At 36.7% G+C, this 69513-nt stretch overlaps 9 protein-coding genes and 1 pseudogene across 19 annotated transcripts; 7 read left to right on the top strand and 3 right to left on the bottom strand.

Annotated features, from left to right (window-relative positions):
• The first annotated feature begins 13851 nt into the window (after window positions 1–13851).
• LOC122013820 (meiotic recombination protein DMC1 homolog) lies at window positions 13852–14634 on the top strand. The gene has a single exon (XM_042570045.1). It carries the CDS (start codon window positions 13852–13854, stop codon window positions 14632–14634), a length of 783 nt encoding a protein of 260 aa, XP_042425979.1.
• Window positions 14635–18200: 3566 nt separating this feature from the next.
• On the top strand, window positions 18201–21178 carry LOC122015988 (pentatricopeptide repeat-containing protein At1g60770-like). 2 transcript variants are annotated; one of them, XM_042573110.1, is made up of 3 exons: window positions 18355–18492; window positions 19566–19660; window positions 19761–21178. In XM_042573110.1, exon 3 carries the CDS (start codon window positions 19773–19775, stop codon window positions 21003–21005), a length of 1233 nt encoding a protein of 410 aa, XP_042429044.1. In that variant the 5' UTR covers window positions 18355–18492; window positions 19566–19660; window positions 19761–19772; the 3' UTR covers window positions 21006–21178. The 2 variants fall into 2 exon arrangements, with proteins under 2 accessions (XP_042429043.1, XP_042429044.1); XM_042573109.1 differs by lacking the exon at window positions 19566–19660 and having other exon boundaries at window positions 18201–18492.
• Window positions 21179–23896: 2718 nt separating this feature from the next.
• Window positions 23897–33423, top strand: LOC122015088 (SPX domain-containing membrane protein OsI_21475-like). Of its 3 annotated transcripts, XM_042571767.1 has the most exons (11): window positions 23897–24030; window positions 25062–25129; window positions 26401–26521; window positions 28069–28380; window positions 28496–28600; window positions 28762–29204; window positions 30388–30686; window positions 30813–30994; window positions 31515–31705; window positions 32115–32248; window positions 32842–33423. In XM_042571767.1, exons 2-11 carry the CDS (start codon window positions 25077–25079, stop codon window positions 33078–33080), a joined length of 2079 nt encoding a protein of 692 aa, XP_042427701.1. In that variant the 5' UTR covers window positions 23897–24030; window positions 25062–25076; the 3' UTR covers window positions 33081–33423. The 3 variants fall into 3 exon arrangements, with proteins under 3 accessions (XP_042427701.1, XP_042427703.1, XP_042427702.1); XM_042571769.1 differs by lacking the exons at window positions 23897–24030; window positions 25062–25129 and having other exon boundaries at window positions 26401–26537; XM_042571768.1 differs by lacking the exons at window positions 23897–24030; window positions 25062–25129; window positions 26401–26521 and adding an exon at window positions 26557–27193.
• A 1510-nt stretch (window positions 33424–34933) lies between these two features.
• LOC122017922 (peptidyl-prolyl cis-trans isomerase CYP18-1) lies at window positions 34934–38088 on the top strand. The gene is made up of 5 exons (XM_042575643.1): window positions 34934–35039; window positions 35129–35203; window positions 37317–37478; window positions 37633–37791; window positions 37863–38088. Exons 1-5 carry the CDS (start codon window positions 35037–35039, stop codon window positions 37944–37946), a joined length of 483 nt encoding a protein of 160 aa, XP_042431577.1. The 5' UTR covers window positions 34934–35036; the 3' UTR covers window positions 37947–38088.
• A 1313-nt stretch (window positions 38089–39401) lies between these two features.
• LOC122016818 (ycf49-like protein) lies at window positions 39402–42837 on the top strand. 8 transcript variants are annotated; one of them, XR_006121196.1, is made up of 6 exons: window positions 39402–39744; window positions 39818–39896; window positions 40178–40246; window positions 40605–40736; window positions 40968–41012; window positions 41545–42837. XR_006121196.1 is itself a non-coding variant. In XM_042574228.1 (5 exons), the coding sequence occupies exons 1-4, from the start codon at window positions 39443–39445 to the stop codon at window positions 40710–40712; spliced, it is 558 nt and encodes a 185-aa protein (XP_042430162.1). In that variant the 5' UTR covers window positions 39402–39442; the 3' UTR covers window positions 40713–40736; window positions 41545–42837. The 8 variants fall into 8 exon arrangements, 3 of the variants coding, with proteins under 3 accessions (XP_042430162.1, XP_042430163.1, XP_042430161.1); XR_006121195.1 differs by having other exon boundaries at window positions 40849–41012; XR_006121194.1 differs by having other exon boundaries at window positions 40845–41012.
• On the bottom strand, window positions 41621–42065 carry LOC122013819 (bZIP transcription factor 29-like). Its single transcript, XM_042570044.1, has 2 exons — window positions 41827–42065; window positions 41621–41759 (listed from the first exon to the last, which is right to left on the bottom strand). Exons 1-2 carry the CDS (start codon window positions 42063–42065, stop codon window positions 41621–41623), a joined length of 378 nt encoding a protein of 125 aa, XP_042425978.1.
• Window positions 42838–50987: 8150 nt separating the features above from the next.
• On the top strand, window positions 50988–55173 carry LOC122015039 (pentatricopeptide repeat-containing protein At1g60770-like). Its single transcript, XM_042571678.1, has 2 exons — window positions 50988–51330; window positions 53426–55173. Exons 1-2 carry the CDS (start codon window positions 51112–51114, stop codon window positions 54668–54670), a joined length of 1464 nt encoding a protein of 487 aa, XP_042427612.1. The 5' UTR covers window positions 50988–51111; the 3' UTR covers window positions 54671–55173.
• Window positions 55174–55431: 258 nt separating this feature from the next.
• LOC122015040 lies at window positions 55432–57005 on the bottom strand (annotated as a pseudogene).
• Window positions 57006–58158: 1153 nt separating this feature from the next.
• LOC122017208 (protein IQ-DOMAIN 18-like) lies at window positions 58159–60249 on the bottom strand. The gene is made up of 5 exons (XM_042574763.1): window positions 60113–60249; window positions 59782–60036; window positions 59413–59688; window positions 59203–59340; window positions 58159–59129 (listed from the first exon to the last, which is right to left on the bottom strand). The coding sequence occupies exons 1-5, from the start codon at window positions 60236–60238 to the stop codon at window positions 58344–58346; spliced, it is 1581 nt and encodes a 526-aa protein (XP_042430697.1). The 5' UTR covers window positions 60239–60249; the 3' UTR covers window positions 58159–58343.
• Window positions 60250–62171: 1922 nt separating this feature from the next.
• Window positions 62172–62841, top strand: LOC122016497. The gene has a single exon (XM_042573817.1). It carries the CDS (start codon window positions 62316–62318, stop codon window positions 62652–62654), a length of 339 nt encoding a protein of 112 aa, XP_042429751.1. The 5' UTR covers window positions 62172–62315; the 3' UTR covers window positions 62655–62841.
• Window positions 62842–69513: the final 6672 nt, after the last annotated feature.

Genomic DNA, 69513 nt, shown 5'->3' with positions numbered 1-69513 from the left:
CGGGTGGGCGGGTGCTGACCGGAATAGCCTCAATGGGGGCTTCCGGCTCGTCCCATTCAGAAGGAGTCCGGTTGGACGAAATGGCTTCGACCACTGGCGCCTTGCCTCGAGCGGCGGCGGTTGCTCGCTCGGACGGTTGGACCGTTGATGTGGCCGAGCATAGAGTAGTCTCCACTCGGCGCCTCTTTTGTAGAGGTTGCTCCTCCTCCCGAGCGGAACCTTCCTCGGGTGCAGTTCATTCTTGGGGAGGGGTGGCTCTGCTGGCCACATTTTGTTGAGAGGCCTGAGCGGCCGACTCAGCCTGAGTCTCGCTCTCCCCTTTGTGGGATCCGACCGGATGGATACCCAAAGCTTCCATTTCTCTGGCCGCCGCGGCTTCCAGAGCGGCCGCCTTTCTCTTCAAAACGTCGGCCATCACTGAATCCATGACGATGTCCGCTGCAAAAGAAAGAAAGGAAATCAGTTAGCGATCAAAGCAAATGTCCAAGTAAAGTTCTTACCGAAGCTGGCCGGAAGAGGAGTCCGTATAGGACTCAGACCGAAGATATACATCACTCCTTCATGAAGGAGCTTATTGATGTCGAGTCGCAGACCGGCTAGTATGTTTGCAGCGTGGAGGTAGTCCGGTCGGGTCTTGAACTTCTTCAGCTCGGGAGTAGGGGGCAAGCTGACTTGCCACCTTGTCGGGAAGGTGGCCTGATCGGGCATACGGATGTAGAAAAAATAATCCTTCCAATGCTTATTGGAAGAAGGGAGTTTGTTGAAAAAGACCAAGCCGGGTCGAGCTTGGAACATGAAGGTGCCCGACTCGGCTTGCTTAGGGTAATAGAAATAAAAGAAGACCTCCGGTCGAAGGGAGATGTTGTGAATCTTAAACAAAACGACAACACCGCAAAGGAGACGGAAGGTATTGGGTACTAGACTGCCGAGCGGCACACCGAAAAAATTGCAGACATCTATGATGAAAGGATGTACAGGGAAGCGAAGACCGGCAGTAAACTGGTCTCGGAAGACACAGAAAGCTCCGCGCGGCGGCCTATGAGGCCGAGCGGAAGGACCGGCTAAACGAATTTCGAAATCCTCTGGGATTTCGAAATTGTCTGTCAAAATATCAAAGTCCCGCTGTTCGAAGCGGGACTGCATGGTGGTGTACCATGGGCCAAGCGACTGGTCTTCGGGATTTGAAGAGCTAGCCATGGGCCGATCGGAAGGAATCAAAAGGCAAAAAGGCAGGAGAAAAACGACAGCAAACGAAAGGAGGTTTCAAGGATCGAAACTGAGGAAAAAATACGGAGGAAACACCAGAAAGGAGGAAGGAAAGATATAAAATCTTACTGCGAGGAAAGGGATCGCGAAAAAGGCACCGGAGAGCGTCGGAGAGCAGAAACAGGATCGTCGGAGCTCCAAAGCACTAGAGGCAGTGGTCGAGATCGCGGAAGCAAATGAGGGAGAGAAGGAAACGAAGGCTTTATAGGGCGGAGGTCGGCCGGCCTCCACCGTTGGATCCAGGTCACGGGAATCAAAGCGTGCATCTTGCCGTCCATTTCGAATCGCTTCGATCGCATCAAAACACCATGCCGCCGCAGCCGTAGGCTGATGGCATTGCGCCACGTGGCATTCTACCATTCGGAGCATTTAATGAAAGCATGCTCAACCTTAATGTCGAAGATTGGCGCAAAACCCGAGGAGATCCGGTGAATGCCATTGTTGATTTGTTCAAGGCCATCTCTGCGGTAGGCCGATCGAAGGATACTAGCACGGAAGAGCTGCCCGGCTAGATTCGCAGTCCAGTCAGTCGGATAATTCGCCTCCTTCGACTAGACTTGAAGGGGAGGCAAGTGATCCGGTGGTAAGAACAGGGGACCCCGTTCGGTGAGGTCAACCCCACGTGGGAGTCAAAGTGGAAGGATGCCCGTCCGGAGATGGGAGGTCCGAACGGCCGACCGGCCGTTCGGTGGAGTCAACGTCCGTAGAGGGCTGGGTCCGACCGGACGGCCGTCCGACCGGTGTCGGGCTGATGGTTAAAGGCGCCCTGTAGGAAGTCAGGGTTCTGGCGCTCAGGGGGAAAGATCGCAGGGACGAGCGGACTGCACGCTCGGCCAAGGCCATAAGGTAACATACTGCTAATGGTCTCCACAAAGCACGTGATGGAGAATCTCCCCAAGTAAATCACCGCATACGTCCGGCCGGATGTTGAAGGAGCTGGCCGACCGGACGACAGATCTGGAGCAAAGGGGAAAAGGTCAAGGGACGTCTTTTTCTGACAGCAGGTATGTTTCACGCGCAAGTCATGCTCTAGATCTTATGACAGGAGATTTCGCTGTCCCATCGAGGACATGCTTGGACTGTAGCAGTATGGGTCAGGGAAGCTCACTGACAAGCCCTTACGGGGGTATGGGCCATGGACACGTGTACACCTCGGTAGGTGTACACCCACTTCATCGCTGCATTATATAAAGGCCCTCTTACTTCGCCGGAGGTACGCACGCTACTAGTTTAGGAGCCCCTTTCTCTCTATTGAGCTTCGCCTGACTTGAGCGTCGGAGGGTCGCCGCCGGGAACCCCTTCCCGGCCCGACTTCTGTGCAGGTTCGCCGGAGCTTTGGAGGCCTATGTCATCGACTAGGAGAGCGACACGTGCCCAGCGTCCTTTGGTTCGGCGATTCGGATAGGATCAACATCCAAACCTCTAGCAGAGATCCGACCATACCACTGCCTGATGCTTTATGGTTTGCGTCGGCGTCTCGATTTTGATATCATATCGAGCATCTATTCTTCGATCATCTCATATACTCAGCCTAGCAGCTCCACTGTTTAAATGCCTTATGGGCATATAATTACAGATTGGCTCGAGACCCTTCAGATTGATGTCTCTAAGGGTAGGATAGTGAAGATGGTCAAACAGGATTGCAGACTTGGGAAATGGGCATTTTCCAAGTCCGGTATCTTGGGACAGAATGGGACTGTTTGATGGAAGGATGAGAGAGGTCTGGGAGAGTTACCACGGGCACTTCCTCGACAGGTTGCTGCTCCTCCTCTTGCTGCTGATGAGGTCGATCCTGATCTGCGCTGGCAGATCGCTGAGCTAGAGAGCCGCATCGATCAGCACGATGAGCTGCTGTCTGCTGAGCTCCATGGACTGCGTGTTCGGATCGACCAGCGATACGATGACTTACGCAGTCAGCAGTTGGTGACGCAGCAGCTGCTTCTGGGCTGGATGGCCAACTACCCACCTCCGCAGCATTTCTCGGGTCATCCACCTTCGAGCTCCAGCATGCCGCCTCAGGATTACGTGCCTCCCGCAGATGATGATGATGTTCATCGTGTTGAGGACGTTGATTGATACATTCTGTTTGTCACTTTGACTGTCTGTGTTTTGGATGCTATTTTGTTGGATATTTTTGTATGACCTGGATATTTGCTTATTTCATCTATTTATGCTGCTCATTTTTCTGTTTTTCTTTATGTGTCATTTCCTATTGGCTATTGATATGCTGTTCATATGCTTTGTCTTGACTGCCTCTTATTTTTTTATTACTGTCTCATAATACACTTAGAGGGAATTCTAGGTGCATTAAGAAAAAGACAGTATGGGTTAAGGGGGAGTCTTTTGAGTCTTATCACCCCATTCGCACCTTTTCGGTGTTTGACAAAGAGGGAGAGGATATCTAAGTTTAGAGATGTATGAAGGTTTGATTTTAGGGGAGAAGATAACGGGGAGGATCTTATTGACTTCCTTACATCATGGTGTATTCATCTTAGGGGGAGGATCTTGATTCCCCTAAAATTATGAAAATAAGAACATTTCTGATCTAAACTTAAATCGTGTTGTTAAACAACAAAAAGGGGAAGATTGTTGATACAGTCTGACCTGGCTGTTGTTTTGATGTTGACACGGATTTAAGTTTGTATCAGATGTTAATTAAACTCGGTTTGATTAATGATCAAGGTTGATCAAGTGGAAGGGAAAAGTCCAAGTTGGAAACTTGGCACGCGAAGTCGGAGAGGGCTCGGTAGCTCGTTCTCCAGACTAGGTCGGAGAGGGCTCGGTAGCTCGTTCTCTGGACCGGACGAAGTCGGAGAGGGCTCGGTAGCTCGTTCTCCGGACTAGGTCAGAGAGGGCTCGGTAGCTCGTTCTCTGGACCTGACGAAGTCGGAGAGGGCTCGGTAGCTGCCTCCCGACTAGGCCGAGAGGGCCTGAGCTCGCTCTCCGACCGCACGAAGCCGGAGAGGGCTCGGCAGCTCCCTCCGGACTAGGCCGAGAGGGCTCGGAGCTCGCTCTAGACCGGATTAGGTCGAGAGGGCTCAGCTCGTTTCTGACCAATCCTAGTATCACATAGGCGCTGGATCGGTCAACGCACCAACCAAAGGATACTGATGACCGATCGGTCCCGCACCGATCTAGTGAGACGAATTTACCGATCGGTCCGGTGACCGATCGGGCGTGCTGAATTTGCTGAATCTCGACCGTGGTCAGAAACACCAGCACACCGAGGGTTAACTGATCGGTCTGTAGACCGATCAGGAGAAAATGTCGCAGAAGAAAAAGGGTGTTGGATCGGTCTATGGACCGATCCACATCCAATCTGATCGGTCGCCACGACCGATCAGACCAGCCTCAGACCGATCAGGCTGTTGTCTGATCGGTCCAAGGGTCTATGATCGGTCTGTTGACCGATCCACAGTTAAGCTCATTGTGCATGCGCTTTCTCTGATATTTTCTGATTCGCACTTCTTTTTGCCCATTTCTGTTTAACCTTCTGCTATGAGTCTTTTGGAGATACAGGTTGCAGGTACCATACCAGTGCTTAATTTCAAATTAAGCATCATCAAAGGAATGAGACAAAGGATCTTTCCACTGCTTTCTCTGCGTCAAATGCATTTGAAGCAGCAACGGCTACAGGTTGCAATTGGTTGTGTTTCTGGTAGTGATCAGGCGGCGATTGGCTTAACTCCTGGTGATTGGGTCGAGCTCAGAGGCACCAGTGAAGACCGTGGTTCTATTGGTGTGAGCTCAGAGAATCAGAAGAGGAAGAGAAGCGATTGGCGACGCCGTAGCTTGCAGCAGGGATTCGGTGCAGGTTGGCAGCGATCCGGTGCAGGCTGATCGAATGCAGAGACATAAGAAGCAGTGTATGCTGGAAAGAAGCAAAGAACAAAAAGCAAGTAAAAAGCTGTGTGTTTCGGTTGAGAGCTTACTGTGTTCTTGGACTCTGTCTTCATCATCTTCATGGCTGTGAGCTTACTTCGATTTTCTTTGAGCCACTGTGATCTGTAAGTCTTGTGTGCTTCATTCTAAATCTGTTCGAAGACTTTGTGGAGAGGTTTCTCCACCGAGAAGGAGAGCTTCATTAGCCGGAGTCATCCGGGGTGTGATCTATCGAAGATCAAGGGCTCGTCCACCTTACGGACACACCGAGGAGTAGGGGCAAGTTATCCCCGAACCTCGTATATCTTGTGTTAGTGGTGCTTGGTTCTTTTCTCGTATAATTTCTTTTTGTTTGCTTATTTTCCGCTGCGCTAACAAACTCGCTTAGAATTTTTGTGAAAAGATTAAGATTTTGGTGGAGGCTATTCACTCCCCCCTCTCTAGCCATCCAAAGGATCCTAACAGTGCTGATGTGGCAATCGATTGGGGATGGATTGGATCGATTGGGAGCACTATTTAAAGCCTTGGGGGGGTGTTTTCTCCCAAGAACTTTGCGTTCTTCTTCCTGCGATTCACAGCGAGCTTCTCCGATCTTCACTGCCAGTTCTTGAAGGCTCTTGGGAGTATTTTCTCAAGGTTCAAGAGACAACAACAAGTAACAAGTAAGCAAGAAGAAATAGTGTTTTCATTTGTATCTTGTACTTTTTCTTGTATTTTTTGTTTGTGTTATTGTGTGAGTTTGTACGAGGCTTCTCCACCTCCAGCTGCGACCGAGAAGGAGTTGTTCATAGTGGAGATAGCGTGTCATGTGTGGATCCTTGGATTAGTCACCTCTTCTTGAGGTGGATACCAAGTAAATCTACTTGTTAGCGTTGTGTGAGTCTTGTACTTTATTTCCGCTACACATCATCAAAGACGCAACCATCAAGACGAAGCAAACGACGCAAGTGTGCGACGAGCCGCTATTCACCCCCCCCTCTAGCGGACACATCGGTCCCAACAGATTAGTCAATCGATTCAGCCCTCCAATCGATTGGGGAGTTGTTTTTGTCGCGAGGAGTTTAATCGATTAAGAAGAATTTGCGAGCAAATAGTGTGCTTCGTAATCGATCGGGTGATCGATTGAAGCCAGTTAATCAATTAGGTAATTGATTGGGAGAAGCAGAAAATAGTTGTTGCAAGGTTTGAATAGTTGGATTTGCTTGAATCTGACATGATAATCGATTAGGAAACCTAATCCAGGGGGTATAAGGGCGTTCGAAGATTCAAATCTTTGACCTTCTTCTCCACGCTTCACCACTGGTTCTGGGAAGACTTTGAGAGAAGTATTGTTGCATTTTCAAGTCTACAAGAGGCATTCAAGTAACAAGAGATCAAGAAAGCAAGATTTTCATTTGCATTGTATATTTACATCTTGTTATTCTTATATATGAGTTTGTACGAGGTTTCTCTATCTCCGTATTATTTCTAAGCATTAGTGATTTTTATAATGGAGTGTGTGCACTATGTGAATCCTTGGATTAGTCACATAAAGGAGGGGGATACCAAGTAAATTTTGGTGTTAGCATTGCTTTGAGTTTTTTCGACATAACAAATTATCATCAACGAAATGATTAGAGCTAATCACCCCTTTCGGCTCCCAGAGTGTCCTAACACGGTCCATCCACCCCGTCCAGAGTAGCACCTCGTCAAATCGCTCCGAGTGGTTTGTGGTGAAGATCATGAGCTGCTCCCCAACACACAACGACCAAAGTCCATCCATAAAGTTGACCACACCAAAGAGACTCTCCAACACACACTATGAAGTGTATATATATATATATATATAGAGGTACCCTTGGGATGGACAATGGGCCACTAAGAGGTCTGGGAGTTAACTCTCAACTAGTAGCCGAATGTCTGTCCTCCCCATGTGTTATTCAACTGTTCAAGGCTAGTAGTCATATGTAATTTATCTTTTTCATATTGACCTAAGGACCAATTGACAGAGGTGCTTAAGGTGAGCGAATCACCTTTTGCTATATATATATATATATATATATATATATATATATATATATAAAGTTTAAATTATTATTTTATTTTATTTAAGTGACTTCTTCTTTATGTGCAACTCAATCACTAGTTGGGATTTATTCCGCCATTTGCGATTTTCTTTACATTTGATTTAATGTCTTCTTTACTTTGTCATGGTCCTGATTCCTATTGACTTGGATTACTATTGACTTTGACAATAATATTGTTAAAATTAGATCATTTTTCTCTAAAAAGAGGCTCTTTGTCGATCTAATTTTTCACAAAATGAACAAGCTTCTTAATTGGTCGATCGATCTAGTTTACTTCATTTTCAAAGATGAATTAATGATCAAAGAAAATGGCAGTCAGGTTTTGGTTTTGGTAGTGACTTAGAATATTCAACCATAGCATTATTTACGGACAAAGAACGAAATTAATTATGAAGAACTTGACTATGAGCTAACTTAGATTACTCAATCATAGAACGACTATGATGTGTCTCTCTGTGTAAACATAACGTTCCCCCGGATTATAGTGTAGTGGTAGAATATTTAAGTTGTCATCTGGGTATCCACAGCTCGATTCATAATTATGATATATTTATAGGAATTTTTCTTCCAAAAAAAGATGCATAATTAAGAGATGCTAATTAGACTTTGGACTACCCATCGCAAAATCTTTCTAATTTACCCTAATAATTAGTGGAAAAATTCTATAAAACCAAATCGATCATCCTAAAGATGGCTGGGTTCACCATTTTTATTTTTTGTAAACGTAACGTCCACCCAACTTCATCGTAGTTTATAAACAAGCAGATATTTGTTGGTAATTGGTAGAATATAATCTCAAGTGAGGAGTTTCAATGTGCTATGAATTTTGATGAATATAATGATAGTCGCCCATCTCACTTATAGTTGTTTGATCTATTAATAAAACGGGTTTATAATTTTTTTATAGCGATGTTGTTATAAGCAATTAACCTTGTACTTAATTTCCATAGAAAATAGTCTTGTTTAGACCGTCTCAGTATGATAGTTTTTTCTTATTTGTTTTTCTTTAATCACTATGCATTTCACACGACCATATTTAATATTTAGATCTAATCATGGTTCGAAACCGACCGTTAGATGGTTTGATGGTTCGGAACTGTCAGATATCGACCATTAACTTTAATTATCTAAGATGATTATAATTCACGGTTCAGAATCATTAGTTACGATTCAGTTCACGATTCACGATGGTTCAAAGATTATTATTATTATTATTATTATTTAAAAATTTTAAAAAATATAAATTTATAAATATATAAAAAATTACATACACTTATTTAAATTATCTATGTATTCTCTTAAGATATATGGGAATCAAAGTCCTCGTGGTTTGCTTACCTTTTTACTTTAGGAAGTGGTGTTATTACTCACTTTCATTTTCAATTTCCGTAGTGTTACATTCATTCCTTTGGTATCAAAACATTTTGTTTCATCATCTGAAAGTTACATTTCATGTATTATTTTTGTAGCTCTCATCCGATCATCAAGTAATGCTTGTGTTTCAAAGAGTTGAGAGACAAAGTAGATCGTCGATCATCTAATATATTACCGTTAGGACCAATGCGAACTAGAGAGGAGTAAAGAGTTTCGTTTAGGAGCCGAGCGGGGGATATGAAATTACTAAACTACAGCATGCGCAATTTTGTGGATGGACTCTGGTCGGCGAGCATTAGAGAGCGGTTCATGGTCTTCACCATGAACCACCCGGAGCGGCTTGATGAGGCGCTGCTCCGGACGGAGCATATGGATCGGAAGAATCACCTCTTGTATTGCATGCAAGCCGGCAACGTTCTGAATCTGGCCAAGGAATTACCTGGAAGCAAGGGAGGCACACTCACGGATGCTATACACGGAGGAAATATTGGCGAAGGTGGAGATGACGTCAGTCGACATCGCAGAGGTGTTCACGAGATGCGATGCCGATGGAGAGGGCACCAACACCACGATCGATGAACAAGATGATGGAGGAGATGTGATGGGCAAAGGAGCAAATTGCCGCCTGACGGTGATCGAAATAGAATGCACGGAAAAATTAAAGGTCGAGGGTATTTTTATAAATTATGTTTAAGAAAGAGGAATATAAGTTGTCATATTAGATACCGTAAATTTGATATATCAAATTTGACGTGGCTTAATTAATGTGATTGTTTGGCCCTTCACTACTTTGGACTAAGCAACGTTGACTTTGTTACAACAGTGGACTTTACGTACATACAAATCCTACAAATAAATTATATTTAATAAAAAGTTACACATAATTTTTTTTATTATATTTAAAATTTTATTATGTGATAATTTTTTTTAAATATGTATTTATGATATTGGGCACCCCTCCGATAAAATTTCCGGATCTGCCCTTGCCCCTAGCTTCAATAACTTTATCTTAATTGTGTGCTCATCATTTGAATGCGTAGCGGAAAATTTGAATCGACCTCGATACCACATGTACAACATTAAGATTTTACTTGGTATTCACCTCTTAAGACAACTAATCCAAGGCCTAGTCCTAACGATCTACCATTACTAAATCTTTTCTTTCTCGGATATCTTACGGAGGTGGAAAAACTTCTTACAACTGATAATGACAATACAATAAGAATATAAGGGATGAAAGTAAATATAATGAGTATAAAACTTTACATTATGGTAAAAAGACGAATACGCTCGTCCCTAGCGCCCCCGCCAATTCGTCCTAGGGCCGATACGAAGGAGGTAAATCACGGACGGCTACTAGCCTTTGGAATGATGACTAACACATAGTATAAACAACTTTACATGAATCTTACTTTAGACGATTTTTTATTGCATGGGATTACTTCTTATTGGTATGGAAATGCACCAACACGTCACTCTCAAAGCCTCTAAAGCCTCTAAAGCCTATTCCTATCATTGAACAACCTCTAAAGCCTTATGAAATCTATCTAATTTTATCAATTATTTGAATATCAATCCATTGATATGTCAAATCAAACAATGGAATCGACTTGCACTTATTTGATTTTTGATCGACAATCTATTATCAATAGATTGATATCAACCATTAGTCAAATCAAACAATTGAATCGAACTGTCAAATTGACTTGTTTGTATTCATTTTCTCAAGTCATAAATCAACTGATCAAACACCGACTAATGTTGTAGTAAATGTTCACGAGAATTATAGAAAAATACTGTAGCAAGATTAAAGAATATTTATTGTAGCACTATTTTAGCACATTTCAAGATTTACAGTAGCAATCCTATTTTTAGTGTTTTACATTCATTATTAGTTGATTGGTACATCCTATCTATCAACTAATATTTTTATTTTTGCCTTATCAAAGTTGAATTCTTACTTTGTTCAGTATCTAGTTGATCTCTATTAGGATATATACTAAAAGTCTAAATTTTATATAAACATTTATAAGAATCATATTGCTCAAATGTCTGTATTTATGTTAAATGTAGTTGTCCATTTAATTTATATTATAGATAACATGATATATGGTGTCACACAAAAGATCATGTTATCAGTTCCTTATAAATTATAAAAAGTTGCTCACAACCAAGATGGAATGGGATAAATCATTGGAATGGTTGTAGTGTAATTTGATATTAGTTTATTTTGACTATAAAATTACACTAGTACACTCTGAGTGTATTGAGCATGACCATTTGAGGTTGTTCTTTTTATACTGACTGTAAAAAAGGAATAAGACCTCTGTTATTATGGAAGTATGTACTCTTAATCATGATATAATAACAAGCACGTATACTTAATATTTATTTCTTTAATTTATCAAAGGGTGAGATTTAGTTAGTTAAATCAATAGGCCCGATAAATGGGAAATGATATTATTTATATGGTGTGTTGTTGATTATAGAATGAAACTGTGTCCTAGTAATCTAGATTAATGATGTCCCCTTGAGGAGCTCATAAAGATTGTCATGTAAACCCTGCAAGTGGACCTAGTCCGGCATGACAATGAAGTTGAGTGGTACTACTCTTAGAGCTAGATATTAATTAAGTGAGTTGTCAGTAACTCATTTAATTAATGGACATTCGATATCTTAAACATAGGGAGATTAATGCACTCATAATAAGAAGAAACTCATAATGTAATTTGGGATTGGTGTGGTAGTTCAATAATAACGCTTTAGTGGTATGAGTTATTATTGATGAACTTGAGTTTGGTGTTCGGGGCAACACAGGAAGCCCAAGCTCATCGGGAGACCAAAACTAATTTCTCCTCTCGGTCCCTGTTGTAGCCTCTATAAATTCTTGTATCCATAAAGTCCACTTCTTATCCAAATAATGGGCTAGCCACATCCTTGCTTGGTGCAAGGGAGTCGGCCAAGCATGGGCTTGGAAGCCAAGAGATGGCCGGCCAAGCTTGGTGCCCAAGCTAGGGGTCGACCACTAGAAAAGGAAAAGGAACTTTTGTTTTTTTTTAAATAAAATTTTGTTAAAATCTTTCCTTATTTGTAGTTATCTACAATGGTTAAAAGAAAGATTTTATTTTGTTAAAATCTTTCATTTTTTGTAGTTATCTAGGATAAAAGAAAGATTTCAATTTCCTTTTATAGTCATCCTTATGGTTTTAAAAGAGAGTTTTAAAATTTTAAAATCTTTCCTTTTATAGCTATCTAAAAAAGATTAAAGAGAGATTTTATTTTGTTAAAATATTTCCTTATTTGTATGTATCTATAATATTTAAAAATGAGATTTTAATTTTTAATAAAACTTTCCTTGTAACCATGATTTAAAAGGAGAAGTTTTAATTAATCTTTCCTTTTTTATAGTTGTCTACATGTTTTAAAAGAGATAGATTAATTTTAAAACTTTCCTTTATTGCCATGTACAATAGTAAATTTAAAAGAGTGAGATTTTAATTGTTATTAAAATTTCCTTTTAAAGGGAGACCATAAATAAGGAAGTTTTAATTATGTTTAAAACTTTCCTTGTTTGCCATGTCCAAGGATTATAAAAGAGAGGTAGAGAGTACCTTCATACAATGTAACCTAGGCTTTCTCCTCTTCTATTTCTTCGGTGGTCGGCTTCTCTTCCCTTCCCTTCTCCCTTTGTTTTCCTTCTTTGAGGGCCGGCGGCTTGCTTGGAGGAAAGGAAACATAAGGGTCGGCGACATCAAGCATTGGAGATCTCTTGGTGGCCGGACTACTTGGAGGAGAAGAAGAAGAGAAGGAGTTTCCTATTTTGGCATCCCTTGGTGGTTCAAAAGTCTTGGAGGAGAAGAAGTGGTTCGGGTGGATTCCATCTTGGTAGATCGTTGCCCACACAACGTCCAAGAGAAGAAGAGGAATACAACAGAAAATCAAGAGGTCTTAAGCTACAAAAGAAAGTATAACTAGTTATTTGTTTCCGCATCATAACTAGTTCATGTTATTTGTATAGATCTTGAAAAATCAAACATAAGATGCTATCAATTTTATGTTATCGATTTTGTGTTTCGATTTCATGTTTCGATATTGTGCTTCTATTGAGGTCTCTATAGTTAAACCTAGTTTACTATAAGAAGTTAAATATCCGTTTTCTTTGAAAGGCTTTGTCTAGGAAGTGGTGGATGATTCCATAACCAAGAAGGTCTAGTGTCTCGTCATGTTTAACCTGGAAGTCAATATTTGAAATAGATATTTAATTAACTTCTGTAATATGGTTTAACTTAGGAAGATCACATCGGTTAAACTTGGAGTAAAAATGTTAAGTATCGTTTCCAATCCAAGTTTAACTTCTGAAGGACAATTTGGATTAATAATGTTAAGCATTGTTTGTAATTCAAATTTAACTTCAGTAGAACACATGGGTAGCTAGGATAGTTCTATGCTTGTACAAATTTTTATACAGCAGAACTAGAACAGTATTCTGAGTAGCAACCAACAATCTCAACCTACTAGAACTTCCTTTACCTGATATCCTGTCAATCTTGACCTGTCAAGGCTTCTGTTGTTTAACATCCGATAAACATTGACTTGCCAGAACTTCATTATTGCCTAGTATCCGGTCAACTTTGCCATGTCAGGACTTTCTCATTGCTTAGCATCTGATCAACATTGATGTGCCAGGACTTCATACCTCATGCCAACTTTTTGTTGGACTTTTGACTGCTAAATATCCGATCAACTATAACTCAATTAGATTTTTCTCTTGTTCTATTGGGCTTTCGATCATCAAGTATCTGGTAAACTGTGGTCCACTTGAAATTTTTGTCTCATGTTAACTCCATGTTAGATTTTCGACCACCAAATATCTGATCGACCGTAATCCACTTGGATTTTTCATATCATGTCAAATATCCAATTAACTTTGAACTATTTGACTTTTTACTCAACCAACTTAACATATTGATTGATTGTCAAGTATTCTATCAACCTTGCCTTATTCGACGTCTCACTCGACCAACTATAGGTTGGTGAAAATAAATTGGTTGAATTAAGTTGTAATGGCATTTATAAATTGTGTTATGATAAGTGCTCTAATATGATATTTTATTTGGTGAAAATAAATTGGTTGAATTATGTTGTAATGACATTTATAAATTGTGTTATTATAGGTGCTCTAATATGATATTTTATTTTTAAAAATAATTATTTTAATAAGTGTCATTAAAAAATATTTATAATGACATTTTAAACTAAGAAAATGTTTTCAAAACGTCTCTCCTCTCTTGCATTTGGTTTCCGCTCTGGAAAAGAGAAGATGATCGAGGAGCATGGCCAACTGCAGCTGGTGGACCAGGAAGATGAAGATGAAGAAGAGATCTTCGAATTGATCTACAAATTGATTTTGCAAGGGATTAACGAGGGCGACATTAAGAAGCTCCAGGATTCAGGGATCTACACTTGCAATGGTCTAATGATGCACACGAAAAAGAACTTAACGGGAATCAAGGGACTATTCGAAACCAAGGTAGATAAGATTTGCGAGGCTGCTGAGAAGCTCGTGAACATTGGGCATGTAACCGGAAGCGATCTGCTTCTCAGGAGAAAGGCGGTGATTCGAATTACCATGGGAAGCCAAGCTTTGGATGAACTCCTTGGCGGTGGAATTGAGACGCTCTCAATCACTGAGGCATTTGGAGAATTCCGATCAGGGAAGACGCAATTGGCGCACATGCTCTGCGTATCAACGCAGCTACCGATCCACATGCACGGAGGCAATGGGAAGATCGCATATATCGACACCGAGGGAACTTTTCGTCCAGATCGGATCGTGCCGATTGCAGAGAGGTTTGGGATGGATGCTGGGGCCGTTCTTGATAATATCGTATGCGCGCGTGTCTATACTTATGAGTACCAGTACAATTTGCTCCTCGGCCTCGTCGCCAAGATGTTCGAAGAGCCCTTTAGGCTTCTGATTGTGGATTCCGTGATCGCATTATTCCGGGTCGACTGCTCTGGACGCGGCGAGCTTGCCGAGTTTTAGGATGTTTACTTATTTTAAAGATGTCATGATGTCTTGAGATTTAATATGATCCATTCGATCGACAATGGGATATAGAGACAGAGAAATAAGGACAGAAAATCTAAACTAATAGTAGAAATAATATATACTCATAAAATTTCTCACGCCCCTTGATCAAGGAGAAGCTCGACATTATTGCGTGGAGGAAGGAAAAGTGCTGAACATAGTCATTATTGGCAGAATCTTGTAAGTTGCCAACTTTTTAGTGACATTATTTGCAAAATTACATTTGTTATTATACCAAAGAAAATCATTTTGATAAAATGGAAAATTGAATATAACTTTTTTGAGGCAACAACTACAAATAATAACTTGCATTCATAGTTCTTTCAGTCTAGCAATGTGATACTAACATTTACATTAACAGCTAAACATGTAATTGTTTGCCTTATGTATTTTCTACGTTTTTTAAAAATTTTAACCTATCGTAATCCTTGCCTAGAAATATATCTCAAGGATTTCTATGAGCTTGTCAATCCTCTACCACCACTTGACTAGAAAAGCAAATATGGTAGCTTGGACTTACCATCCGGAGGATATACTTGGAGAAATGATAGTTTTACATTTTCATGATATGATTTTATTTTTTTAGTGAAATGTTATTAAGTTTCTATATTTATCATATTATTAAAATCTTAAACATTATGAAATGTATTTACAGTTGACAGTGAATAAAGACTACTATTAGTGCATATAGAATTTGTTTTTCGTTTGATATGATATTCAATGTTTTAAATTACTTTTATTAATTTTATATTTTCATTGTTTATTTTATTTATACAAATAAATGCATTGTAATTATAGCTGGCAAGTGCTGGACTTTGATTATAATATGATGATTGAAGATTATTCCTAGCAAATTAGTTGAGTTTTTTTTTAAAGACTCTGCTTGTTTTAACTTAATGTTTTGAGTACATTATTAGTATTTAGCTAGTTTTGGAATCAATATTTTTACATTAGTGTTATATTTATAAATTTGACTCAAATAATTATTAGATGGATAAAAATTTAATGACATGTGATGGATGTGATAAATTGTGATGAATGATGATGATGTGATGGATGAATTAGATGTAAATTTTTTCTATTCTATGTGATGGGTGAATTGCGATGATGTGTAAATTTTGAATTAAGATTATATATTTTGAATAAATATTAGTGGCAATTTTTAATATCTTTATACATGGTTATAACTGACATTTAATATATAGTAACATTATATATTAGTTAATGTAACATTGTAAAATGACCATATAAGTTATCTTTTATTTTAAAATAACCTTATAAATTATCTATTTTTGACATTTTCGATTGTTAGTATATTTCTAGAATTAAGACACTTTTGAAGTTAATATATATATTTTATAATGATATTATACAAATGTGAGGAATAGCAGAGGACTTAAGTTAACACTGTATTTTAATACATTTTTCAATGATGTCATTATAGCTTTAGTATCACTAAAAGTATATTATAAGGGCAGTCCCGGTCCTAACAATCAGGAGGCCCGGGGTGAAACAATCAAAATAGACCCTTAATTTTTTTTTCATAAAGTAAAAATTATTTATAATGACTTCTTCTAGCTTTTCTAGATGCAAAATCATCTATAATATCATTAATTTCAAGATTTTTTAAAAACCATCTATTCTTTTTTTTTCCCTTTTTTCACATAAAAAATATATTTTCTAGGCAACATATTATAATGTATAAAATTATAATAATTGCAAAACTCTAATTTAAATAAACTGAATAAAATTATAATTTAAATCAATTAGAATAATTGCACCTGGATGAAAATTGAAAAAGATGAGTAGAAGACAACCCGCAACCGCCGCAACTCGCAAACCTCCGCACCGTAAGCTCAAAACCTTCAGGTGCAGTGTGTCGGAGGCGTTGGTGCAGCCGTGTAGAGAAGTGGCAAAGGCACAACCTTGTTGTGACGACGTTGCGGTCTCGCTGGTAGAAAGGAGAGCAAACAAAAAATCCAAGAGAAAACTTAGAAGTAGAGAGAATACAAAAGAGGAGATCATCGGCAGAAATTGGAAGAGCTTGAGCTTTGTGCGGCGGCGGAAGAACAGGTGCAACAGAGAACAGACAACAATGCAAGGTTTACAAAACCTAATTCTTAAAACAATTAATATATCTAACTATATATATAATCACTTAAAAGCTGTAGGCCCTTCTAAGACCTTGAGCCTTGAGCTTGTGCGGCGACGGAAGAGCAGGTGCACTTAATTCTTAAAACAATTATATATATATATATATATATATATATATATATATATATATTTATATTTATATTTAACAGTTATGAGCCCCCCAAACTTGAGGCCCTGGGTAATCACCCAGGACGACCCGGCCTCTGGGCTGAGGCTGTATAAGAGCATTTATGTGTGTCCTTAAAAACCTTATTTAATTTCTAGAAGTGCTCTTTCATCTTGACTTGGCATCCTCTCATAAGCAGTCAACTTTGCATCCAAGAGAGCATTCGGGTTGTCCTCTAGAGCATTTTGTTGATTCGACACTCGGAGCTCTTTCTCGACTTGATTCATCGATTCAGACAAGTTGCTAATCAACAGTTGGGTGATTTCCCGACTCAAACTCGACACTTTGCTTCCCATTATGAGTGGACCATCGGAGGGACGACTAAACCAATCTGTTAGTAGTTTGAGATTATCTGTTCAAGTTATCTCGATAGATATATTGAAATTGATTTTATATAATTTTAATTCAACTAAAATTTTCCTAATATTTCTGTTAGATTATCCAACAAATACATTACTTACATACTGTTGCTTGTTTAATTACTTTGCTTTCGATCTCCACATGGTTTGGCAACCTATGAAAGAGTTCATAGTGCTTTTTTTTTGGCCAATTAGTTCACAAATTGATAAACTATTTGGTGGAATTTACTTCATTTTCAAAGAAGAATTATCGACAACTGATTTGAGAAAGAAAATGATGATACTTGTTTTTTTAGTGCGAATTTAGATATAGTATATTTTTTCTCCTGTGCCGTGTTTTTTAATGTAAATTTATGTGCGTGTGTGTTTTTTTTTACTTTATCTTGATTGCTTATTTTTAGATATTATTATTAAAGAATATGAGTTTGCCATTTCATATTTATATGATATTCAAAAAACATAAAGAGAAAAAAACTATTTTATCTTTATTTTACTTTTTCAGTAAAAAATACTAAAGTTTTCTATGAAAATTTGAATTATAAATAATAATAAAAAAATAGAAAGACAATATAAAACTAAATCAAATTTTACATGATCCAACAAAAAATTTAACATACCTATCCATTCCTATCATATTAATATATATGGTTTGCCACCTTACTAATCCTTTTAATTAATTAAGTCTAAATTATTTTATAGATTAATTTAAATACCAGGTGAGTGTATTTTTCTTCTGGAAAAAAAAATATATGACTTTAACGAAATAGAAAATTTTAATACCGAAATATTTAATGAATTATGTGGGTTGGCTTTTAATTGGGCTGTCGGCCCAAATCTCCAGAGCTACCAACAAACGACTCGACCACAAAAACTCTGCAACCCTCGGCGGCGGAGACAGAGGAGTTGGAGGCGATGGCGGCGTTGGCGCCGAAGACGAGGGAGTTAGCAAAGCGATCGAGCAAGTTTTTAGAGGAGGCGCTCTACAGGCGCCTCTTCCGAGAGGGCGACTCCCCCATGACCGTGCGGAAGAAGCTCGAGGAGTTCCTCAAGAGCCACAAGCGCGTCCACAAATGGGAGGTTGGCGAAGCCATCCGCAGGCTGCGTGATCACAAGCTGTTCCGCCACGCCCTCAAGGTACCTATGTAACTTCTCTCTCTTTCTCTTGGATAGAAATTTTTCCTAGGACGAAATAAAGGAAAAATCTTGCTTGATTGTTCATGGAAATTGTTTTAGAAATACTCTCAGTTCCTGCCTATTGGCTTGCTCGATATAATCTGTGAACTCGGTTGCAAACCTTTTGGTCAATCCAACTCACTTTGTTGTTCCTGAGCTGCTCAGATATCATTTCGAATTCAGTGAATTGCCTGGTTTGTTTTGAAAGACCATTCCAGTGCTATAAATCTCAGAGATTTCTCTTGATTACTCAAGTAACTCAGCAAGGAGCCAATAAAGACTTATCTAGTATATATAGAAAAAAAAGGAATAAATTACTAGCAGTTACAAACCAAATACGACATAACTTAGACATGGACTTGATGGCACTCTTCCTAAAAGTAGGTCTTTGATATGCTTGACTCCATTGGAGGTCAACTGATGTAAGCATTGTGGCATATCATTGATTCATGACCTATTTAGATTTACGATCTGAATCGAAAAGATCAGGATAATACCCTGATTCCCATTACTTACAGGTCTAAGGTTCCAATTGGGTGAATTTAGTCAACTTTTGAAATTTTAGTAATTGACTTGGCCTTTTTTTCCAATGAGATTCTAAATTTCTTTTATCTACGAACCTGCTGTTGTTTGCTTCAGGTTTAGAAGAAGCTGAAGAAGATGAACTTCCAATTCATATCAGATTTTGATTTTTCAAATGTTCTAAATTAGAGGGTGTGCTTGTTTCGTTAGTCTCACAGTTATAAATCCTGCTTGAAGTTAACACTCATCTATTTGTTTGCTCAATGAACTCATGTGGTTACTCGGAGATTACTTTTGAAATCAACGAAAATGATGATAGATGAATGATGTCAAAGTATGAAGCAATGGCTAACCTGATTGCATGTTTAGGTCGTAAGCATGCCTTTTTTGTATGCTAAATGAATCTAGAGAGTTGACAATTCATGTTTTCAGGTCATCAATGTCTGCTATATGTTACACTAAGACTGATATGCTTGCCAAAAGCATGTTATAATTGACAGATTACGCTTTAGAATTTGGATGCAGACACTACCAGCTTGCTAAATCTGATATGCAACTTAACATATTAACTTATTCAATACACACAAAATTGCCGTAGTAGTAACTGGTAAGGCTAAACAAGCACCAACTTTTCTTTATGTTTGTGGATTTACTATATTTTCTCCTCTCATAATAGGAATTTGCTGACCCCGTTGATACCATTTCAGCTATCAGAGGTCATGTCTAAAAGAGGAATGAATTTGACAGTGAGTGATCAAGCAATTCATCTCGATCTTGTTGCTAAGGCGAGAGGAATTTCTTCAGCCGAAGAGTACTTTGTCAATCTTCCAGATGACTCTAAAAATCATCTCACATATGGTGCGCTCCTCAACTGCTACTGCAAAGAACTGTTATCTGAGAAGGCAGAAGCTCTCATGGACAAAATGAAGGAATTGGGGTTTGCTTCAAGCCCCATGGCCTATAACAGCTTGATGAACCTGTACTCTAAAACTGACCAGCAAGGAAAGATTTCAAGCATCATTCAAGAGATGAAAGCCAATGATGTAACGCCAGATTGTTTCACTTACAATATCTGGATGCGGTCTTTTGCTGCCATGAAAGATATCCTTGAGGTTGAGCGGGTCATAGAAGAGATGAAGAGAGATGGGCGAGTTGAGGCTGATTGGACAACTTACAGTAATCTCGCTTCAATTTATGTAGATGCTGGCATGTTTCAGAAAGCAGAGGATGCCCTGAAGGAGCTAGAAAAGATGAACACGACTCATGATGCTGTTGCCTATCAATTCCTCATCACTCTGTATGGCCGCACGGGCAACCTAGTGGAAGTGCATCGAGTATGGCGAGCGCTGAAGGTGGCACGCCCGAAGATGGTAAACATGAGCTATCTGAATATGATTCAGGCGCTGGTCAATCTGAAGGATCTATCTGGTGCTGAGGAATGTTTCAAAGAATGGGATAACAAGCACACATCATATGATATCCGAATTGCTAACGTATTGATAAAAGCTTATATCGATGAAGGAATGCTGGATAAAGCCAACGATTTCAAGAAACATGCAAAGGAGCGTGGTGGAAGACTCAATCCTAAAACATGGGAGATCTTTATGAATTACCATCTTAAAAATGAGAACATAAAAATGGCACACTGGTGCGCTGATCGTGCAATTAAGAAGGGTAGAAGCCTAGGTAGAATTTGGGTTCCTCCTAGTGAGGCCATTACTGTCATAATGGCGTACTTTGAGAAATTGAAGGATGTTTCAGCTGTTGAGGAATTCATTGAGCTTCTACAAAAGGTACAAAAGGACCTAGGACCGGAGGTGTTTGAAAGCCTCATAAGAACATACGTGAATGCCGGAATTAAGAGCCCAGGTATTCGGCGACGCTTGAAGATGGAGAATGTGGTCGTAAGTGCCGATACTGAAAAATTGCTTGACTCAATCAGCAATGAGTAAGGGGGACAATTGTCGATGTGGCCACTTAATTCGAACTTATTGCTTGCTTGTGGCTTCTTCCTGGTGTGGCAAAACTTCTGATAATGCATTTGGATTTCAGATAACTTGAGCATCTCGTAACTGTTGAAAGAAACATGATTCATGCATTTGCCTTGCAAAGTTGATTTGTTCTAGATTCTTGCTCTATTTTTATATTTCTGAATTCACTGTGTCACACAAACTGTTAAATCAAAAAATTGATTGCGGTGGAATCAGAAATAAATATTTTATCCTTCAAATTTTGGCTGATTCATCCGCAAAAACAATGTGCCATTTAATCTGTTTATAGAATTAGGCATTAGTTCTGACTCTGTCAACAGCACTACACGATGTTTGTTTAGTTCATCAGAAATAATTGAACATGTGGTTTTATGCTGATGCAATGTTGATTTTTTATATTTTATTTATTTTTTAATTTTAAGTTTCCTTTTTCTTTTAAAATGAAGACTCTGAATGAATAGTCCTAAGTTGTAAGATATCTTGATGATTGAGTTGGAGATTAAACTGAATTTCTTTTGCCAACATGTTACTTGGCAATACATGTGCTTGGATAATGATTTCTTTGCATGTGCCTATAGTAGCAAGATCTAAATAGATTTGGTGATGTGTCTTTACTTTTTTTATGCCCTTAAGATTCCGTTTACTCGGAGGGAATGCAGGAGAGGAGATGGAACAATGTGATTTGGTGCCCAATGGCTAACTTGGTATATATATATATAGTGTGTGTGATTTAAATAGACTTCTGCTATAAAAATGATAATTTAGTGTTCATTTGTTTACTTAGCAAGATGGTTAGTTGAATTGATTTATAATTTTGTTTGTTTAGCAAGATGACTCATCATCCAATTTTACATAAGAAGGTTTTAAACAATTCACGACCTTTATGGATGATTATTATGTGGTATTTATGATACACAGAATATAAATTCGAAGTAGGAAAATAAACTAGAAAAAATATAAAACGCTTCCATTGAATCGTTGGGATGAATATTTATCCATAGAGGTTTTGGATCACCTAAAAGAATGGTGTCCTTCAAAAACACTATAATAGTGTGAAAGAACAATTAGGAACTTATTTTTTTTCTCCTGGAAAAGTATATTTTCTCCCTCCAGGTAAACACTCGCTCCCCCATCTCAAAGGGGACAGATATACATGATGTGTTGCATCAAATTAAATTCAACATTTTACTGAACCGTTTAAGTAGGTTTCAGTTCATATATCTAATTTTCATAATTCTTAAAACAAGTAGTACATGCTCATTATATCTTTCCTTCTTTTTTATCGTATATTTTCATAATCCTTATTCTTAAAACAACTAATTTTCAAATTTTATAAATTTAAAAATGACTGTTTTTAATTTATATTATCTATTCATATGAAGGAAAATTTTAGAAGTATATTGATTTTGATTTCAAATGATTTAAAAAATTTTAATAGTTAATTTTGATTAAAATTAATTGATGAATTTGAAATTTTTTAAATTATTTTAAAATAAAATTAAAAATTAATTTTAAAATCTTCCGAATGTATTGATGTCCTATTTTGATGTTATAAATTGAGAATAACATATTTTTAAAATTTTAAAAACGCATGCATATAAATCCACATGATATTTTATGGGGAAAAGATGAAGAATATAAGGGAATGTGTTAATTATTTTCTAAAAAAAATAGCTCAAATCGATAAAATTAAAATCTTCTTAAGCGGTCCAATCAGATTTTATATTTAGTAAATTTATTTAAAGTTTTTAAAAGTAATTAATCTACATTAATGTTACATAGTGTCATTCATTATGATTGGACAACTCATAGCAAATATTTAAACCAGCCCCTTACTGATGGAAAATTCACAGACAAGGCCTCCTTACATTCACCTTAAAAAAGAGAGAGATTTTTACCGTCAAATTATTTTCTACTGCTTTGATAAATAAATAATGACAGTCACACGAATCTTCGATTATATCGATTAGTCACAAAATAATAATTTTATTATTGTACCAAGATCTTCTTTTTTTACTTGATAAATAATATGTTATAAAAAAATGTCAATATATTTAATATAAGATAAACCAGAATTAGAAAAGTAGAATTCTTCGTTCACTAAGAAACTTCTTGAACAATAATGTGTATCAAAATTTGAATATCTTAGTAAATTTAAAAATATTTTTAGTATAAACTATTATCTATTTGATTTTTCAGTAGTTTTAAATATAAGGTGAGATTTTGACTTTGTTATTATTTTCAAAAATAATATATAAAATCAATTAAATGCAAGATTACTTGCATCAAGGACCTGTGCAGCTATCACCATCATGCAATGTTTTCCAATACGTATGGTTGACTTTTGGCCTCTTTCTATGGCTTTTATTTAAAAAAAATCCCAATATAAAAAATTTAAAATATTGAAAATTTATAATAATTATTATTTTATTTATGGTATGATGCCATGCCAACTTTCCAAGATAATGATGAACTCTATTCTATGATTAGTTAAATTTATAGCCTCTCATATTTTTTATTTATCTTTTATTTGTTAATAAATTCTAAAATTTATCTTTTATGAATTAACACTCAGGTTTTTTTATAAATCTCTATTACAACAATTAAGCATATAATTAACACTCATATTATTAAGCATATTTAATATTTTATTTGAGATCTTATAAATGAGTTTATTTTTTCTATTCATTAAGTCAATGTGACTAGGAACTTATCCCGGTAAAAAAATGAAAATTGAAGGCGTATTTTGATTAAACATACAAACCCCAGAGAGATAATATTATATTTATAGGGGTCAAAGTGTTTTTCTGCATCATAAATCATTAACGATCTCCTTAAATACACACGTGGACCACACACCAGGAATCCCTCGATCCCGTCTCTTCCCACCGCCTTTTGTTGACCAATTCCTACCCTGCTCGCGATCTCCTCTTCGCTCTCTTCTCCTGCTTGATCGGTTGCTCATCGGATTCGTTGCTGCTATTTGGTATTTTCCTTCGTTCTCGATCGGGTCTAGTAATCTCACCTCAGAAATGGACAATGATTTAATCTTTCTTTTTGTTGTTCTGTGTTTTTTTTTTTTTGGTTTTTTTTTTCCGCCGAGAGTTTTCAAAAAAAATGTGGTTTTTTGGTCTTGCGAAATCGGCGCCTTTGCTTCGCCTTCGATGGGGGACAGTAAATGTGCGGAGAAAAGAGTCGCCTTTTTGAACCGTGAATATGTGTTTGTGTTCTTGCATTCATGATTCCTCCCTTTTTCTGATGATTGAAAAGGTTTGATTTGATTTGGAATATTAGCAAAACTTGTCTTTTTGGAACCGGAGAAGAAAAGCTGAACTGAAGGTGATTTTAAGTTGGAATTCTTTCCTGTTTGTTCCTGGCACCTGCAAATTAAGATCATAAAGCTATTAAATTCTGATCGAGAGGCACCACTGTAGATCATAATAACTTCTTCACAGTGCATGTGCTCCTCCCTAGACACCTTGTTAATCAGTGATTTCCGCCGGGAATATGGGCCCTAACTTGTTGCTTTTGACAAACAAATATTATTAAATTACCAAATAAATAAAGGAGTATTGCGTAGCAGAAAATTAAATATTAAGTAAATCCCGAAGGATCCTTTCCACTTCTGTTCCCAGCCGTCATTATTGGGATCCATATCTAGTTGCTTTTGTGTTTTAAACTTCGAGCGCCTGGGACTTCGTTTTTTCGTAGATTTGTGATTTCAATGCACTAAATACTCGTAAAGGGACCACTTTTTGACATTTCGATGCTCTTGTTTTTCCAAAAGAAATATAATTCTTTAAAGAAAGCAGCTATTTTGTCTGAAGCTTAGTTTAATGTCAAAGTGCAAATGAAGAATTTCCGGCCACAAATGGGTTTCTTTTACAACTAATGTTTATATAGAAGGATTGTTCATTGTTGACTTGTGTCAAGATTCTTAGTTGGTTTCATCCTTCTTTATTTTAGCTTGGAGAGATTTTATCTTTTCCTAATTCTCTCTCTCATCTCATGCAACAGATTCAATTTGCCAGAATGGTTAACTTTGGGAAGAAATTGATGGCTAATCAAGTTCAAGAATGGGAGAAGTATGCATTCTTTGCTAAACTGCATTTTAGTTTCAATGCTTCTTTGTGGAGTTAGATGCTGTAAATGCTAATTGATTAGTTACATTCCATCGTACATGCTTGTCTTCACCTCTGCCATTGAAAGAAGCATTGACTTAAAGACCAAAATTGAAAATGTATTAAAGACCAAAAAAAAGAAGCATATATATGTTAAATTTATTCCAGTTGGAATAAGATCTAATAGCCTATTATTCTTGTCAGACAATGTTCTAAGATCTTGCATGTAAATACAAAAATGCTCAATTTAAAATTTGTTTGTTTATATCTTGTCCATGCTCTGCAATCCAGGTTCCATGACACAACCCTGTAGCTTTTTGGCTGTCGTTTTCATTTATTTAGGAAGTCCACTTTGGTTGGTTGGTGTCATTGAGTAGTTACACTGCATTATCTATCTTACTAATCCTGGACTTGAATACTTTAGTTTCAAAAGGTCATTATCAAATAGGTTAATTAAAAGGTAAAGGAAGTATTCATATTGAATTTAGCGTATCTGTTTTCTTTCATATGAATTTAGTAGCATTTTGCATACTTCTTGATATTCTAAAGTAATCTCTGATATTCAACATAAAGGGAAAAGGTGAACCATACTCAAAAAATTGATGACAAAACTTCAATATACTTCTTGGATTCATTGGATTTTTGCTTGGACAACAAAACAATGACTAGGAATAACAAAACTGTGGAAACATATGCACTGCCTTTCTCACATGATAAATTTCACTGCAAAAATCTCAATGCATTTTCATGGCGGTTCTAATGTTCTTGTTCCGGGATCCGTGATTTTTTTTTCAAAATTCTTATTCGGATTTTTTTTTTCTTCTGTTATTGGTGACCTGGAACATATTTTTTTCGTTCTTAGACCTTACCATTCAATATTATGTTTTTCTGCTTCTGTTTATACCTTTTTATGCGAGATAAAAATTTCAGATTCCTAGAGGGAACACTATTTGATGCATAAGCAGAGAATTAAATTTTTCTATACTTAATTCCTTTCTAATTGAGGTTAAGATTTCAGTGTCCTATAGGGTAAGCTATTTGTTGCACATGCAGAAAATTCAATTCTTGTATCTCATGTTTAGGGTTCTCATTTTCTAGATAATTACTGACAGTTTGATGGAATCACTATTATCTATACCTCTAGTTAATAATTAACAGTTTGATGCTAAGCTTGTAGGTTAACCTTTTACACTGGCTGTACTTTTTTTGCTTATATATAGTTTGACCCTTTCCAGATATTATATCAACTACAAATTGATGAAGAAGCAAGTTAAACAGTATGTACAACAAATGGAAGAAGGAGCAAAAGATCGTCGTCGTGTTCTGAAAGAATTTTCTAGAATGCTAGATGACCAAGTATGGATTTTGCCAGGTTTTCTGTCTCTAGCTGATTTTTGGCGAGATTACTTTGAACTGAAGTTTGGAGAGTAATTACTGGAATTTATTACTTTAATGTGGGTTAGAATTTAGTTTTAAATTTTTAGTACATAATAGAACATTAGTATGGTTGTCTAAACCTCATGTTCAACTTGTGATACCACTTTGGATTAATTTTGCAATCAACAAATTTTTTCTTAAATTTCCTAAAGTTGATTTTTGTTATGCCTACTGTTGAGCAAGGCTTTCCTAATACCCTTGTTCTCTGCTGTATATTGGTTGGTGGTGGGTCTTTGGTACAAAATAATGTGCTGAGTTAAGTTGGTATTTGTCAAACTCAATAAGAAGAGGAGGACGAGGAGAATAAGAAGAAACAGAAGCAAAGTTCACTTGTTTTGTCATAAAGCCTCCTCTTGAGGTGTGCCCTCCAGTCCTGCCAATGATGCTGCAATTGGCTAATTAGCTCACCTGCATTTTCATCATTGTTTAAAATGGTCAGTAGTTGAGAGAAGATAGGGTATGATGAGAAAGCTAAAAGCTCTGAAACCAGGGGAGAAGGGAGGCCCTCGTTTACTGATTTTATATCATTTTGTATTGTGGGCTCAGTCCAGCATGAGCTGCATGGATCAACACTTGTTTCCTCATCTCTGGGTATATTTACATATATCTTTATTTTGTTTTCTGAGACATTGCATATTTTTGACAAATTCATGAATCGCCACTGAAATTTCACTAATCAACAAATGATAACATATAGGAATTCTTTTAGTTTGCCATGTGTTTTATGATGTATGGATGTACCAATAGAAACTTTCTGGTGTGAAATTGAAAGTCCTGAGCTTGGTCAGGAATGCATAAAAAAGATGGCAAGGTGCTGAAATGTTATTACAGTTATGGCATATACGATTCTCCCAGTATTCAAAGAGATATTATAGTGCCTGGATTTGTAGGAGAGTTTATGTGTGCTTGAGCTATCATTACAGTGTTAAACTTCAACTTGAAAGATAAGAGAAATAAGCAGAATGAAAGAGAAGAGGGGGATTGGCACTTGTGTAGAGTTAGTTGCGGTTAAGATTGTTTAAAAGTTGCTGTCATCAAGCGTCCAGTAAGCTCTTTCAAACTTCAGAATATAAAGATAGATTCAATCAATTACTTTACTCTATTATGAACAATCTCACTCATTTAATGGCTTATGGTTTTCTGTACTTTTGAAGTTTGGACTTCTTCAACCCTGTATATGAAACTTAGAAGCCTATTCTATATTTTGGTTATCAATTGTTGTTGTTGGTGGTGGTGTTATTCTGTCAAGCTAACTTCATACTATAAGGCAATATTCATCAACTATTTTCCCTCCAAGAGCACATTGATTTGGAGGAAGTAGAATTTTATTTCTTTCTAATTAACCATGGCTGCGAACCTATTCTCTGGTTCCCTTTACAATTTTTTTCCCCTATTTCTGTTTATTCTGTGAGAACATTTTGTTTACTATCCTGATTGATTTAAGATTCCTTCATTATTTTGTCTAGATTGAGAAGACTGTACTCTTCTTTCTGGAGCAACAAGGAATTATTGCACACAGGATTCAAGAGTTGGGAGAGGAGCGTACTATACTTCTTGAGCATCCGGAGATATCTAAGCTATCTAATCTGCGAGAAGCATATATTGAAGTTGGACATGATCTTTTAAAGCTTCTCAGATTTGTAGATATGAATGCTACTGGGATTCGTAAAATTCTGAAGAAATTTGATAAACGATTTGGCTACAAGTTCACTGATTACTATCTAAGTACTAGATCAAATCATCCTTATTCTCAGATACAACAAGTATTTAAGCATGTGGTAATATGTCTGCCTTTTTTCAACACTGCCCTTCCAATTGTCCTTTTTAATTCTTGGTATCTTCCTTCTGCTTGTGGTAATTACTGTTAAAAGGCTACATATTTTGAATAAATAGGGTATAGCAGCTGTTGTAGGAGCCTTGTCTCGCAATCTTGTTGAGCTTCAAGAACATCAAGGAAGCTATCTCTCTCTTTATGATCAGCCTTCGACAGCTATGGTGGTATGATATGTTTTTGTTAATTGAGTGTCAATGCAATGCCAATTTTGTTTCAGCCATATATATGTGTGTATGTGTGTGTCTATATATTTTTGTAATAAACTATCTTATCAATATTTGATATTTTTAGACCTTTATTTATTTTTTAATTTTTCTGGCATCAGGTGCAAGACCCTGTCATTATCTTAATACAAGCATCGGTGGAAAAATTGACTCGCTCTACAAATTTCTTGAAATTCTTGGGACAACATGCACTTATCCAAGAAGCTGAGGAACATGTTGATGAGAGAAGATATCACTTTGTGTCACTTCTTTTGAACTTGGTTAATACTTTTCTTTATATGGTCAACACTTATATCATTGTGCCAACTGCTGATGACTACTCGATGAGCCTTGGAGCTGCTGCAACAGTTTGTGGGATCATTATTGGGTCTATGGCTGTAGCACAAGTGTTCTCTTCAGTTTATTTTAGTGCATGGTCTAACAAGTCATACTTTAGACCTCTGGTATTTAGCAGCATCGTGCTCTTTTTGGGCAACGTTCTCTATGCATTGGCCTATGATCTCGACTCCTTGACAATTCTTCTCATAGGTCGACTTATGTGTGGGTAAGTGAAACTGTTTGTTCTATTTCGCTTTTATGACTATTCTGTGGATCCAGTACTTACCATTTCACCATTCTAGTAACTTCCTTTTGTGGTTTGTTAGGTGTTATTTGTGATTGATAATTGATTATTGAATTTCTGTCATCATTTAACAAAGTCCTGCCTTAGAGGATGGGCATTGATGATTGATATTTGATTCTATTTCTAAAACCAATATAGAAAGTTGTGTCAGAAAAATAATATGATGAATTTGTCTATCTTGTATATTTTTTTCATGTACCCCAAAGTTTCTTTTGTTTCTAGTTTCTCCCTTGGTACCAGCAAGGTTCAGTAACATTGATTATGGAATAGTGATGTGAAGTTCATACATTATTTTATGCTTTTGGACTATTTTTTGTAAGCAAACTAACTAACAAACTTGTGATATTAAAAGTCCAAACTATTACAGGTCCACAATCACTTTCTAGAATTAGAATTGAATGAGCGTAGGCTATGTCTAAGCTAGACTCCTTGAAGAAAGTGATCCTGTCACTGTTGATCTACTTCTTTACCATTCTGTACAAATGGAGTATATTTTCTCGTCTCCTTCTGCAATCTGCTCCTATAACCTTCTACTCTAATAGATTCTCAACTTTTCAATATATAGAATCTCCAGATACACATGTGAAGCATTAAGCAATATATAGAATTCAATGAAATTTGAAGTTAGGCATTTGTGAAAGTCTAATTTCTTTGAGAGTGATCATAATTTAACTTGTTTAAATTTCATACATTTAAAGAGACTTAGGATTTTTGTTCCAAATTGCATCTCTTGTATTTCTTGTTTGTTGGAGTGGAGTCGGATTGATGCACTCTCCATGGGTTTAAGGTCACATGTTTAGATCAAATACTGCTGAACCTAGTGCGCATCCAAAACTAGTGCATTCCCAATTTGTTATGATTTTCAGATAACTTGGTCTAGTGAAACTGAGAGTTGGTCTCAATTATGGCATGTCGTAATAACTGGAGCTGAAATGTCGCTTAAATCTCATTGCCCTGCGAAAGAGGGAATTAAAAAGGAAATCTGTTTTGAGTTCAGTGGTCATATATAGAATTCTGGACAAGATTATATCAAAAGCAAAAATAGTATATTAGTTATATATACTCTGGTAGCTACATTTTCGGTTTCTAATATCCTCAAACACAGGATGGGGTCTGCTAGGGCTGTTAATCGCCGATACATCAGTGATTGTGTTCCAAATGAAATCCGCATGCAAGCTTCTGCAGGTTTTGTCAGTGCTAGTGCTCTTGGAATGGCATGTGGTCCTGCTCTTGCTGGCTTGCTTCAAATTAATTTCAAGTTATATTGGCTAACAATTAATCAAGATACTTTACCTGGTTGGGTTATGGCGTTTGCTTGGCTAGCATACTTGATTTGGTTGTGGATTTCATTCAAGGAGCCAGTTCGTGATACTGAAGTGAAAAATTCATCTCCAGATGATGCCGGTATGTTATATGCTAAGATTATCTTAATTTTCCAGAACATGCATGTATTTTTCGGCTGTTAATTACAGGTTGCATTTATCACAAAAATATCCTATATTTTTTATCTTTTAAAATTTTGAAAACCAGGACATGTTGATGCTGAAGCATTAGAAAGTGGTCTCAAGCAACCTTTGTTAAAAGGTTCTGAGCAGAAGCAAAATGATGATGGAGATGAAGAGTGCAATGCTAGCGAAGAAGGGCCAAAAGAATCTCACAAACCAGCAACTTCAATGGCTTCAGCTTATAGATTGCTTACTCCATCAGTAAAGGTAAAGCTTTCATCATTCTAATCAATGTTAAAGACAATTCTTGAAATTGTTACCCATTCATATGTAAAGTATTTAGGATACCCTTTTTAATTATCTGATAAATCATAATTGTTGGATAAGGCAGGGAAAACCTTATTCCATAGCACTATTACAGTGCTTATAGCCACAATCTGTTCACTATAGATTAAAAGTAGTTTGCCAAATTTATTGAGTAGGCATGAACTACAATACATCATGTAGCCGGATGAGGAGACATTGAGTTTGGACGAGTCAAAATGGGGGCTTAGGCAGTCTGCCCTAGGATGAATTGAATGCTCTATTCTTCCTGCAATCACAAGATTGTTTCTTTTTGTCATGCTATTTCTATCAACAATGTCTTGAATCTAAAACATTATGCTTTGACATATGAATCAAAATGAGGCAATTTTTCCTATTATTTGCTTTTCTTTTGTTAAGTACTACGGTTGTGCAAATTATCCAAATTTTGGATTTAGTGAAACAACTTCCAACTGTGTTATAGGTCCAGCTGCTGATATATTTCATGCTCAAGTATGCAATGGAAATATTACTGTCAGAGTCTAGTGTGGTTACTAGTTATTACTTTAAATGGTCAACGGGTCCAGTGGCGATATTTCTGGCAGTCCTGGGACTTACAGTTCTTCCAGTTAACGCTGTTGTTGGGACTTACATCAGCAACATGTTCGAAGACAGGTGCGCATGAGAAGTTAATATGCCTGATGTTTATGTTTGTATCAATTGTTATGTTGGTTAGTCTGCATTTTCTGATTCTTCCATTAAATATATTTGTCTTCTTTGGATAAGTATTGTGCTCGGCGGACTTTTACTACCGACCCGGTTATTTGTTACTCAATCTGCTCGAGTATCATTTGATATATTCTGTTTATTTTTGGCGGTTTTGACTATTGATATGTTGAAAATGATTCATTCCTTAACGGCTTACTACCTAAGATTATTTCGTAGTGCCCCTATCAACTTGAGTCTAACACAAGAAGCTCTGTTAACTTAAAAAATACTTCAAAATGACTAGTTTTGTTGTATTGTTTGTTGTTTTTGTAGCAACGTCGAATGAATTTGTTTTATCTTTTTCCTTTTTATGCAGAAAAATCTTGTTAGGATCTGAAATATTGGTGTTATTGGGAATACTACTAAGCTTCAAAGTCACTAGTACATATACGGTGCCACAATATGTGAGCTCGGCATTGATCACGTTTGTGGCCGCTGAAGTTCTTGAAGGTAATTACTTACGTTTAAGTATTGCACAGTTAATAATTTTCAGATTCAATCTTTTATATGCACTGTTAACATGGTTGTTAGAAGTGTTTCGATTTAGGATTCATATAGAAGGCACACAATCGAGGATAGCTAAAATGGGCTCAACGCCTAATAGTGACTGTTATAGATAAAATGACAATAAGAGCAAAACTAATAATGATTTTCTATGTTAAAAGCATTTAACTACGAAATTTCTTGTTACTTATTTCATAATGAAATAAATCGTAATTTGTACATTATGTAAAATGTGATTTTTTTTAATAATATTTTACGAATCAATATTAGCTTAATCTATGTAAACGATATGCCATATTATATTAGTGGAATTTTTTTAACTAACTTTGTATTCTTTTATTTGATCCTTCAAAATCTCACCAAAATAATCCATGATTTGGCAATATCAATTGCTAATCTTTGATGCTTTGACATTATTTATCTTGAAAATTTTGAATTACTCAAATTTCTTCAAATGCTTATTTCATAAGGTTTATTGGCAATAGGCTAAAGCTAACTGTGGTTTTCTTCTAACTTCACAAAAAATGCATTCTTTTCAGGTGTTAATCTAAACCTCCTTTCACAAGTCATGTCATCCCGCCTCGCTCGGGGAACTTACAACGGCGGACTCCTATCGACAGAAGCAGGGACTTTGGCTCGAGTAGTAGCCGATGGCACAATCACGCTAGCAGGCTACCTAGGCGAAAGCCGGCTCCTAAATGTCACCTTGCTTCCTTCTCTGCTAATCTGTGTAGGCTCCATCATTGCCACTCTTCTCACCTACAACACCATGTACTGAAGATGGCTGCTTGTGTCGGTAGTCACCTCCGATCCTCTCTTGTTTGCTCACCGTTTTGTCTTGTCGATATTTTCTACTCAAGTCATGCGAAGTTGTCTCTGGATTGCAAGGTCTCAATGATGCCTTTCGAGTAGACATCAGTTTTGTGTATGATTGTGTAGATGCTTAATTCTTGTAGCTGTGGTGTAGGAATGCCTTTTAGCTTTCATCAGCAGCTTGAATATGAAAATAAATTCTCAATTTTTTTTTTTTTTTTTGGATCAACAAAAGGATTGAAAGTGTAAAAGAGATATTTGTTGTATCTTTGAATTTTCTGCAATAATATTTATTTTTGTGCTGGGTGTCTGATCTTCTTAAATTAAGAAATAGGTTTGCTAAAATTGAAAAGGTCACACCATATTTAATGAATTAAAAATTGTCAAATGAGTGCGGCATTATAGTTTTTTATCCATAATATATTTTTTACTTTCAGCATTATTGTAATAGTTATATAAATTACAATATTTTACTATGATTAAAATTATTATATATAGAATACTATTATTTAGTTAGAATTATTAAATGCTATTAAAATTATTTTAATTTTTTTATGTCAACTACTGATTAGCAGATATAATGTTATAACAACTAATGCCATACTATTTCAGTGTTGTAGCTGATGTGTTAGTATAATTGTGTAATGTTATAAAGAGTATCCATAACCACATTAATCTATGAGGTATTAATGCCGACGTGGATGTATTGTAATATTAACGTGTTCAATTTTATTACCGCATTAATGCATGTAAATAAAATAAAAAATAAAAAAATAAAACTTTGGCATTAACGTGTGAAGATGTTAATGGCATTGTGGATGCCCTACTAGCTAATACAATATTGTAACATCTACTTAGTAGTTGCTACAAAAATTTTAAAGTAATTTTAACTAAATTAAAATAAATTTTAATAGAGTTTAAATTATTTTGATCAAGTTATAAAAAAATATTTAGATATAATAGTATTTTATAAATAGTAATTTTGATTAGAATGAAATTTTATATTTATCATATCATAATAAGTAGCTATATAAATATATATATATATATATATATATATATATATATAATACTCATTCGACAATTTATTAGAGTCTCCACAACGCTAATTCGTTATAACATCCACCACCTCATCAAAAAGTATAGGGCTCACTGCCACATATTTATTATAACAACATATCTCTTTTACTCACATCCCTTTTAACATTAACACTCATTATTTATGGGTCCCACCATCCACTTATTCATTCCTTTTATTAGTTTTTTAAATAATATTAAAAAATTTATAATTTAAAAAAGAAAAAAATATTAAAAAAATTAAGAGTAAGGATGTTCAAAGACGTTCAAACCTTTGAAGATCCTCTCTCCTCTTTCTTATGAGTGGACATTATAATGTCCACTCATAATAAAGATGGGATGTTAAATAAGTATTATAATAGCTATTTAACATCCCATTACAGATGCTTTAAACTTGGGTTCCTTTTAATTTTTATCCCTCTAATATTACTCTAGTGCACAATTTTTCATCTTTGAATAAAATATATGAAAATTGAACAATTTTTCAGACTAATTTTCCCCTTTAATTTGTTCTCTAAATTCCAATGACAAAATATAATAATAAATTTCAGTCATCGTGTAGAAAAATCAGGGAGATTCTTCATTTTAAAAACGAGAAAAATAGAAATATTTTTGTTAGTGTTTGGTCCTTCCTATCTCAAGCATTTCAATTTAAGCCCTATGTTATCTTTTTCATTCGGGCCGGCCATTTCGACCCATTAACCTGGACCGGCCCAATTCGTCATCCAGAAGCTTCATTTGTCTGCTAAATCAATATATACGGCAGTAGCAACGGCAACGACGGTTCTTCTCTCCTCTTCCGGCGCCGACGAATCGAAGAGGTCGAAGAAAAGCCGAGGCAATCATGGTATGTAGCAGAGAAGATTCTCCCTCCTGCCCCTGTCTCCTCTCTTGCTACGGTATTGATGCTGGCACTCTTTGTTTTCGCCACTACAGTCGGTGACTCTGCATACAAATCTGGGGGACATCAAGTGCGAGATCTTCTGCGACGAAGTCCCCAAAACCGCAGAGGTAACCACCCTTCCTTTTCCTGGTCAACCCCTTTCAACTGCTGGTGCTAACGGTTAGAAGATTGTAGTATAAGCGCCTTGTTTCTCCTCGAAACCTCGAAATTTGGCGATCTCGTTGATAGAGTTGTCTTTTTTTTTTCAGAAACGGTTGATTTTGTTTTGATGATGATGTTGATCTCCCAAGCGAAAGTTTCTAATTGTTCCTGCTAATAAGTGTTCTTAGGGTAACCAAATTTTCGTCTTTTGAGGAGGAAATGCTTTTTAAGGGAACAATGGCAATGTTTTTGCACAGTAAGAATTAGCTTGTTGTGGGTTCATCCATATTCTATGAATGTTTGGGATGAAAGTTATCTGTAATACAATAATTCTGACACCACTTTAGGATCTACCATCTCAAGTACACTTGCAGAACTAAAGTGGTGTCTCTAGTATGCTGAAAGATCTAGACCACAAACTCACATGTGGAATCTTCATCTCCCTTAATTATATGGCACAAACATACAAAGAATATCTAGCAGTTTACTCTGATTTGACTTATGTGTACATTCATGGGGAGAATTTAGGTTTATACAACATGAAAACAAAAATTTGATGAAATTAGGCAAATTGATATCCATACCTAGCTCAAGGGATCTCTTAATCCTCTAAATTCTTCGTTTAACACTATGGAGAAAAGGAAAAAAACTTCACTTCTAGCACTGCTGAGACATAAAAAAAAAACTCCCAGAACAAAATCTTATGTTCTAGAAGTCTTTCAGTTCCTCTAGTTCCAAAGTGCACTCATGATGTCTTCTATGCTTTGAAACACTCCGCTGGTGAGAAATTTATAGCCCTAGCAGCCACCATGAATGACCATAGTGAAATTTATTGAAACTTCCTAACATAAACTCTATTAGGTACTTGGTGAGAAACAGATCTATTGGGTCCAATATGTTGCTGAACCCAACAGTTAGATCATTTTATGATTTGCTTTTTGTTGGAGTTTTAAGCTATTAATTTATTGCATTGCCATTGATAAATTAGTCGACCCCACCTAGTGGGATAAGGTTTGGTTGTTGTTGTTGTTGTTGTTGCTGCCATTGATAAATTCGTGGCGGGAAATCTTGAGTCTCCAAGGTTGATTTGTGGCATTCATCAAGTCATTGCCATATAGTGAGCAAGAACCATTCTAGGTTAGCTTGACTTGCTTGTTGAAGATTAACAGAGGAATGCGAACAGCGATGATGTTAAAAACAATCTCTTCATTTGGTTGCCCTTTATAGTGAATTCTAATCCTGAGCAACTCTTGCTTCATACTTCCATCAAACAAATATGTTTTAACTTCCCTAGTATGCAACAAGTAGGAGGCTTACCAAATTAAAAAGAAAGTATCTGCTCATATAAATACCAAAATCAGGTTGAAGGTACTCCAACCCTATGTATCGAGCAATTAGCTGCATGTACTTGTCAGACAGTTGTGTTGTCATGGTTATGCAATAATTTTCAAAGAATCAGCAAATCACTTGTACTGTCTAAATTATACAAGCTAGTTTGGACTCATCACCACTTCAAAGAGTTTCAAGCTCCTTTGTACCCACATACCAATGCTTCGACACTCAAAACCTCTATTGATCATGTGGAATTTGTTTTAGAAATGTCCATGTCGGGCAGTTGGATATGAGATCCAAGTCCAAGTAACATATATTACAAGTTAGTTTCTATTATGTTATTGCCTTGCATAGAGGTATATGATCCATGTAATTGAGAACAACACAAATTGATGTTGATTCTTAGCTAATTTTACACGTCTGATGCGATCAGTGTTACTCGGTGTACCAACAAACTTGGTCCCATCAAATTTTCGCTATTCATCAATATTTCAGGAATCCTTAGATTTGGTGCAACTTCTTTATTGCAAGTTTTTGTTGACAAATACTGTCGGTGTTGATGTTCCATCAATAATGCTGCCGAGCCTAATCTTTTGGCTAACTTAATTTCAATATTACAGCAATGAGACTGTTCCTTTTTTTCTTATCTATCTTGCTAATCTATCTGTGATAAAGCAGCCATTGGCAGTCAGGACATTCAAAACGTTTAATATTCAAAGAATCTAATATGCCTTTTACTAAATGCAGAACTTTTTGGCTCTTTGTGCTAGTGGTAAGTATGATGGAACCATATTTCATAGAAACATCAAGGGTTTCATGATCCAAGGTGGAGATCCTACAGGCACGGGAAAGGGTGGAACGAGCATATGGGGCAAAAAGTTCAACGACGAAATTCGTGAGTTGCTCAAGGTACTTAATCTTGACTTCCTTTCGAAATCTCAAAATATATTGTCAAATGCATGATCATTACTTCATCTGAAATTCTATCATCTTGTGCAAGTCAGTTAGTCGATAAATAGACATTTTGTTGCTAATTGTTGGGTTGGCTTCTTTTGATCGATAGCACAATGCAAGGGGCATTCTCTCAATGGCTAATAGCGGGCCGAACACAAACGGAAGCCAATTCTTCATAACCTACGCCAAGCAACCTCATCTCAATGGACTCTACACTATTTTCGGAAAAGTTATTCATGGCTTTGAAGTCCTAGACATTATGGAAAAGGTGAGATAGCACAAAGACACCGAGTTACAGATGAGGTTTCCGAGAATGACTCACCTGTTCTTGATTTACAGACTCAAACCGGACCAGGTGATCGACCGCTCGCGGAGATCAGGCTTAATCGCGTAACAATCCATGCAAACCCTCTTGCTGGATGAATCTATGCAGTGAGCTTGAAGTCTTCTGATTACTATGAGGTGTACCAATGTTTCTTCCAGAGAATTCAATTGGTGATACATCTACTGGCTCTTGTTGTCTCGATTACTTCCATATTTAATCAAATTATATGTTTCCTAGATATTTGAATTTATCAAGACATTTGATAGTCTTATCACGAATTTTTATTTTTATTATTTTAAGGGGAAAATACCTTTAACCCCTCTATATTTTCTATGGTATTTTGCACTCTATTCTAAAAATACCATTTAACCCCCTCCTTGTCTTGCAATAGGGATCCTTTGGTCCGTAAATTACGGATCAAAGGATGGTCCACTGATGTGGACCCTTGATTTGGATGGACCCTATCTATTTAAAGATGGGATCCATCTAAATCAAGGGTCCTCATGTAATGGACCATCCTCTGGTCCGCAAATTATGAATAAGAGGATCTGCTCTCCCTTGTCTTGACCAGGAAAAATTATATTAAATTTATTAATAATTTACGTTCATTTTTTTTTATATTCAAAAGTCATTAAAAATTATTTTTTCGGAAACATGTGTATGACTGTCATAATTAAAATTAATAAATTATACATAACTTTCAATAATATATAAAGATTAATATTTAATTATATAGATTAAATAAGATTAAGTAATATAAAATATATATTTTCATCATTCGAACAATATATAATAATTACTATCTCTATTTCTTTCTAAATTTAAAATTTTAGATCCGTCTATGTCCACGATTATATAAGATTATGTGAAAATATATGAAGATATACTTTTCTTTTCTTATACGAAAGTAAATTTTCTTCATCTAGGTCTTTTACTTTTTCATGTATACACGTGAGTCTCACATTTCAGTTCATCACTAACTTAATCGTCAAAAACGATAACACCGACAAGCTTTACTTTACAGGACATCGAGAGCGAACGCACCGATAAATCGACATCAACCACAAATCTGAGTGAGTGATAAAGGGCACCATCACTGGATGTTTCAATATTTTTTTATCCTTTTATGTATATTTTTGTACGCCATTGATCTAACTAATTAATAATTAAATAGCCGATCCCAAAGACATGTAATTATTTCCACATCAATTCAACATAATTTTTTCCTCTTAGTATTATCCAAAAAAAAATATCAAAAACACAAGCGCTTTATTGTCTCTTATAATTTTTTTCACATTTAATTTTAATCAGGGTTAAGTGTTATTTTTTAAATAGCAAAATGTTAAGGGATAGAAAATAGAGGGAGTTAAAGGTATTTTTCCCTTATTTTAATTGTATGATAAATTTAGTAAAATTTGTTTACCAAATATGAATCCTATGCTTTGGGCTCATAATTTCGTTAATGGGCCTTGGTCCTCAAATTTGGGCCAGATTGGCCCAAATGTGTTTTCGCTAATTTACTCGACGTACCCTTTCGGCTATATCCCATATCGCAACCAACGGCTCGCGAAGCAGCAGCGAGTGAGCTACGACAATGGCCGCCGCAATCTACTTAGCTTCCTCTAAACCTTCTTCCTCTCCTCCATGTCTTCCTCTCCCACGCCGTCCCTCCTCGCCTCCTCCTTCCTCGACGCTTCTTCTTTCTGGACGAGGCGATCGCCGGGGAACGGTGGCGGTGCTGCTGGCTGGGGGAGTCGCAGCCCTCGCCGCCGCGGCGTCAGCTCAGGCTTTGCCGGTCGGATCTCCCGCGATCGATGCGCTTTCTTCTCTCCAGGAGCCCGAGAACGCGCTGTCCCTGCCCACCTGGGCGATCCACGTCTCCAGCGTCATCGAATGGTACGATTCTCCTCAGATCCCATTTTGTTGATCTTGATTGCTGATAGTTTTTTGCAATATCTTTTGTTGGAAGGGTCACTGCGATGGCATTGGTGTGGGAATACGGGGAGAAGTCCGGGCTCCAGACTTGGAAAGGTCTCTGCTGGGGAATGGTGAGCTAACAATCTTGGTTTTTTTGCTCACGCTGTTCTTGGAAAATTGAGAACTTTTTACCTTTCTTCATTTCATCCACTTATTTCACCAAACAACTTGATGAACGATATATTTATATCATAATTGTGCCAACATGTTTAGATGATACAAAAATTGTGAACATCTAGCATGATCCTGTTTAATACGAATTGGTGGCTAGGTGAAGAAGCTTTTTAACTATATAATTTATTTCATATTTCAAGTTGAAGAAGCTCTGAGTTGATTTATGTCTGCTATCTAGGTTCCACTTCTTGGAGGAGCATTTTGTGCATGTACATGGCATTTCTTTTATAACTCAGAGTCTCTTGAGGTATGGTTAGACATGATCTAACTTTTTCAGTTTAGCATTCCATAAGATCTAACTTATGCTGCTTCATCTACTGTTTAATATGCGCTCAAACAGAAATCATCTCTAATTACTAGTTGTGTGATATGACAGGCCCAAATCTGCAATTATAATGCAAAGAATTTACTTTATGGCATTGGTCAGCAAATTTTTACTTCATGTCTTCAAACACCTTGCCCAGTTAATGATAATAGAAGCTAAATATATTATAAGATTCATGCCAACACAGATGTCATTCAAACCTATTCTCGATATTTTGACACAAAAGCTGATTAGGAAGCCTGGCCTCACCTGAGCCCTGATCAGTTTCATCTCGTTGCAGGTATTGGTAGCTCTTCAGTCAGCATTGACAGTTCTTGGCAACATGACGATGTGTTTTGCTGCATATCGAATATATAAAGCATCCCAAGAAGGCTCAACGAGCTCCTAAGTTGAGTCCATGAGTCGAAGAAAGGTAATGACTAGTGGCCATACTGTACTGTTTGTTATTATGCTTGTGATTCCCCTAGTTATCATTATATTTTCAATGTTTAAAATATATTTAAGATGTGTTTTCTTAAAGTTAGGGTCTCAAGATTGAAATATTTGCTATGAAATTCATCATTTTGTGCTGATCGACACACGAAATAGATTTGGGTCTCAAGATGATGCAAATGCATGATTTCCAGCTGACCTTGAATTGCAGCTTGCACGAGCTACGACCTTGAGTTGTACACCTTTGCCAAAACATGTAAGCAACCAACTCAAACACTAATGCTAAAGCGTTCATTGAATTTGCATGAAGAAGAATAAAACGATGAGACATCTTCATAACGCATTCATTCTTAGTTTCCTCCATCACTACACCTCAAGAGTCTTGCTCAAGTTCAACATTCATCTGTTGTTCTAGCTGCTGCAATTGCAGCAGATGGAGATGATTAGATTGGAGAATTCAGCCGCATTTGTAGTGTCTCTGAGAGTCAATGGCTCTGGGATTTTTCAGTCGTTGCACCTCTGCATTTAGTGCTTCATTAATGGCTGCAAATATGACAAGGAGAGTGCTACAAATATTATACTAATGAAAAAGATTTCTAAAAATTTAAAGAAGGAAAATACCATCTCTTAATTTCGCCTGCTGTTCCATGCCTTTAAGACAAATCCTAAGCTCATTGTTCTGACATTTCAGTGCTGTTATTCCTCTCTGGTCAAGGAGTTGTTCTTAATTTCGCCTGCTGTTCCATGCCTTTAAGACAAATCCTAAGCTCATTGTTCTGACATTTCAGTGCTGTTATTCCTGTCTGGTCAAGGAGTTGTTCATGAGCCATGAAATAATCAACATAACAATCAGCCAATATGAACTCATGCCTGCAGCGTGTTCAATTGCTCAGATAGTATAGTTGCTTCAGTCTGCAACGCTTGCAACTTGTTCTCTAATTCTGAGATGAACCTCAGCTTCTTCTCCTTCGATCGAGCTGCTGATTGCCTGTTCGCCAAAATCCTGATGGAGATTCAACAGCCGTTTGAGATTTCCTGAAAATTGAGAAGAACAAAAGTTGGAAAAGCACCTCTTGATTCTCTTTGAATCTGTTTCTGCCATTTCTACGAGCTTCTTGTTCGCCAGAATCTTCTTCATCTCGGTGCTGTTGAACTCCGAACTTGAGGTGTTGGTCATGGTGTCCTGGAGCTTTCCTATAAGACTCTCCATGGAAAGGCTACGGAAGTGATTCGTGGTTGCGGAGCCGCTCTTGTTGCCCTCCTTGATACCATCGCCATTTGCAGCGGTGCCGTCGGCCGTGGTGATCATCCTCCTTGGAAAGGATTAATCTGCAGCTATCCAAATCGTCAGGCTTCTCCTCTGTTGCCGACCCGTCGAGTGGGTCGAAATAGTCCAAGTTCATATAGGCATTGAAGAGATCATTGGCGGCGTTGCTAATCGCCTACGGGCTGCTCTCCGTTTCAGCTTCTGGCTTCACTTTTCCCTCCACAAGGACTGGCGAGGAAGAAGAGAGGCGATGAGTCTTGTCCCGAGGCATGCCATCCGAGGCGGCGGCACCGGCACCGGCAGTGGTAAAGGAGGGATGGGGCAGGGAATCGTGGCACAGGTAATCGAGGGGCTGCGAGAAGTGGAAGTGGGCGGAGGTAGGAGACAGAGATCGAACCGAAGCGGTCGATGCAGATGGAGAGGATGTAATGCCGAGCCGGGTAAAGCTGATGGGCACAAACTGGTGAAAGAACGTCGCACCGGCAGAGGGAACGGCGGCTGAGGATGACAGAGATGAGATCGCCGGCAAGGGCTCGAGCCCGTCGTATTTCGGCAGGAATTCGATGACCGTGATTCTTTTCTAGGTTCATATTTTTACTGAGGTTATAGTTTCAACCGGGACACCGGGACAGACGATCAGAAGTCATCCCAGCTCGACACTGGACACCTTGGCCATCCACCACCGGCGGCTTTCCGATAGGAATATGAATCGAAAAAGGAATTACAATCAATAACGGTTACAATTAAAATCATGGAATATTATAGGAATGCTATAAAGGATTTATTCCCGTTTACCCTCAGCGCATTCTACTCACTTTTTCTATTTAACCTTACACTTGCCTCCCAAGTTCCAATTGGGGCCCAAGGGTGTATTGTATTGGGTGAGTAAATGAATCTATAATCATACTTTTACGGTCTGGTCCATAGTTGAAGCGGGGCCAGCTTTGGATTCAAATTGGAATTATTAGTTACCGGGGTATTTTAATTAATTTTTAAAAGTAAAGGGGCGTTTTTATATGTAAACTTTGCCGATATATTTTGTAATGATTCGATTGACTTGATTTCCTTTTATCGCAGTCACGAGGCAGAGAGAGAATATACGGACGCCTACAATATAGAAAGGATTGATCAGCTCGATATTTCAGATCGAACAAACTCACCCTGATTAAGTCGATCCCCTGATTAAGTCGATCCTACCTTTAGAGTAGTATTTAGTCTAAGTTATTATGTATAATTTTAATTATATGATTAAAAATAAAAAATTTTATTTTAAAATTAATAATAATAAATTTATTTATTTAAAAATTTTAATGAATAATTTAGTTTAATATTTTATTATATTATTTTTAGTTATAAAATCAATCACACACAATAATAATAATATTAGGGGGTGTTTGGTTAAATGATGAGAATGACTATGGATATGAGTTTGATAGTATGATGGAATGATGGAATGAGAATAGGAATGAAAATTAAACCCATCAAGTTATATGGATTTGGTTGATTCCTATAAATCTGATAATCATTCCCAAAATGTGATTCCCAAACCCACAATCCAAACACTATCTTTTACTGTCATTCTATTCCCTCATTCCTAAACTCATCAACCAAACACCCCTTAATATTATTATTATTATTAATTTTTAAATTTTATGTTTTTTTATATTTTTTTTACTTTTCCTATTTCCTATTTTTCTCTTTACTTTTACGTTTTTTATTTTTTTATTTTTCTTTTATATGTTTTAAAGTTTTTTTTCCCATTTTTTTATGTTTTTTATTTTTTTACATTTTTATGTTTTTTTTACAGTCTTCTTTTTTTTTTTTACATTTTTTTCATATTTTTCCCTTATCAGAGGAGGGTATTTTTGATAAAAAAAAATTATTATCTCCGGAATCCAAAAAAATTTTAGTTTTATGAGATTTTTCGATTTTGGATTATATGCCCCTTTTTCTGACATGTCGGGTATGGAACATTACTTGAAAATCATCAATTACTTAAATCAAATAATATTAGATGAATAATTAGGGTGCGTTATGTGTTTTTTATTTTTTTCATTTTGTTATTATTTTTATTTTTTTATTTGTTGACATTATTTATTTTTCCCCATTTTTTTATTTGTTGACATTTTTTATTTTTAAGTTTTTAAAAATTCTTTTACTTTTTTTTAATGTTTTTTACATGTTTCTATTTTTCTATTTTTTTACGTTTTTTTGTTTTATAATTTTTTTTATGTTTTTTCTATTTTTTATTTTTTTTTATGGTTTTTATTTTTTTACTTTTTTTTAAATTTTTTCCTTTTTAAAAAAAAAAATATGTTTTTTTTTTCGTTTTTTATATATATTTTTATTTTTTTAAATGTTTTTTCTATTTTTCTATTTTTTTACGTTTTTTTGTTTTATAATTTTTTTTTATGTTTTTTCTATTTTTTTTTTTATGGTTTTTAATTTTTTTTACGTTTTTTATTTTTTTACTTTTTAAAAAAAAATTCCTTTTTTAAAAAAAATTATGTTTTTTTTCGTTTTTTATATATTTTTTTATTTTTTAAATGTTTTTTCTATTTTTTACATTTTTTCCTTTTTATTTTTTATTTTTTAGATTTTTTATTTTTTTTTCTTTTTCTTTACATTTTTTATTATCCGAGGATATTTTAGGTAAAAAAAATCGTTAACTCTAGAATTAATAAAATCTCAATTTTTTGAGATGTTCCGATTCTAAGTTACATGTCCCTTTTGCTGACGTATGAATAAAATATTACTTGAGAATTATCGATTACCTAAATTAAATAGAGTTTTTGTTGATAATCTTAAATAGATAATCAAGATTATCAAGATAATTTCCAACCAAACATACCTTTATGATTATCAAAAATAATCTCTAAACTAAACGCACCCTAAGTATTGTGTGCAGTTGTATACAGTAATTTTTTTTATTTTTATTTTTTTTATAATTATGCTAATAAGATTTTGGTATTAAGTATAAAAAAATTAAAATAAACAAAAATTAAATACACACCGGGTGTTTAGAATTTGATGATGGTATACCAAAATTTATATATATATATAACAATGCTATCCTAAATATTTTAGACTGTACATCTAAAAAAAATCAGTTTGAAATGTTTTTTTTACTGTAAGTTAATCTTAAATTATAAAGATAAAATATTATTGACATAGTCCGAACTTAAAAAATTTATAAAAAAACAAATATAAAAAAACTTAAAAAAAAATGTTAGTGACCTGCACAGTCACAGACTCACAGGATCGAATTAAACGTCAAAATAAATGAAAGTGATCAGGATCAGAAGTTTAAAAATCAAGTTGATGGAGTTCTTCTGCCAATGGTCGCCCTCCTCTCTCACTTCCTATATATATTATTATTAGGGCATCTATTTGTAAACGTCTTATAAAAATTTATGTTACGTCATATTAATGTCACATTAAAAATTAAAAATCTCACTATTTTTAAAAACCTCAATGGACATACAGTAGGATCAAGAGTGAGAATATAGATCTTCTTTATATATATTTTTTATATCCCAAGATTTTGAGATAGATTTATAAAAAATTATAAATTCCACCTATGCAATAGGTGATGAGGTTTATAGTATAAACCCTGTATGATAAATCCCAATTACATATGCTCTTATCATAGTGCTCAGAGCCCGAGATGGAACGCACATTCCCATGATTTCCCATCAATAGCGAATTGTCGATTGGATGAGCGCTCGGCTCTCGATTAGAGATCGCAACTACAATAACTCGGAGATTAGAAGGAAAAAAACGACAATTTAGAAGCAGAAAGTGGTGAAATCGCAGGGGTCGGAGGCTCACCGGAGCTACTGTCGGAGGTCTGTCGTGGAGGATGGGGACACTTCGCCACCATCGACGCTGTCATTGTAGCAGGACGACACGTTGGAGCGGTAGTCGCCGACGAATCGCCCCCGCCACACTCTTGAAGCTTGAGCTCCGCAGGCTCTGTGAGTACGGGTTCGACATCTGGAATGAAAGCCTCTTCTTGGCGGTGGACCCAACCGATCCACGATTGTGTTCCCGCGTCCCGTGCCGCTGCCGAGGCACGCTCTGCAATTGCACCCGTACCTTCGCTGACTCCATCGCCACCATGTAGTTCGGCACCACCACTACCTAGTGTTGCTATCCAAGTGTACCATCCTGGTAGTCTTAGTGAGTAAAGTCAAGCAATGGAAGCCACAGTGAGTGAAGTCAGACAACCCTAGGGGAGGTAAACTTAGGTAATGAGAATTTTTAGAAGAGTAAACTCTAAGCATGTGTGACCACGGTCGATCGGACTAGCGAATTCTTAATACTGCTAACACTGGTTTACTTTACTATTTTATATATATTGTGCTAACTCAGTGTTGCAAATAAGTCTTAGTTAATTAGATTGATCAGACACTAAGTATGACCAGAAAAAGTCCAAACAGGTCTGTAGGACCAAATGTTTAGTATGTAAAGGTCAGGTAAACAACTGGAGAAGAGAGATCCAGTGAGGACGAGCCCGAGCGTTACTGTAGGGGTCGATCCAACTTAGATCCATTTTGGAAGTCTAAGTTGAGGTCATGACTAGATCCTGGTCTTGGTGAGATAGGATCTAAGTCATAATAAATTTATTTTATTATCGTGCTAACTTTGTTTTATAGGTTATATTTTATTTTGTGGACTAAATGTATATATATAAAGAGAGAGATGATACCCTACATACCCTTATCCTGCACACTCCTAGATGACCCTCACAGATCTAGGTGCTCGGGAGCACTCCCGGGTGTCCGAATCGCAGAAGGTCACATAGGAGTGTGCAGGATAAAGGTGTGCAGACTAACATTTTCATATATATATATATATATATATATATATATATAATAGAGAGTGAGAACTCTACTACCTTGCACACTCATTCGATGCACACTTCTAGGCGACCCTCACAAGTCCAAGCGCTAGGATGCACCTCCGGGTAGCCCAAATCACTTTTAAGAATTAGGGCACTCGAGGATGCAGTCGGATGCCTGGGAGATTCAAATTGGCGTGCTGCGATGGCTACAGAATTTGATGCTCTTCTTCGTAATGCAACTTGGAGCTTAGTCCCTCGTACCCCATCTATGAATATTGTGGGCTCTAAATGGGTTTACCGAATTAAGTATCGTGCAGATGGTTCTATTGATATTTTTAGTTCAGTCATCAAAATTATAACTATCAGATTGCTACTATCTATAGTTGTAAGTTTCAATTGGTCAATTCGCTAATTAGATGTTTCCAATACTTTCCTTCATGGACACTTTGAAGAAACTGTTTATATGGAGCAACCTCCTGGATTCATCCACCTACAACTTTCAACACATGTGTGTCAACTTCAGATGTCTATATATGGTCTTCGATAAGCACCTCGTGCATGGTTTCATCGTCTATCTACCCGACTTCATACTCAGGGATTTTCTGACTAAAAAACAGACTCTTCCCTATTTTACAAATGTAATGAGAAATTTTCAATATTTGTTCTGATTTATGTGGATGATATATTAATAACTGGTAGTGATCCAAACGACATTACTACTTTACTACATCTTCTCCGTCAAGAGTTTCATATTCGAGATCTTGGCAATGCTCGTTTTTTCCTTGGCATAGTGTTTCTCTCACATTCTGAAGGTTGTCTTCTCTCTCAGAGCAAATACATTACTAGGCTTCTACAACGAGCTAAAATGGATGATGCACGTCTTATCTCCACACCAATCATTGAGGGTGGTTTCACTGCACCTTCATCCTTCTCTTCTATGTCTGACCCCCAGATCTACCGTAGTATTGTTGGTGCTCTATAATATGTCACAATTACATGACCCTATATTGCTTTCGTTGTGAATCGTGTCTGTCAATTTATGTATGCTCCTACTGAACATCATTAGGAAGGTGTTAGAATTCTTCGATATCTCAAAGACACTATTCTACATTGTCTTCTTTTATATCGTCAATCTTTACGAGAGTTGATTGCCTACAATGATGCAAATTGGGTTAGATCTCTCGAAGATAGACATTCTACTAATGGATATGTTATATTTCTTAGGCGAAATCTTGTTTCTTGGATTTCAAAGAAGCAACCTATAGTCTCTCGCTCGAATACTGAAGCTGAATATAAAGCTATCGCTAACGCAACTTCAGAAATTATTTGGTTACAATCTCTTCTTTCAGAATTACATTTTTTTTCCAACTACTACGCCTAAAATATGGTGTAATAATATTAGAGCAACTTATCTTGTGGCAAATCCTGTTTTTCATGCTCATACCAAGCATGTAGAGATTGATTTTCATTTTGTTCGTGAGCGTGTGGCAACTCGACAACTTTCAGTTTCTTATATCTACGGAAGATCAAATTGCTGATATATTTACTAAGTCATTATCTAGACAACGTTTCACCAAGTTAGCACTCAAACTGAACGTTCAGACACTCCCATTGAGTTTGTCAAGGGGTAATGACAATAATGGAAATAATCTCTAATTGATTTCAATCAATTGAGATTTATTATATTTGACACACAATCAAGATCGACATGAATCAAATGGGAAAAATAATATTTCCAAGTCTATTATATTACTATGTTTATAATTATTATGATTATATGCCTTATTTAATCTTTCCATTATTGTTTTAGACAATTTGTATAAATAAGCCTATTGGCTTTAGTAATAAGATTATCAAAAAAATTTATATTATTTCTTTCTTCTATTTATTAATTTTAACATGAGGATCAACGAGAAGTGTGCACCGGATGAATGTGCAGACTAAAAAAATTATGTATATATATATGTCCGTGCCCGCTTGAGGCACTTGTAATTGATCCAATGGCTTAGAGCGTTATTTTTTTTAGCATTATTCTTTTTTGTGTTTTTTATTTTTAATTCCTTAAATCATAAATCTTAAATATTATACCTCAAATTCTGAATCATAAACCCTAAAAAAAAATTAAGCACCTTAAATACTATACCATAAAAACTAAACCCTAAGGGTGCGTTTGGTTCAGGGTTATTCTTGATAACCTTAGTTATCCATCCAAGGTTATCAACAAAAACCTTGTTTGGTTTAGGTATTTGATGATTCCCAAGTAATGTTCCATGCCCGACACGTCAGCAAAAGGGTCATGCAGCCCGGAATCGGAAAACCTCATAAAACTAAGGTTTTTGTTGATTCCGGGGTTAATGAATTTTTTTTACCAAAAATACCCTCCGATAAGAAAAAACATGAAAAAAAGAGAAAAAATATAAAAAAATGTAAAAAAATAAAAAAATATTTTAAAAATTTAAAAATTTAATTTTTTAAAAAATAAATAATTAAAAAAATAAAAAAATAAAAATTTAAAAAATAAAAAATAAAAATTTTAAAAAATAAAATAAAAATTTTAAAAATGTTAAAAAATAAAAAAAATTATAAAAATTTAAATTTAAAAATTTTAAAAAATAAAATAAAAATTTTAAAAATGTTAAAAAATTTAAAAAATTATAAAAATTTAAAAATTTAATTTTTTTTTTAAATTTTAAAAAAATTAAAAATTTAAAAAATCTATAAAAATTTTAAAATAAAAAATAAAATAAATAAATTAAAATTCAAAAAATATAAAAAAATAAAAAAAATATAAATATAAATAATATAAAAATATAAAAACATTAAAAAATAAAAAAACACATAAAAAAGTAAAAAAATATACAGGAAAAAGAAAAGTAAAAAAATATTAATAAATAAATAAATAAATAAATAATAATAATAATAAATAATAATAATAATAATAATAATATGTATAGTTGGTTTTGTAACCGAGGGTAATACGGTAAAATATTAAACTAGGGTATTCATTAAAACCTTCAAACAAACAAGTTTTTGTTACATTACCTAAGTTGAACCAAACAACATTAGGTTATGTTTTATTCCCTATAACCTTGGTTATGTGATTACCTGGTAATCACATAATCAAGGTTATACATGATGACTTGAACCAAACGCACCCTAAATCTCAAACCTTAAATCATAAACCCAAACCTTAACAAAATAAAATAAAATAAAATTAAGCACCCTAAATACAATATACTATACCTCGTAAGCATCTAATTTTTTTTTATTTTAAATATTTTTTAACTTGAACACTATAGCATAATCCCTGTACCCTAAAGATAAAATTTAATTGACTTAACTATAAGTTAAAAAAAAATAAAGATAACAATAGAGGTGTCTTCAAGAGATCTTTAATTTTTTAATTCATATATTTAATTTTTTGAATTGACTAATCTGACCAGCTCGATCCGCTGAAGTACCACTGATAACTAGGATAAATCAAGAAATGCTCCTGAAAAACCATCCAAATAATCGTCATTGACATGCATGTCATTGTAGAGAAACTCACTAACAATGCGCTTCAATTAAAATTCAAACCTTAAACTTCTTAATTATTTTATTAAAAGACTCCATTAGGTCATTGTCCCGGAACATAGAACATATCAGATCCTGCATGCATCGTGATGTTGGTGGTTATTAAGGATCGTATCATGACTTATTTATTTACCTATTGAAGTTCATCAACCCACCTATAATTACGCCCCAATAAATATTATATATTCATAAATTTAAAAACTAATGTAAAACTTCTCTAATTTAAAGATCGAATATTCTTATCACTAATTTAAAAATTAAAATTTTAAAAATGATCGACCGAATAATAATTTGTATTTATAATTTAGAAATTGATATATCAAAAATTGTTTTTATCATAGAAATCAAATGATATATTTCGATAAATAAATATCCACGCATAGATTTTTAAATTCATATGCTTATAGATAAATAAAGCAAGTAATTCATTCTTTTTTTTAATGAAATAAATAGAAGAAAAAAATCTATTATATAAATTTTTTCATAATTTTTTATTTTCGACCTCCAATTAGGTTTAGAGGGAAAGCGGAATCTTTTTTTTACTGTCGACCCAATCTCCAGCAAATAAACCAAAAAAACCCTAAAACCGTCGGCGGCGGAGAGAGACTTGAGGTTGGAGCGTGGAGGAGAGAGACTCGCGGCGGAGAGAGACTTGAGTGGGAGTCGATGGCGTTGGCGCCGAAGACGAGAGAGTTAGCGAAGCGATCAGGTAAGTTCCTAGAGGAGGCGCTCTACAGGCGCCTCTTCCGGGAGGGCAACTCCCCCATGACCGTGCGGAATAAGCTCGAGGAGTTCCTCAAGAGCCACAAGCGCGTCCATAAATGGGAGGTTGGCGCCGCCATCCGCAGGTTGCGTGATCACAAGCTGTTCCGCCCCGCCCTCAAGGTACCTATCTAACCTCTCTCTCTTTCTCTTGGATAGAAATTGTTCCTGGGACGAAATAAAGGAAGGATCCTGCTTGATTGGTCATGGAAATTGTTTTTGAAATACTCTCAGTTCCTGCCTATCGACGTGCTCGATATAATCCGTGAACTTGGTTGCAAATCTTTTGGGTAATCCAACTCATTCTGTTGTTCCTGAGCTGATCAAATATCATGTCGAATTTGGTGAATTGCCTGGTTGGTTTTGAAAGTCCATTACAGTTCTATCAATCGTGGAGCTTTCTCTTGATTACTCAAGGAACCAGCAAATTTTATGCTTCGCCTGATTTGAGATAGAAGTAAACATGATTTTCTATCTTCAGGTTTCAGATCATGATTTATGCCAACAATATGATATAAGACTATACATGTGAGCTGAACTATTTTGTTTAGTTATATATGTTTGTAATTATATCACCAACTTGGATACTTCAATTACATGATTAACAGTCATGACTGATGCTTTTGGATGATATTATGAGTCAATGTTAACAACTACATCTGCTGAAAAGATTTTTTTGATTGGTTTAAGTGTTATACGAAATTCTGTGTGAGACTTTCAGCCTATTTATGATACAAAGATAGACTTGCTATCTCTTGATTAAGATTTACAGTGGCACTAATTATCGAGAATGAGCTATAGACATTTCTTAGGTTTAGAGCAAACTAGACTTGTACATACATGAAGCAGGATCATGTATTCAAGAAAAAACCTTGAGAACGAGGACTAAATTGGCTGTAGAAAAAGTAGATTTGCAATTACTCAAGCATGTGTAAGTTAAATTCATAGAAATAACTCAAAATCTCATGAAAGATGGATCAGAAAATCTGGATATGGAAAGAAAGGAAGCTATCAAAATATTTAGTGGAAGATGATTGCTGAAGAGTAAAGCGAGAAAGATTCACATCTTGGCAGTCTGTGATTTACACCAAGGTCAATTGCATCTCAGCTCTAGATCTAGGTCCGTCAATCTTAAAAATTACTCACAGAAAGAAATCAAACCATGTCATGTGTATATGTAAGCTAGGATCGGCAGTCGTCCTAAACTCAGCAAGGAACCAATGAAGACTGATCGCATATATAGAAAACTAGAATCAGTTACTAGCAATTACAAACCAAATACGACATAACTTAGACATGGACTTGATGACACTCTTCCTAAAAGTAGGTCTTTGATATGCTTGACTCCATTGGAGGTCACCTGATGTAAGCATTGTGGCATATCATTGATTCATGACCTATTTAGATTTACGATCTGAATCGCAAAGATCATGATAATGCCCTGATTCCCATTACTTACAGGTCTAAGGTTCCAATTGGGTGAATTTAGTCAACTTATGAAATTTTAGTAATTGACTTGGCCTTTTTTTTCCAATGAGATTCGAAATTGCTTTATATATAAAATTAAAATTTCAATCAGGTGCTACTTTTGCAACAAGGAAAAAAAAAATCTGAACCTTCTGTTGTTTGCTTTGGGTTTAGAAGAAGTTGAAGAGGATGAAGTTCCATTACATATCAGATTTTGTTTTTCAAATGTTCTAAATTAGAGGGCGTGCGTGTTTTGGTAGTCTCACAGTTATAAATCCTGCTTGAAGTTAACACTCATCTATTTGTTTGCTCAATGAACTCATATGGTTATCTGAGATCACTTTGAAACCAATGAAAATGGTGATAAATGAATGATGTCAAAGTATGAAGCAATGATTAAAACCTGATTACATGTTTAGGTCGTAAGCATGCCTTTTTGTATGCTAAATGAATCTAAAGAGTTGACTATTTCTCAGGTCATCAATATGTCTTCTATATGTTGCATGACAACTGATATGCTTGCATGTTATAATTGATGGAGTACGCTTTAGAATTCAGACGCAGATACTACCAGCTTACTTAACACATTAACTTATTCAACACATGCACAAATTGCCGTATCAGTAACTAGTAAGGCTAAACAAACACCAACTTCTCTTTGTGTTTGTGAATTTACTATATTTCAGCTTAGTTTCCTTGTTTTTCCTATCTCATAACAAGAACTTGCTGACCCCCGTTGATACCATTTCAGCTATCAGAGGTCATGTCTAAAAGAGGAATGAATTTGACAGTGAGTGATCAAGCAATTCATCTCGATCTTGTTGCTAAGGCAAGAGGAATTTCTTCAGCCGAAGAGTACTTTGTCAATCTTCCAGATGACTCTAAAAATCATCTCACATATGGTGCGCTCCTCAACTGCTACTGCAAAGAACTGCTATCTGAGAAGGCAGAAGCTCTCATGGACAAAATGAAGGAATTGGGGTTTGCTTCAAGCCCCATGGCCTATAACAGCTTGATGACCCTGTACTCTAAAACTGACCAGCAAGGAAAGATTTCAAGCATCATTCAAGAGATGAAAGCCAATGATGTAACGCCGGATTGTTTCACTTACAATATCTGGATGCGGTCTTTTGCTGCCATGAAAGATATCCCTGAGGTTGAGCGGGTTATAGAAGAGATGAAGAGAGATGGGCGAGTTGAGGCTGATTGGACAACTTACAGTAATCTCGCTTCAATTTATGTTGATGCTGGCATGTTTCAGAAAGCAGAGGATGCTCTGAAGGAGCTAGAAAAGATGAACACGACTCATGATGCTGTTGCCTATCAATTCCTCATCACTCTGTATGGCCGCACGGGCAACCTTGTGGAAGTGCATCGAGTATGGCGAGCGATGAAGGTGGCACGTCCGAAGATGGTAAACATGAGCTATCTGAATATGATCCAGGCATTGGTCAATCTGAAGGATCTATCTGGCGCTGAGGAATGTTTCAAAGAATGGGATAACAAGCACGCATCATATGATATCCGAATTGCTAACGTATTGATCAAAGCTTATATCGATGAAGGAATGCTAGATAAAGCCAACGATTTCAAGAAACATGCAAAGGAGCGTGGTGGAAGACTCAATCCTAAAACATGGGAGATCTTTATGAATTACCATCTTAAGAATGAGGACATAAAAAAGGCACACTGGTGCGCTGACCGTGCAATTAAGAAGGGTAGAAGCCTAGGCAGAATTTGGGTTCCTCCTAGTGAGGCCATTACTGCCATAATGGCGTACTTTGAGAAAATGAAGGATGTTTCAGCTGCTGAGGAATTCATTGAGCTTCTACAGAAGGTACAAAAGAACCTAGGACCGGAGGTGTTTGAAAGCCTCATAAGAACATACGCGAATGCCGGGATGAAGAGCCCAGGTATTCGGCGACGCTTGAAGATGGAGAATGTGGTTGTAAGTTCCGATACGGAGAAATTGCTTGACTCAATCAGCAATGAGTAAGGGAATAATTGTCAATGTGGCCGCTTAATTCGAACTTATTACTTGCTTGTGGTTTCTTTCTGCATTGGATTTCAAATAACCATGAGCATCTCTCGACTGTTGAAAGAAACATGACTCGTGCATTTGCCTTTCAAGTTTAGTTGTCTACACGTACATTTTGAGTCAGATGCCATTCGAACCTATTCTGGATATTTTGGCAACAGAAGTTGATTAGGAAGTCTGGCCTCACCTGAGCCCTGATCAGTTTCCACGCTTTGCAGGTATTGGTAACTCTTCAGTCAGCATTGACAGCTCTTGGCAACATAACGATGTGTTTTGTTGCATATCGAATATATAAAGCATCCTAATAAGACTCAACGAGCTCCTAAGTTGAGTCCATGATAAGGGGAAAGGTAATGACTAGTGGCCATACTGTATGTTTAAAATATAATTAAGATGTGTTTGCTTAAAGTTAGGATCTGAAAATTGAAATGTTTGCTCTATGAAATTCATCATTTTGTGCTGATCGACATGCTAAATAGATTTGGTTCTCAAGATGATGCTAATGCATGGTTTCCAGCCGGCCTTGAGTTGCAGGTCACACGAGCTATGATGTGCTTGCCTTAGTCTTGAGGCATAAGTAAATAAGCAACCTGACCAGAGCTTGCATGCATCGCAGGGTCATGCAAGCAACCAAATAGTGCTAAAGCATTCATTGAATTTGCATGAAGAAGAATAAAAACATTCATCTGCAATTGCAGTCTTGCTCAAGTTCAACATTCATCTGTTGTTTGTAGCTGCTACAATTGCAACTGATGGAGATGATTAGATTAGAGAATTCATCCGTATTTGTAGTACTCTTTGAGAGTCAATGACTCAGGGATTTTTCTGCATTTTTCAGTCATTGGACCTCTGCATTTAGTGCTTCATTGATGGCTACAAATATGACCAGGAGAGTGCCACAAATATTACACTAATGAAAAAGATAAAAATCAAAATAACGAAAGAAAATACCATCTCTTAATTTCGCCTGGTGTTCCATGCCTTTAAGACAAATCCTAAGTTCATTGTTCTGACATTTCAGTGCTGTTATTCCTCTCTGGTCAAAGAGTTCATAAGCCATGAAGTAATTACCATGACAATCAGCCAATATGAACTCATAGCTGCAACGAGTTCAATTGCTCAGATACTATAGATGCTTCAGTCTGCAAAGCTTGCACCTTGTTCTCCAATTCTGAGATGTACCTCAGCTTCTTCTCCTTCGATCGAGCTGCTGCTGATTGCCTGTTCGCCAATATCCTGATGGAGATTCAGCAGCCGTTTGAGATTTTATGAAAATTGAGAAGAATCAAAAGTCGGAATTTTGGAGAAGGAAAAGCACCTCTTGACTCTCTTTGGATCTGTTTCTGCCATTTCTGCGAGCTTCTTGTACGCCAGAATCTTCTTCATCTCGGCGCTGTTGAACTCCGAGCTTGAGGTGTTGTTGGTCATGGCGTCCTGAAGCTTTCCTATGAGACTGTCCATGAAAAGGCTTCCGAAATGATTCGCGGTTGCGGCGCCGCTCTTGTTACCTTCCCTGATCCTCCTCTGAAGGATTAACCTGCCGCTGCCCAAATTTTCGGGCTTCTCCTCCGTCGCCGACACGTTGAGCGCGTCAAAACAGTCCCAAGTTCATGTAGGCATTGAAGAGATCATCGGCGTCGTCGCCAATCCCCTCCGTGCTGCTCTCCGTTTAAGCCTCTGGTTTCACTTTCGCCGCCGCAAGGACTGGCGGGGAAGAAAAGAGGCGATGTGTCTTGCCCTGAGGCAGGCCATCCGAGGCGGCAGCGTCGGCAGTGGCAAAGGCTGGAAGGGGCTGCGAGAGGGGTTGAGCGTGGAAGATGGCGGAGGCGGGAGACAGAGATCAAACTGAAGCGGCAGATGCAGACGGAGAGGGCGGCGCAATGCCGGGTCTCACAAAGCTGATGGGCACAAACTGGTGAAAGAACGCCGCGCTGGCAGAGGGAACGACCGAGGACGCCAGAGACGAGGTCGCCGACAAGTAGTCAAGCCGCTTCATCGTCGCGAAGGTAAATGGCAATCAGAATACGATAAACAAACAAACGGAAATGGTATCGTCGTCGAGGCGTTCGACGCCGGAGTAGCACTTGCCGTGGCTTCTTCGGGACGCCGTGCGACGACAAGTTAACTTCTCTGGGACGACGCGTGAATTTAAGAGGTGTCATTTCATTCCGCTTCCAATTATCGAAGGGTGTTAGCCTCACTGTATTCTACCCACTGTTTTATCTAACCCTACACTTGCCTCCAAAGTAGGAGCCAATTGGGGCCCAGACGTGTATTATTGTGGGTGAGAATAAAGAACGATCCTAGTCAATCAGAAAAATATCAAATTGGATAGAGTATTTTTAGATTTAGATTGGGTTCATATTGAAAAATTTTCAGATTAATTTTTGTTTTATCTGATGGAAGTGGGTTCATCTGAATTTAGGTTTTAATATATTTTTAGAGTAAATTAAATTTTATTTTAAAAATTAATATATTTATATATATATTAATATTAATGTTTACTGTAATAATGATGAAATATTGAGATAAAAATGAATAATTATAGTGAAAATATAAAAAAAAGGTTTTGAATTGATTTATTAGGGTCGGGTTTGGATTCATCAGGTTTAAGGGTTTCATATTGTATTCAAGTGTATGTCAGGTTTAAGTTGAGAATTTTTTTTAAAAAAAAAATCTGACATGATCCATCCAAATTAACACTCCGATTAATCGACCTATCCAATATTTATTTTATTTCTCCTTCTAGTTGATTCTTATATTAAATCTGTCAATCAATAATTTTATGATTGTTTAATATTTCATGTGAAATTTAACTCAATTGAAAATGAAAATTACTATTTTTAATATATTTTGTTAAATTAATATTAGAGTATAAATATAATTAAAAAATTATTATTTTTAATATGACGGTGGACTAGACTAATATGTATTTCATATCATTTCATATATCATATTGAAAATAATAATTTTAAAACATAAATTAAATTTTTTTAATCTACTATACTGTAATAATCCATTTAGTTGGGTAAAAATAAAATTGAATACTTGATTTTAAGTATATGATTTGAATATTTTAAAAATTTAACTATGTGGTTTATTAATTCGCCGATCATAATTTTTAAAATTAAAGGTGCATTTTTATATGTAACTTTTGCCGAATGTATTTTGTAATGATTTGATTGAATTGATTCCGTTTGCTCGAAAAATAAAAAATACAAAGCACAGAGAAAGAATATGCGGACGCACACAGTAAGAAAGTATTGATCATAGAAATCGATACTTGATACTTCAAGTCGAACAAGCTCAGTCAAAATAAATGAAAGTGATCAGGATCAGCAGTTTAAAAATTAATAAAAATCAAGTCGATGGAGTTCTTCTACCAATGGTCGCCCTCCTCTCTCACTTCCTAGATATTATTATTATTATCGTAGTGCTCAGAGCCGGAGATGGAACACACATTCCCATGATTTCATATCAATGGCGAATTGCCGATTGAAGGAGCGATCGGCGCCCTCCGGTTAAGATCGCAACTACAGCAACTGAGAGATTAGAAGGAAAAAAACAAAGCGGCAATTTTGAAGCAGAAAGTGGCGAAATCGCAATTGCCGGAGGATCACCGGAGCCCCCATCACCGGAGCCACCGCCGGAGGATCACCGGAGCCATCGCCGGGGACACTTCGCGGCCGAAGACGCTGTCGTTACAGGAGGACGACACGTTGGAGTGGTAGTCGCCGGCGAACTGCCCCGCCGCGCTCTTGAAGCTCGGGCTCCGCAGGCTCTGTGAGTACGGGGCCGGAGCCGGGAAGGAAAGCCGCTTCTTAGCGGCGGACCCGGCCGATCCACAGTCGCGCTCCGGCATCGCGTGCCGCTGCCGAGGCGCGCTCTGCGACCGCACCCGCGCCTTCGCCGACTCCGTCGCCGCCATGTAGTTCGGCACCGCCACTGCCTGGTGTTGCTGCGCAGGCGCGCCACCCTGGTAGTGCTGGTGCTGGTGCTGGTGCTGGTAATAGCTGGGCGTCTCCACTGTAACGTAGAAGCTCCGTTCCTCCCTGCCGCAGCGAGGACTGGCTGAGCGAACTTGCAAAGGCCGCGTCTTGGACAGCGATGGCGTGACAGGCGAGTGGTGGTGCGCGCGGTGGAGAGGCGAGCGAGGATGCTGCGGCACCGGCGGAGACTTGCGGAGGTTGTTGGCCGGGGCGGAGCAATAGGCAAAAGGGCGAGCAGCGTCGATCTCCAGCGTCTTGATAGGATCCCGTTTGTCTGTGGAGGTTCTCGCCGCCCTGCTACTGACTCTGTTATCAAAAGAGGATCTCGACGCGATCCGCCGGTCCTTCCACGCCTCCCGATCCTCCCCCACCGACTCCGCCTCGCCGTCCTTCTCCGACTCCCCAGCGTTACGATCCGATCTCCACAGCTTTTTCAAGAGACATTTGATTATTGATATGTACAGAACAGAGACGAAGCGATCAGATCCCAGATCTGCTTACTTGATGAGAGAAGGCGTACGAGAGCGCCCGCTCTCGTTTCAGCGCCACCTCCTTCCGGAGTTGCAACATGGCCTCGATCTCCTCAACGGTTCTCGGCCGGTCGTCCCAATCGTCAGCGAAGCTGCTCCCTTCCCTCGACTGCGATGCTAAGAATTAGGGCAAAGCAAGGAATGTGATTCGGAGCAACAAGGGTTGGATCTAGGTTTTAACCATGGATCGCCTCTCGGCGAGGTCTTGAACGAATTTGGAGTCCCACAGAGAGGTGTCGCAGCTGAAGGAGGATTTGTTGCTACCGTGGGAGATGGCGGAGGCCGCCGCCGCCGACTCATGTGCGAGCCGCATTCGCTGGTCTCGGACCCTGGCCTGAACCCTGACCAGAGCTTGCATGCATCGCAGGGTCATGTTCGCCTGCTTCCGGACGTTGTGCCCCCTCACCAACGCCTGCAGCTTCACCAGCCCCTTCAACGCCCGGAGCGCCCTCCTCGCCTTCGCCAGCGAATTTCAAATCCAAAAACCATTTCAGATGCAGGCGCACCAGGTGTTCGCTTTAATGCCCAAAAGAAGACGACGTGTTCGTACCAGATAACCTCGAAAAGCTGTTTGGATGAAGACGGCGGCGGCGGCGTAGCGCTCCTTGACGAAGCTGTCTGCCGACGGCCGGATGAGACGCACCACCTCCGCCGTCGCCGCCGAGGCCACAGCCAAAGCAATGGCGTGCCTCTGCTCCGCCGTCCCCACCACCGGAACCGCCGCCCTCGCTGACTGCTTCTCGTCCGCCGTCCTCGTCGACGACGACGGCTTCCGGAATAACCATCTCCGCTTCTCCCGCTTGTGCTACCGGAAGCACCAAGTCAAAGCCCAAGCAAGGCGGCATTTCTAGGAGAGAAGTTAAAAAACAAAAAAAACAAACCTTTTCTTCCTCCTCTTGCTCCGGCGCCTCATCTCTTTGCCTCGAGGCCTTCTTCTCCTCCTTGGACGGTGATCTAAACGCGCGCTTGACCGCCGTCAACCACGAGCCGCTCCCCTTCTTCCCCATTGGAGCGCATCCACAACAAAAAGCAGAGCACGTACAGCAAATCTGGAACAACAACACTCTGCCCTATCCACCCGTAGAACAAGAGTAGGCGCGCGAGAGAGAGGGAGAAGCAGAGGAGGAAGAAGTGTCTGACTTTTAGCTCGTCGATCGGGTCGGTGGACTCGATTAACGAAGCGAGACAGAGGTGTGTGTCTGCTACGGGGCCACAAAGTAACCATTGCCATTTGCCACGGTAATCCACGAGGAAGATGAACTAAATTATTATTATAATTTAATTAAATATGCCATGCCAGGAGTAAATTAAATACCCAAATACTATGAGTTTCAGATTTTTGACTGATATATTATAAGGACGCGAACTATTAGCATTTATTTATATCAATATTTTATTAGTATTATATTATACCAACTAGGGGATTTAACCGATACAATTAAAATAAAATAATTAATTCTTTAATGTTATAACAGCTACGTGGCTTTAATGACAGTATTGAAAATAAAAATATTCCTAAAATATTATTATCATTTTTAATTGATACTAAAGTATGAAGAATCCCATTTAAGTCGATTAATTTTGACGATTATTGGTTCGATTTTATAAATATGTATAATGAGACAGCTCATCAATACAGTCTCTTACATCAATCCTCTATTAAAATAATTTATTATTAATTCGCCTAGAATTTTATTTCTAGATGTCTACAAAATCAAGCTAGGCATCATTATTCTGGAACTTAAAATATTAATTTTTACCTTCCGTACAAACATGGCTTGATTGCAGTGAAGAAGACGATTGATGAATCCATGGAGCAGGGCGTCGGTAGGTGATGCCAATGACGAGGGAGGCGTGCGATCAGGCGCGAAAAAAAAGGAGTTAGTGTACGTACGAAAGGGAAAGAGCAGATGGATGAACCTTTACGCTTGTGCCAGAGCGAGGCCAGCGAAGAAGAGAGAAGAGCTGAGCTGAGCTGAGCTGCTGAGGCGAGGTCACAAGCAACGAAGCAGGTGGTGAATTGATGAATTTAATGATCAACTCAAGTAAACGGAAGGTTGAAGCAGACAACTCTAGTTAAGCGGACCGATCGTCCCAATTCGATATTACGTGATTGAACATGTAACATACCAAGTTTGCAAAATTTCACTTTGCCCCTTTATTTTTTTAGCTTTTCCATTCGAACCCCATTAAGTAGCAGTTAATTACCACGAGAAGTCAAAATATTGGCCAACGACTTACGAATTATGATCATCTTTTGGTTTGACTTTCATCTTTTGGTAAATTTTAATCTTTTATTTTTCATGATTGCCTATAATAATAGATTTAAAATAGTAGTCGATATTAATTAGTCTAATTAATCACCATTATATTTATAAGCAGCTTGTCCTTGAATACCAATTGTTAAAAAAAACGTTTCCGATAATTAAATGCCCACAAATTTATGATTAAGCAATTAAATAGCACTGGATTAGTAAACCACGTCTCGCGTAATACAATTATTTTCATTAAAATTAAATACGACAAATGAAATTTGTTTAGTAAACGTCTTCCTTAATTATGAGCAATAATTAATGAAACAATTACAAAATCACGCAAATGTCGCATGCGGGTGAGGAGTCGTTCGTTGATGACGAAGCATCTGACGTGGCGCAATGACTTTTGTTTATCCAAAATGACACGCGTGCGTTCCTTTCGTTTGACGGACCCGTCGACTCACGATCCCTTTCACTATTATTATTTATTTATTTATTTATTATTGCTTATTATTATTATTGGCGGGGTGCAAAAATATAATTAACATAAATTATAGGGTTACGTAACTGCATCTGGATCGGACGGTGACGCTGCTCGAGAAGCCGAGCTACGGCCGATCTCGAGCGTCGAGAGGAGTGAGGTAGAAATAAAGCGAAAGCGAGAAAAAAAGCAAAAGCTGCTATTTTCCTCTTCCTTCAAATCCCGATCCATTGAATCGACTCCCCTCTCCTTGATTCAAATTCACCCCCTTCTTCCTCGAATCGCCGATCGAATGCGCGAAATTTCGATTCGGTGATCGGTTTCGAGGCGGCGGAGAGAGCGGATCGGATGGAGACGGCGGCGTGCGTGGCGAAGCCCGTGGTGGTGTTCGGGGCGGCGGAGTACATGTTCAGGTGGGAGCAGCAGGAGGAGTACATGGAGCGGCGGCGGCTCTATCTGCGGAGCTACCACTTCTCGCGGAATCGGCCGGCGGGGGAGCGGGCGCGGGGGACACTGCTCCGGGTGCGCCGCCTCGTGTGGGTGCGACTCCGGGAGGCGCGGCGCTTGCCGAGGATCCTCTGGGCGAAGCTCCGCCGCGCCCTGGCCTCGCTGAGCGCCGGCCGCAGACGGAGGAACCACCACGGCCAGTTCCATCTGCTTCCGCACCGCCGCGCCTTTAAACAGTAACCCCCCACCTGGTAATTACAGTCTGACGACTCAACTTCGATTAGGTTTTCAGATTAGTGCTTTTTATGGGTTTTTTTTTTTTTTTGTCTTCTGATCTTGTGCGTTTCGTGAACTGAAATTGCTGCTGTGTTCTTGTGTGATTTCATTGAAATATAGTTTGGCGCATCTTCGACATGTTTATGGATTAGTTGCTTTGTTCTTTTTAATGATTTAAAATCGTTACTCTGTTCTTGTGCGCTCTCATTGAAATCGAAGAATTTCTAGTCCAAGTTGCCTTGCTGCTGCTCTCCTATCTTAAAAGACGTGCTTTTGACATTTGGTCGTTGGAAAAAGGGAAAAGAAACAACAGCAGAAGCTTCTGTTTTTTTTGTTTTCTTACGCAGATTAATTCTGAGATAATCGATTCGGTCCATCAAAACATTTTTAGATTTATCGTTTATTAATTCATTAAATCTGAACCTCGTTTGTTAAATATTTGAGAAACAATTGCCCGGGGAAGCAGAAGCTTCTTTGGAAATGACAACCGGAAGCTTCTTTAAACAGGAACAATTATACATGCATTGCATGTCTAATGATGAGAGACAAAATAAATAAAAATTTAAAAAAACCAATGGCAATTTATCTTTTCCTTCTTAATTTTAGTTTTTTTTTTTTTTACTAAAGCGCACAATTAATTTTCAAAACACTCTTCTCGTCTATTTCATCCCTAAATTAAAGTAAACATAATAAATTTCTTATTTAAACAACCCGAGATCCTCTGGTCCAAGATCCTTGGATCAATCTTGGATCTTTTATTGGATGGGTGAACTGTACCTCACCTATTAAATAGGTGGAGTCCAGTTCATCCCACTAATGAACATGTAAGGCGGGTCTATTCTGATCTAGAAGATTCTGAACTAGAGGATCTGACATCATGGAATAGAATAATTTTTTTTTTTAATTATTTCATCATATAGTTTCGCATAATTTTTTTTAAAAAAATACGTTTATTAAATTCATGATACTCACTGAAATGGATACATATTTTTATTCTTTATTTTAGAGTTTAATAAAATATAAAGGAAAAAAATTGAAATATATATATATTTTTTATTTTTTTAATATTTAATTACAAGAAAATAAGGAAAAGTTATATAAAATTATCACTTAAATATAAAAGTACGACCTTAAAATTTATGTAAAATTAATATTATTTATTCTGAATAACTTTTTAAATTTATTTATATAAAACTCAATTTTATTCTAGATCGACAAAGTTCCATTCATAATGGTCCTCTAAATTTATCAATATTTTTATTTTAACTTTTAGAACCTTAATAAAAATTATAAAATTATAAAGGAACGTTAATAAAAGTTTTAAAAAAAAAATAAAAAATAGCTAATTAAGAGAGATAAAAAAGAAAGTGAAATAAAACTAAAAAAATTGAAATTAAAAAAATACTTTGGTACTATGGCAAATCATCATCATCTTAGGGTGCGTTTGGTTCAAGTTATCATGTATAATCTTGGTTATGTAATTACCAGGTAATCACATAACCAAGGTTATGGGTAATAAAACATAACCAAATATTGTTTAGTTCAACCTAGGTAATAGAACAAAAATTTATTTGTTTGAAGGTTTTAATGAATACCTTAGTTTAATATTTTACTGTATTACCTACCCTCAGTTACAAAATCAACTATACATAATAATAATATTATTATTTATTTTTTTATGTTTTTTTACTTTTCTTTTTCTTGTATATTTTTTTACTTTTTTATGTGTTTTTTTTTATTTTTTATATTATTTATATTTATATATATATTTTATTTTTTTACATTTTTAAAATTTTAATTTTTATTTATTTATTTTATTTTTTAATTTTAAAATATTTTATAAATTTTTTATTTTTAAAAACTTTTTTTAAATTTTTTTTAATTTTTTTAAATTTAAATTTTAAAAAATAAGGAAAAATTTTAATTTTTTTAATTTTTTTAATATTTAATTACAAGAAAATAAGGAAAAGTTATATTAAATTATCACTTAAATATAAAAGTACGACCTTAAAATTTAAGTAAAATTAATATTATTTATTCTGAATAACTTTTTAAATTTATTTATATAAAAGTCAATTTTATTCTAGATCGACAAAGTTCCATTCATAATGGTCCTCTAAATTTATCAATATTTTTATTTTCACTTTTAGAACCTTAATAAAAATTATAAAATTATAAAGGAACGTTAATAAAAGTTTTTTAAAAAAATAAAAAATAGCTAATTAAGAGAGATAAAAAGGAAAGCGAAATAAAACTAAAAAAATTGAAATTAAAAAATTACTTTGGTACTATGGCAAATCATCACCATCTTAGTGTTGTGTTTGTCAAAGCATTACCATCTTAGTATTTCAAAATAAAAATAGAATATCAAGAAATTTGGTCATCAATTTAGAAAAAATATTTTAAAAATTCAATCTTTTTTAATTTTGGCACGGGTTTATGTTTGGACTTAGACATCTCTGATTTACTTTAGAACTGTACTAATAATTTTCTTTGAATCTCTTAATCCATACTAACTTTTTAAAATTTAAGAAGCATTTATGTCATTAATGAATTTTCACCAAAACTCAATGGATCTAGATAAATTAATTTAATCTAAACTTTATTAAAAATGTTTCTTTCACACTCCTAAGTCCCACCTATTAAAAAAAATCTCTTGATTTATGGCACCTTATCCGTTTAGAGAAATTATTTTAAAATTTTAACATTTTTTACTTCTTAACACAATGTTATAATTGGACCTAGATATATTTACTTTAGAACAACAAAAATAGTTTTCTTGTACTCTTCTAATCTTCTTCATGCTAAAGTTTCAAAATTTCAAAAACATCTATGTCATCGATAAATTTTGACCACAATTCATTGATGGACTTAAATAAGTTAGTTATAGTCCAAACTTTATTTAACAAATTTCTTTCACCTCTATCAATTTAGATAAATTATTTTAAAATATTTATTTTTCATAACAACACTAATAGTTTCATTGCACTTTCTTAACCTCATCAATACTAAAATGCCATGAATTTATAAATATTTATGTCATCAATAAATTTTGATCGAAATTTATTAATAGACTTAAATAAGTCATATTTAATGAAAACCTGCTTCAATAGCTTTCTTCTCTTCCCTTCCCTTGAGCCTCACCATGCTAAAAACTCTTAACTCATTGCCTTTATTGTTTTAGAAAAATTATTTAAAAAATTTAGTCTTCTTTACTTTTGACCCCTAGCAATGAGTTTCTGGTCCAAACTCATTGATGACTTTTAACTGTCGCAAAAATTTTGAGACTTTAGCATGGACAAGATCAAAAGAGTACAAGAAAATTATTCATGTTGTTTTAAAGTAAATTATAGATGTTCAAGTCTAAATATAACACGGTGTCAAAAGTAAAAGAAGAATGAATTTTTAAAATAATTTTTCTAAACTGACCGGGGTTACTAATCAAGTTTTAAAGCAAGTCAAATTTAAGAAAGTGAAAGGAACCAATTGGATAAAGTTTCAACTAAAATCCACCTATCAAATTCTATTAATGAGTTTTGGTGCTTAATACTTTTGAAAATTTGAAACTTTAGCACGGAAAAAAAAGAGAGTGCTATTGATATTGTTCTAGAATAAATCAGAGATGTTTAGATTTAAATATGAAACTATTAAAAGTAAATAAGATTGATATTTTAAAATAAATTTTCTAAACTGATATGGGTCGTAAATCAAAAGTTTTTTTTTTTTATCACAGTGAGACTCGAGAGAATGAAAAAAACCTATTGAATCAAATATATTGATATTTCATCTTTAGAGTACTGAGTTGGTGAGGTTTCAACAAAAATAACACTGATGATGTTTTGACAAAATCATATACGAAGATAATGATGCTTTGATTAACAGCGCCAAAGTAATTTTTTTTTTACTTTTTATTTTTTTAATTTTGTTTCATTTTATTTTTCTCTCTTCTAATTAGTTATTAAAAAAAATAATCAAAATATCAAAATATTTCTTTTCTACTGTTATTAACATTCTTTTGTAATTTTATAATTCTTTATTAAGGTTATATAAAATTGAATATAAAAATCTAGATTAATTTAGAGGACCATTATGCATGTAACGACGTGAATTAACTAATTAAGAATAAAATTGAGCTCTTTGGAGTCATATTTTGGTCAAAATTTATTAATGGATCCAAAAAAACTCAAAAAAAATTACAAACTATATAAATAAATTAAAGAGATTAATCGGATATTAAAAAACTATATAAATAAATTAAGGTTGCCAATGACTTTTATATTAAAGTCTTAATAAAATAATTAAGTTTTATTTTATATATATATTTAATTTAATCTATCTTATTTTTTTTATAATATGATATTAATTTGTTTTAAAAAAATTAAGAGTAATAACTTTTTTATTAACCTTCTTTCTATTTTTTTAAATTTTTTATTAAAGCTCCAAAATTAAAATTTTAAATATGGATAATTTTAAGAAATCATCAGGTGTTTAATTATGTAATTTTAAAAAAAAAATAATCTCTTTAAAGTCATCATGTCTTTTATATGAAACTCTTTAATAAATAATTAAGTTTTTATTTTTTTTTCTCAATTCAATTATGATGCGGTGATAAGTGTTAGGATCGTTCGTACTCGGCTAGAGAGGGGGGGTGTGAATAGCCGTCCCAAATTCTCGCATTCTTCCTACAGTTAGGGTTAGTCGCAGCGGAAATACAAGGAAGAAACTAAGGAGAAGAAAAACAAACCGATGTAACGAGGTTCGGAGATGATACTCCTACTCCTCGGCGTGTCCGTAAGGTGGACGAAGCCTATCAATCCGTCGGTGGATGAAACCCCGGAAAACCGGCTAATACGAACACTCCTTCTGGGTGGAGAAACCTCGCCACAATACTCTTGCAACAGCAAGATAAGAAGTACAAATACAAGAGAAGCAAGAAGTAAATACACAGCAAATGTAAACAACCCTTGCCTTCTTGTCGACTGTTGAAGAAGCAACAGCTTCTCAGACGCCAACCACAGCAACAGCTCAGTCGGAGTCCCAGCCGAAGGAAGAAGCTCACGCGAAGCTTACGAAGAAGAGCTCAACAAAGCTCAAGCACCAGAACAGCAGTTCTCTAGCAGAAGAGAAGAGGAAGAAGTCTTTTTACAGAAGATGCCCTCGTCTCCTTTATACCTGCGAAGAAGAAATGAAGAAACTAGCCGCTTGCAGCGGCTAGAACTCGATCGTCATGGACCGATCAGTTCGCCCGATCGGTCCCGCATCGACCGACGAGACCATTCTCATACTCGACGGCCTGCGGACCGATCAAAGCAACCGGATCGGTCCACGCACCGATCCCAACTCGCCTTCCTTCCGCGACATCGTCTCTCGATCGGCCGCCACGGCCGATCGAAGCTCTGATCGGTCCACGATCGATCGATACCGATCAGTAGCACATCGATCGGTCGATCGGTCACCGGACCGATCAGATAACTAGTGACTTGGTTTTGCCTGCACCAAGTCCCAAGCCTTCCAAACCAACATTCGGTCAACCTCGACTGCTGGTACTTCATTCCTAGCATCCGGTCACTCCTTGTTAGAATTCCCGTCAAGTGTCCGGTCAACCTTTGACCTACTTGACTTTCTCAACACCGATGTCCGATCATCCCCGATCCATCTGGATTTTCCTGCCCGGCTTCACTCACCGGACTTTCACCGGCTTCACTCACCAGGATTTCCACACCGCCTAACATCCCGCTAGGACTTTCTCCTCGCTTCACTCACGGGACTTTCCAACCGCCTAACATCCCAGTTAGGACTTTTCCACCGCTCGGCTTCACTCACCAAGACTTTCCACACCGCCTAACATCCCAGCTAGGACTTTCCCACCGCCTGGTTTCACTCACCGGACTTTCACCCGCCTAACATCCCAGTTAGGACTTTCCTCGTGCCAAGCTCCCTCTTTGACTTCTCCGTGCCAAGTCTCCATACTTGGACTTTTCCAGCAAGTCTCCATACTTGGACTTTTCCTGCGCCAAATCTCCACACTTGACTTTTCGCGTGCAAGCTCCCTGCTTGGACTTTTCCAGTGCCAAGTTCCCTGCTTGGACTTTTTCCGTTGCCAAGTCTCCATACTTGGACTCTTTCCCGAATCAGGTCAACCAGGTCAACCTTGACCTATGGTTGCACCAATAATCTCCCAAACATCTATTCTTGTCCCATATCAAGAATACAACTCTTCCACGAGTGTCAAACATCAAAATACAACTCAACTAGGTCAACCTTGACCTAAGGTTGCACCAACAATCTTCCTAGGTCAAACATCAAAATACAACTCGAGTCAGGTCAACTCGAGTCAGGTCAACCAGGTCAACCTTGACCTATGGTTGCACCAACAATCTCCCCCTTTTTGATGTTTGACAAAACCATAATCAAGTTAGGTTAATCCGATAACCTAACTTAGGTTTCCCAATTTTCTTCAATGTTCTTCCTTGAACATTATCTAGAACATTCTCTCATTCTCCAACACTCTCCCCCTTTTTGACACACATCAAAAAGAGAGAATCAATGTCAAGAGTTTCCTCCTAATGAAAGTCTCATACCTTTCATTGAAACTCTTAATTTCCCCCTTGATACTAAACTCAACAATCAACTTAGTGACAATCCTATGTCACTAATCCTCAAAAGTCTTAAGGAGTAAAAACTCCCCCTAAGAGTCAACTCCCCTTGACAATTAGGTAAAAACTCCCCCTAAAGGTCAACTCCCCCTTGACCATTGCACCAATAATGTCTTGGAGAGTTTCAAACCTTTAGAAACCCGAAACTCAACTCCCAAAAACTGAAA

The sequence above is a fragment of the Zingiber officinale genome, chromosome 8B (assembly GCF_018446385.1).
Source record: "Zingiber officinale cultivar Zhangliang chromosome 8B, Zo_v1.1, whole genome shotgun sequence".
In the NCBI taxonomy this organism is placed as follows: domain Eukaryota; kingdom Viridiplantae; phylum Streptophyta; class Magnoliopsida; order Zingiberales; family Zingiberaceae; genus Zingiber; species Zingiber officinale.
This window is presented reverse-complemented; position numbering and strand designations above follow the sequence as displayed.

Excerpts from the sequence above, each read along its gene's own strand:
- LOC122013819 (XM_042570044.1), bottom strand. The coding sequence starts at position 42,065 with ATGATCACCACGGCCGACGGCACCGCTGCAAATGGCGATGGTATCAAG. Across the intron at positions 41,760-41,826 it reads GATTCAAAGAGAATCAAGAG|GATTTTGGCGAACAGGCAAT; the intron begins GTGCTTTTCCAA and ends AATCTCCATCAG.
- LOC122016818 (XM_042574228.1), top strand. The coding sequence starts at position 39,443 with ATGGCCGCCGCAATCTACTTAGCTTCCTCTAAACCTTCTTCCTCTCCT. Across the intron at positions 39,897-40,177 it reads AAGGTCTCTGCTGGGGAATG|GTTCCACTTCTTGGAGGAGC; the intron begins GTGAGCTAACAA and ends TCTGCTATCTAG. Across the intron at positions 40,247-40,604 it reads ATAACTCAGAGTCTCTTGAG|GTATTGGTAGCTCTTCAGTC; the intron begins GTATGGTTAGAC and ends ATCTCGTTGCAG.
- LOC122015088 (XM_042571767.1), top strand. The coding sequence starts at position 25,077 with ATGGTTAACTTTGGGAAGAAATTGATGGCTAATCAAGTTCAAGAATGG. Across the intron at positions 26,522-28,068 it reads CTAGAATGCTAGATGACCAA|ATTGAGAAGACTGTACTCTT; the intron begins GTATGGATTTTG and ends TATTTTGTCTAG. Across the intron at positions 28,381-28,495 it reads AACAAGTATTTAAGCATGTG|GGTATAGCAGCTGTTGTAGG; the intron begins GTAATATGTCTG and ends TTGAATAAATAG.
- LOC122017922 (XM_042575643.1), top strand. Across the intron at positions 35,204-37,316 it reads AAGTCCCCAAAACCGCAGAG|AACTTTTTGGCTCTTTGTGC; the intron begins GTAACCACCCTT and ends TACTAAATGCAG. Across the intron at positions 37,479-37,632 it reads AAATTCGTGAGTTGCTCAAG|CACAATGCAAGGGGCATTCT; the intron begins GTACTTAATCTT and ends TTTGATCGATAG.
- LOC122016497 (XM_042573817.1), top strand. The coding sequence starts at position 62,316 with ATGGAGACGGCGGCGTGCGTGGCGAAGCCCGTGGTGGTGTTCGGGGCG.
- LOC122015039 (XM_042571678.1), top strand. The coding sequence starts at position 51,112 with ATGGCGTTGGCGCCGAAGACGAGAGAGTTAGCGAAGCGATCAGGTAAG. Across the intron at positions 51,331-53,425 it reads TGTTCCGCCCCGCCCTCAAG|CTATCAGAGGTCATGTCTAA; the intron begins GTACCTATCTAA and ends ATACCATTTCAG.
- LOC122013820 (XM_042570045.1), top strand. The coding sequence starts at position 13,852 with ATGTTTTCAAAACGTCTCTCCTCTCTTGCATTTGGTTTCCGCTCTGGA.
- LOC122017208 (XM_042574763.1), bottom strand. The coding sequence starts at position 60,238 with ATGGGGAAGAAGGGGAGCGGCTCGTGGTTGACGGCGGTCAAGCGCGCG. Across the intron at positions 60,037-60,112 it reads AGCAAGAGGAGGAAGAAAAG|CACAAGCGGGAGAAGCGGAG; the intron begins GTTTGTTTTTTT and ends TGCTTCCGGTAG. Across the intron at positions 59,689-59,781 it reads CAGCTTTTCGAGGTTATCTG|GCGAGGAGGGCGCTCCGGGC; the intron begins GTACGAACACGT and ends TCGCTGGCGAAG.
- LOC122015988 (XM_042573109.1), top strand. The coding sequence starts at position 18,271 with ATGGCGGCGTTGGCGCCGAAGACGAGGGAGTTAGCAAAGCGATCGAGC. Across the intron at positions 18,493-19,760 it reads TGTTCCGCCACGCCCTCAAG|CTATCAGAGGTCATGTCTAA; the intron begins GTACCTATGTAA and ends ATACCATTTCAG.